The 72,089-nt window shown below is 36.5% G+C and overlaps 2 protein-coding genes across 2 annotated transcripts; one reads left to right on the top strand and one right to left on the bottom strand.

Moving 5' to 3' along the window:
* Positions 1-38,113: 38,113 nt before the first annotated feature.
* LOC141714406 (uncharacterized) lies at positions 38,114-39,031 on the bottom strand. Its single transcript, XM_074517927.1, has 2 exons — positions 38,854-39,031; positions 38,114-38,622 (listed from the first exon to the last, which is right to left on the bottom strand). The coding sequence occupies exons 1-2, from the start codon at positions 39,029-39,031 to the stop codon at positions 38,114-38,116; spliced, it is 687 nt and encodes a 228-aa protein (XP_074374028.1).
* Positions 39,032-66,993: 27,962 nt separating this feature from the next.
* On the top strand, positions 66,994-67,981 carry LOC141714407 (uncharacterized). The gene is made up of 2 exons (XM_074517928.1): positions 66,994-67,393; positions 67,479-67,981. The coding sequence occupies exons 1-2, from the start codon at positions 66,994-66,996 to the stop codon at positions 67,979-67,981; spliced, it is 903 nt and encodes a 300-aa protein (XP_074374029.1).
* Positions 67,982-72,089: the final 4,108 nt, after the last annotated feature.

A 72,089-nucleotide genomic window follows, 5' to 3' on the forward strand; every position in this document is an offset into this window, starting at 1 on the left:
TTGATGATGAGCATAGCGAAGTGACTTTAAGTTTGTGCCAAACCAAGTGATTCCATGGAGACTCAGGGAGGGTAAATCGAATGGTATCTCAGATGTGCCATGTTTTAAGCTTACAGATATTAACATTACCCCAAAGAATTGAATCTTCTGTAGAGCAATCAAATGCAGGCCTATCAAACTGTTGGAGCCAGTAGAGAAGCCGTGGCTGAATATGGTGAATCCTATAATTGATCAGAGGCAAGCACTAAGCACCCATACGAATAAGAACGTCAAGTTTGGTGTGCCAGGGGTAAACCAAGTTGAGAAATAACCAAGTCTTGTTTTAAAGATGCAAGGCAAGTGTTGTTCCACCACGGGTCGAACCATAAGGAAATGCTCTTCCCATTACCAATTTTAAAAGTCAAAAATGACCTAGCAAGATCCCGAAGTTTAAGAACCTTCCTCCAAATCTAGGAGCAATCTGTCGGGATTTTCATAGTCCAGAAATAGTTATGCTTTAGAGTTAGTTTTGTTAACCCATAGAGACCTTAAAGATTTATGCCTAGAGACCACCTTACAAAGATGCATAAGAATTTGAGCAACATTCCATTCAACCGAGTTTCGAAGGCCCAGGCCTCCCTCTTTCCTTGGAACACAAAGATTTTCCCAGCTCACTTTGGCCCCACCTTTCTGAGTAACATCACATTTCTATAGAAATCTCGTGAGAATCTGTTGGATGGCTTTATGCGTGGCTTCAGGTAAAATAAAATGGTTCGACCAATAAGCTTGTATAGACATGAGGACTGCTCGTATTAGTTGCCCCTACCAATAAAAGATAGAAGCAAAGTAGTCCTAGAAGTAACTTGGGCAGTGATGCGATCAATACGGGGCATGCAGTCATTGATAAAAAGCTTAGAGGAAATAAGTGGAATGCCTAAAAACTTAACTGGAATTGAACCATAAGAGATTCCAAAGGTGTCATCAAACCAAGTCATAACGTATGTTGGACAGTTACATAAGTAGACCGTGCTCTTATGGAGGCTAGGAAAAAGCCCACTAAAATTAGCAAAGCGATTTAGGCAGCTCATTAAGTGTGAGATAGAGTGATTATCATCATGTGAGAACAGAAGCACGTCGCCCGCATAAAATAAGTGTGTAAGTTGAAGACCCTTGCATTTCCAATGAAACTTAAAATCTGTAGGAGTATTGGCAAGCATATAAAAAAGGATGTTCATTCCAATCGTAAATAGATACAGTGACATAGGGTCACCTTGCCGTAAACCTTTTGCTCCTGGGAAGTAACCTTTTAAGGCACCGTTCACTTTAACAAAGAAGTGGGTGCTAGAGATGCAGGAAGAGATCTAACTCATGAATCTTGAAGGAAATCTAAGACGCTTAAGAGCAACCATGATAAAGTCCCAGCTGAACAAATCAAAAGCCTTGTAGTTCAATTTTTAAGGCACACTTGGAGGCCCCAGTTTCACGGTTATAGCCTCAAAACAACTCTTGTGCCATCAAGATTTTGTTAGAGATAGTTCGTCCAGGGATAAATGCATAATGAGAGATATGAATGACATTATGCATTATTAATTTCATACGATTCACAATGATCTTAACAATGCACTTATAAACTATTGAGCACTAGAGAGATATGCCTGAACTCTTTCATATTAAGAGGGGTGCTCACCTTGGGTATCAAAGCAATAGAGGTCGAGTTTACTCCCAGATGCATAATAGATGAGTCAAAGAAATGAAGTATAGCCTGACAAAACTCAGGGCCAATCACGTCCCAAGTCGCAAGAAAAAATTCCACCGTGAAATCATCAGGGCTAGGTGCCTTGTTTATTTTCATTTTCTTTAGGGTAGAAAATATTAGCTCAGGGGTAACAGGTTGGTCTAACGCCAGAGCCTAAACCTCAGTAATAGTAGAGCACTCCAAATTTTAAAATCACTGGAAATAATTGGAGAATGAGTACCTAATGAGTGCTTAAAGAAATCAACTGCCACACTAGAGATAGCACTTTGGCCAAACACAATAGTCCCCTCCTTGTTCTTAAGAGCCATTATCTTTTTTGTATTCCAGTTCGCCTTAGTTCGATTAAAGAAGGAAACAATTATTACCATCACTAAGGTCGAGCCATTGAGTTCTCGATTTATGTAGGAGCAAAGATTCCTCAGCAAGAATAGCACTCTCAAGTAGATTAATAGCCTCTAGTTCATTATGAAGAAGCTGAGCATCAAGATGGTTATTGGCAAGCTTGTTCCTGTATAGCATGAAGGTTTCCCCTAGCTGAGTGAACACGAGAATATAGTTTACCATGCCTCTTGTTGAGCTTCACCAGTTCAGATTTAACAAGTTTCATTTTTTTACAAAAAATGCCTAAGGGATCACCATAGCATCTAGTATTCCAAGCTGACTTGACAAGGTTAGGAAACCAGGGAGCTTCGTCATAAAGTTGAAAAATTGAAAAGGCTTAAAAAATTTCTCCAAAACCATAGGCACAATGTAACACCCCCAGATCCGGGGTCGGGAATCCGGGTCGTCACGGTCTTTCTTTCCATAAATATCACTTAACTTAATTAAAATAAATAACCTCATGCTGTGACCCCACAATAATACACACCACAACACGTTATAGTCTCAGAGATGAAATTGAAATAAGTACAAGTCCTTGAATCCATAAATTAAAAGTTATTACAATCCAAAATGATTACTTAATAAGTTTACAGTTAGTTGCCATTAATCAACACAAGTTATAATTATACATAATTGATTCCCAAAAGTAGAATGCCTGGTCTACAAATAGATCTACCTCTGCAGCTATGGCAGCTATGATATCAACGGGAAGACGCGGGACGCTTCCCACGCTCTTGCACTGGGTCTGCTTGAGTCTGGAAATCCTTCCTAACTGTTGTTGTGTGATGAAGAAATGAAGCAAGAGTGAGCATTACAGCTCGCAAGATAATATATAGTTTAATCAATAATGTAAGTATCTACATAGATAACTTACTCAAAATCATTTTCAAGTGTAAGATAATTACTTACTGGATATAAGCTTAAAGGAAGATGAAGTTACCAAATACTTCACTATACTTATATCATTTTAGAAAACTACTTGAACTACCACTTTTCAAAGTATAATAAGTTTTCGAAGTTCGTCACATAGATGGGACTACAAGATAAGACTTGAATAGATTCAATCTTTGAAATATCATTTGAAAGAATGAAGTTATGAGATACTTCATTATTCTCAAGATATATATATATATACATATATATAGATATACATTTCATATACTCTTCTGCTATGGAAGTATAAGCAGAGTTGTCATTCCCAAGAATTTTGGAAAGAAGAAACTTTGACATAAACCTGATATCTTGCTGATCAGGAAAAGATACCAATTAAGTCACCTTTTCTACTAGTAGATGGATGAATTCCCCACTGGTTATCACCCTGGCCGTATTAGGACCTTATGCTGGACTGCCACTCAGCCACTTACGCTTAGATGGACTGCCACTCAGCCACTTACACTTTGATGGACTCCCACTGAGCCCATGTTGCTTATGCCGACGCATTCCGATTGGGCTTACTTCCCGAATGTTGGGCAAGTAATCAAACTCTTTTATCAAGTTAGCAACTTCATTGCTCCAAAAATACACCACTGAGCCGGATCCCTTAGGTTTTGAGCGAGTATTTAAATCCCCTTTGAAAGAAAGATCTGAAATCTGAAAATGAGTTTTGAGATCCACTCTATCTTTTAAAATCATTTTGAAGACTCGAAAATATTTTAAAGAATGTTTAGAGTAATGATGATTTAATAAAATAATTCAATCCCGATATGTTAGAAAATATCTGAATATTATTATTTAAATAATATTCTCATAAGGATAATCTTTATGAAAATAATTGAAGTAGAAGTTTTAAAACTCATACTTGAAACGAATAATAATTAACAAAAGATATACTTATACGAAAGTACGATCTTTATTTGAATAATAAAAAATAAGTTTGATTATTATTCAAAACTATCGAATATATCTTATTCGATTAATAGTTATAAAAAACTATATATATATATAAATTATACTCGGGAACATCGACTCCCGGTTTAGAAAAATGTTCACCTTCGGGTCCCCTATACTAAGGGTATACGCAACTACTGCTAATCTCTAGCATAGGTATTATGCAGTTTATAAGCATTTGAATTGATAATAGAATATCAAGATTTAACAACATGCATATATATACCATATCAACATGCTCCAATATATCGCAAGGTTTGCTAATAATAGTCATGCACTTATCTCAAGATAATGCATCAATATATTTACATCACAACAACAGTATAACGGTTAGAAAACTTGCCTGAGCGACTGTGGGTGGTAAAAGGCCTGGGGAGAGTCTGATAACCTATAAACAACATATAAGTTGGAATTAAACCACGGTTGCTTAAGAAACTAGACTTTAACCAGTTGGACCCTAACATTCGCTTTTGCGCTTAACGATTTACAAAAGTCGATCGAGTACCCTCGGCTCCACCCTTTTTATAAAATTAACCGTTTAATGTTTTAAGGCGACTCTTTCACGAATACTCTACCAACTGACCAATTAATCTTAAATAATTGTTTCATACTCCAATTATCCATTTAAGGACCTTAACCAAGGTTTCAAAGTAAAGCGAGGGGTAATGGTTTGCTCGTATAACACCGTTATTTAAAATGATCGTTTCTCCTAAACCGTACATCGGATCCAAGCAAACCACATATCAAAACGAAGCTTACGACACGATCTAGCTAAACATGGAAAAGTTACAGATTGGTCAGTTAGATTTCTGTCCAGAACACTAAGAACAAGCAGTTGAATGAAAACGGGCATTACGATGGCTATGTTTACGCGATTACCAATGTTTATACTACTCCAATCAACCACAAACCAACTCATAACCATCAATACAACCAAAATTCATCTAAACCTTACTACATCAGTCCATAACCTCAGGATTTTCCAACTCATTCAATCATAAATATGAGCTACTAACTATACTTAAGGTTCATTAACCAATAACCAAGATTCATAACTCAAAATCACTACAAATCCAACCAAATCTTTAAACAAACAAGAATCATGCTTCTCATAAACTATATCAATCAAAACCACTCCTAAATACTTAAAGTAAAGCTAGGGTATGAGGTTTTACCTTCCTTGGTGAGTGATAAGTGGCTAGGAGGCCTTAAGGAGCCTTGATCTAACCTCTTACAAGCTTGATCTTTCAAATAAATCAAGAACACAAAAATTAGTTTTAAGAAATTACTATTCACCATCTCCTTCCTTGATTTATTGGAAGAGATTTATAAGGAATTGGAAGCTTAAACTCCTAGGATATACTTATCTAATCATAGGAAAACTTACATAATTACCTTGGATTTGATTATGGAGTGAAGCTTGGAGTTGCAAAATTTTCTTTCTTGAATAGTAAAGAATCCGAGAGCTTGTTCTTGGAAAAGCAAAGTCAATTTCTATTTTGTGTTATGATTTTTGTTGGTTGTTTCCCCTTTTTGGCTTGGTTACTTTTTAGAATTTACCATGGTAAATTTTACTTGGCTAATAATCATCCAATAAAACAATTCTACTTGTCATGTTTATGTCATATTTTAACACATATCTTCTCCTTGTGGTGTGATGACATCATCATACACTAACCTCTTTGATTAAACCTTAATTACTTGGCTAATGACTGCTTATCTGTTATACGGTTCGCTTAACTTTCGTTCTCGTTTGTCGTTTGAGGGATCATACCCGGGATCTTATTACTTGGATTCCCCTAAACCTTTCTCAATATTTTATATTCCTTTTATGATACTCTCTTATAATCCTTGAATTTAAATCCTTTTAATCTTGTTACCTTATACTCAATTCTTTCGGTATCTGGTGGATTTTCGGGAAAAAATCAAAGTGTTCAAATTTGGATTCTGATGATCTTTACATACACTCATATACTTTATGGAGTACTTATAATAAGATCTCAGAATATCAATAAAAGAACTCCTACATAGTGTGGCATGAAAAATTTTCTTAATCAACATAATCAGCAAAATTACTATACATAAAGATTTCAAAAATTCCAAAAATTAGGGTTATTACACACTATGAGAAGAATAGGATTGCGATCTATGATTTCCCTAGGTTTCACTATGGCGACTCCTTCCGTGTGAGTAGAGAACCAGATATTGTCACCAAGAATTCTATCGAGGTGCTTAAAAATAGGATCTCTCGGACTTTTCTTTGTCCAGGTAAACAGAGATCCAACAGTGGAAATGTGCCCAAGATCAGCTGTAGAAAGATAATCCCTGAACGTCTGCATATCTGGGGTCCAATGTTCACACCCTCCAGAAATCTCACTGAGACTTGTTACACAATTGAAGTCCCCTTTTACACACTAAGAAACCATGACTGAGGCACTAAGTCTTCTAAATATTTCAAAAGAGGGAGACGCTGGTGAGGCTTGTTACAAGAATAAACAGAGGTGAGCATGAAATGCATCTGCTTTTCAATAAAATTCACAATACAAGTGATTTGTTGGGCATATTTAGAGTGCACATAAATATGCCAAATATGAGGATCCCATCCAATCCATAACCTACCATTATCATGGTGCTCATAGTTGAAGAGCCAATCCCAATTTCTGTTAATTTTATTAGATATAGCGTGTGAGTTAGCAATATTAACTCTAGTCTGAATACAACATAAAAACTTAAATGATTAGAAGCAATAAAATTGAGCACTTCCTTATGATGGGAGCCCTTATTCAGACCCCTGACATTCCTATGAGGCAATATTCATTGATGAGAAATAGAGGTGGTTGGTTGGCGTCCAGCCAACTGGGCACTTTTCCTGCTATGGATTTTAGGATGATCTAGAGAAGCATTGTACACCATAGACCCTGATTGAACCATATGAACTCTATGTTCTTGCAAAGGAGCATCAAGGGCTACTACCCCATTCTGAGTCCTGTTAGAATTGGAACCTCCCCGATTTTTGTTTTTCCTTTTTTTGCTTGGAGAAGACAGTGTCTGCAACAGCTCATTTTCTTCTTCTTTTGTGATATTATGTAGGGCCTCAAAAGAATTAGCAGATTCAGCAAGAATCCCAACCTGGTCATGACATGTCTCCTCCCTATTAGTAACCTGTGCTAAGTCAGGTAAAGTTCCATCCAGAGTCTGCAACCTATTTTTTCAAGGCTTTTTCTCCTTATTTTTCATATGAATATCCTTCAGCTTTTGCTTAAGCTGTCTCTGAGTCATTAAACCAATATTTACTGATTTTGTGTGAACTTGTTCACTCTTATCAATATTTAAGTTTGATCTAGGTGCTAAGTAAGTTTGATCTAGGTATTGAGGTTGAATCTACCTCATTAACTGACTTAACAGAATCAGCACTTGGATTAAACTTAATGGGTTTCAACTGAACCTTGTTCAGTTTGGCCTTAGTATCAGTATTTATTGGTTTAGTTTTCTCAGTTTCTTTTCCAATTTTCTTATCAGAATTAGATCTATTAGCATATCCTAATCCTGATCCCCAATAACCATTTTCTAATATTTTCTGAGTTGTCTTTCCTGAGTTAGTCCAAAGTTTAATTACTTCTCTTTATTTAGATAACTCCTTTTCTAGATAAGCATGCTTTTCTAATAATTTTTCTTTAACATAAACAACATTATTACTTTCTTTTTGAATTTCTAGCATGGAAAGTAACTCAATTTCTAGGTGATCATTCTTTTTCCTTAACTCAGAGTTTTCACTCTTAATTCTATTATTCTCTAAAGTTTGATCCATGTAACTAACATGCAGATATTTGAGAAACAATCTTCATTCATGAATATCATCAGTATCAAAAGCAAGGGTGGTCTGAGGTACCTTTAGTTCAGCATTGTCAGCCTCAGTATCAACATTTTCCATGAGAGCAAAGTTGACCCCATCATCTGAATCTGATGAATCATCCCAGTTGTTCTTATTTGAATAAAGGCTTGTTTATTTTCAGCTTTTGGTTTTCTGTATTCAACTGCAAAGTGTCTAATTCCATCACAGTTATAGCACCTTTCCTTTGACTTGTCAGATTTTTAAGTTTTTTATTCCTTATAATCAGAATTTCTTCTGTTGTTCCTCTTATCAGAGTTTGAGGAACTGGAACCTTTTCTTGAAAACCTTTTTCCTTTCTTGAAGTTCTTGTGGACCATCTTCTTAAAACTTTTAACCAATAGAGCAACCATTTAGTTCAATATCTTCATTATTGTCATGATCACTATCAGAATCTGATTAATTATCAGTATCTGAATCATCAGATTTTGATGACTCAGTATTAGACTTTGTAATCATAGATTTTCCTTTGGAGTGTCCTTTGCTCCTAGCTTTCTCTTTTGGCTTCTCTTCAACTTTGAGTTCAATTGGTCTTGTCTTTGATCCTTTTCTCTTGCTTCTTTGTTCCATCTCTAGTTCATAAGTTTTCAACATGTCATAGATCTCATCTAGAGTTATTTCATTAAGCTCATAATTATCCCTTATTGATGTGATCTTAAAGTCCCACTTTTTAGGGAGTGCAAGTAGAAACTTCAAGTTTGAGTCCTCCATATCATATTCCTTGTTGACCAAAGATAGGTCATTCAACGACTTTTGAAATCTATCATAGATTTAAGTTAAGGACTCATTGTCTCTTGAGTCAAAGTGCTCATAATCCTGTGTAAGTACTGTCATTTTGTTCTTCTTGATAGCAGTAGTTCCTTGACACTTTATTTCTAAAGCATCCAATTTTTTGTTATTGTTTTACATCCAATAACCCTGTGGACATAACACTATCAAAACTGCTGTGAAGAATATGTCTTTATTTTGCATCTTTCATAATGGATGAAAGATCTTCAGGAGTGTAGTCCTTCTTATCTTTACCAACCATCTTTTCTTCTTCTCCTACAACAACAACAACTACCTTCATTGGTCTGTGAGTACCATCATAAATCCTATTTAGATATTCAGGATCTGTTGCTTCCAAGCACATGGCCATCTTTACTTTCCATATTGGATATTCATGAATCTTCAGAACTGGAACCTTGATAGCCTCATATATGCTCATATTATGACTTATAGGTTGATTTGCTGGTGCGGCTGAGGGTGGTGGTGGATTTTGTTATTCTTCCTTGTCTGCCATTACATATTAATTTCTAGATCTTAAATTGTATGTATATAAATAATAAACTCTGATACCAATTGTTAGGTCAGTAATCAACTGTATAGGGGGGTGAATACAGTTTATTCACTCAATTCGACAAAGCTTTAATAGAATCAATTAGTTCTTATATTAATTTGATAAAAACTGTTACACAAGTACTCTCTCAAAGGATGAACAATTATCTTTGAGAGCTGCTGGTTACACGAGCGATATATCAATCTGTTTCGCAATGCTTAGAGCATAAACCTAATCTGTGCTTTATATAGAGCACAGTTACACAATCAATAAGGAATCCTATTCTATTACAATAAGGAAACCTATTACATATCCATGTATGATTGCTTCTGAATAAAGTCCTTCACCGCCTTTAATTCCTGCTTTCCTTATCCTTCTCGAATATCTATTGAAGTGACAAATTCTGATGACATCAACTACTGATCATCAAGTACTGATATAAATACCGATGACGTCACTCTTCAGTAAATACTGATATTAACATCCTGATAAAAAACTCCTGATAGTTTTTTACCAATATCATCAATTATATCTAACATATAATTTAAATATCTTATATTAATACTAAATAGAAAATATAAATATTCTATTTCTATATAACTTATATAAATATTAAACAAGTAAGTATATTATATTTGACTAATGACTTGACTGTGCACTTTATAGATTTAGGGTTTTAACACTTTGCTTTGTAGATTTAGCGTCTCTGATTAATGGTTGTATTTTGTATTCCAAATTTAAATGTTTCCAATTAATTTATTTTTTCTTACATAATTCGTCTACGTTCGTGTATCAATCGGGTAGACACGAATATATTAGTACAGGGTTAGAGCCAATCAGATGCTACTCGAGTAAATTTGGATCAATTTCGATTTTAAAATTTTAATACGAAAATACAAAAGAATACATAACGGATATATAGGGACACGACCTATTGGCCATTGCCAGGTCTAGTATAAGCTATAATGAAGCACGAAGAAGAGAATTAATAAATGGTTTTATAATATTGAAACTTCTACATTATACTAAAATAAAGTATAATTGACATCATCATATCTTATATGTGAAGCTCTCCTTTAATAACTTACATCATCAAATCTAATGTGTCAAGGTGTCATCTTCCACTACCAATTCTCTCATCCTTTAATTTATTTTACTTTCATTCAAATATCTCTATCTGTCTACCTCTCATTTCATTTATTAGCTCCACTAATTCTCCCTCTTACCCATTTATCATTCCCATTTTTTCTCATATTTATATTCTTAGATTAATAATTTTCAATAATTATCTTTCCTTCACTAATTTTATTATTCAAATTTTATTTTATTTACACAAATATTCATTACTATATTTTTTATATTTAATTAAAAGTTGATAATCAATATTTATAGTTTTGGTAATATTATTTTTTAATTTTCTATATTTATAATTTTATTCTATTCTCATTATTATATATTGAAAATATTTTATTATTATATATTCAAATTAAGCTATTTTAAAATATTTTTTTAAATAAATATAATATATAATCGGGCATCTACCCAGAAATACAAATATACAAATAGCTAGTTGCTTTGTTAATACCGGTAAGATCTTGACAACCAAAAATAGGTAGGATCTAGTTTATATACGTGAGATACGAGGTTTTTAAAAAAATTATTATTATTATTATTATTATTATTATTATTTTATTATTTATTTTAAAAAAATTAATTTTTTTTTAAATATTTTTTATGTAAATATATATTTCCATTTTTGATGTTGTTGCAATTATATTTTTATTTTTGGTAATTTGTTATAATATTATTGTAACAAATAAACATATGTTGATAAGTATACGGATATGAAGTTGGACAACAATCATGTATAGTAAAATTTATAATCATAATTTATTTACGGTAGCATAATTAATGTATCATATTTTGGCCTTTGAATAGTAATTAAACAACATATTTTTTTTATATTTATAATTGGTTAAATTTATAATCATATCCTATCTAAAACTGTATTAGAATATTTTATTATAATTGGTGTTTGACTAGTAGCGAAATAATGTAATTATTTTATATTTATGATTTTATTAAAAATATACTTATTAAGAATAAATCAAAATAATATTAAAAAAATCGTCTAAAATTCTATTTTTTTGTCAAGTCAAAAATTCTAATTTTTAACTTAAAAGACTGTACTAAATTTTTCAACATTTTGTAAAAGTCATTTAGTGGTTGTTTGGTTTGAGAAGTGATGTGTGGTTGGAATCAGAAATTGGGTTAAGGTGGTATGGGGTTGAGGTATCATTTATGATATCATGTGTTTGGTTGAGTGTTGGAATGAATATTTTTGATTTAAAATATTTTTAAAGTTATTACTTTTAATTAATTTAAATATTATTTTAATAAATTTTAGTTTATTAAATTATTTTTGTATTAAACATTTACATTTAATTGTTTAAATAAATTCAAGTACTATAAATAAAAATGATTTCCCATAACCCTTTCTCATATCCTTAGGTATCAAAAACCCATACATCGGGGTACGAGAAATGGATTTGAAGGAAAAAAAATTATGAACCCAATGTCAGGTCATACCTCATACCAGAACGTCTCTAACCAAACGACTCCTTATAATTCTCGAAAATCCAAACCTTGAGCTGATTGCTTTTAATTTTAAATTTAAAATTAAATTCTGAAATGGGATCCTAAACTGGAAAAGCCCGACAAAGCCTAAAGGAATCATAAGCAGAAAGCATATTTTTCTTGTCATCATGCCTCACAGATCTCCTCCAGGCTCCCCAGTATCTGATATAGACTCCGACGACTTTTCAGACTCATGGGTTTGTTTCTCTTCTCAACTCTTTTGTTTCATCTGTCTTTTTTTTGTATTGATTATCTTATTTTCTTTTACCCTTGTTTACACTTTTTGGGCTTCTTTCTATGATTTATGCTGTATATGTCTGTGTGTATGTTGTAATTGTGTTCAAAACATACATTTAAAATTTAAAAAAATTAAGTAGTTATTGAAGTATAATATTTGGATCCCTTTTCATGTGTGTTTACAAGTCTATTTATACTATCTAAGTGGGCCTATTAACTGGGCTTTCTAGTATGTGGGCTTAGACCCAACATTCAGTCCCCCTAGTCCAAAAAGATCTTTTAGATCTTTTAATTATGGGCTTTACATTGAGGGTAATTTATACAAAAGTATGAAAATAAATTTTTTTATGCAAAATAAATTTTCTTTTCTCCCGGCGTGGCAGAGAGAGGAAAAGTCATTTTTCCATTGGTTGGATGTTGGGCCTTCTCTCTTGGAATTTGAGCAGTTGTGACTTCAAAAGGTAAGGATTTTTAGTTTCCAATGCTTATAACTTCTTCTTCCTCTTGCTTTTTCTTCTTGTCTCTTCCTTGACTTTCTTGCATCCACTTCTGGTTTAGGTACTATTGTGCCATTTTTACTTTCTTCTTTTTATCTTCTATTCCTTCTATCGTGTTTGTTTGTGGGTTATGGGTTCCTCTTGTAAGACTCTTTTGGTACTGTGAGTCATAGTAGTCGGGAGAATGTAGATGAGTTTGGAGATATCGTTTCTTATAAGACACCTATTTTGCATTACAACCCTCGTCGTAGTGCTGGTCCTTGTAAGAGTGTTTCTTCTTCACCTGTTGGGGGGGAGGTGGGTTGTCTGTTGGAAAAGATGCTTTAAACGTTAGTTCTTTCTCGCGTACTTCTGTGTATGAGATGTCTGAACCTTGTCGTGGTGCTAAGTTCGAATCTAATAAGTCTTTTAATCAGTCCTAGTCTGTACTCGAAGTCCCCTTTGGACTTTGATAGGTTGGCGAAGTGTTGTGTCTTTTCTGATGGTTATGTTGCTTTTTCGCCCTCGCCTCATGAGCGTGAGTGGGCCTCTTCGACCCTTGGTCATCATGCTATACCCGATGTGTATTTTGAGTTTGGGTTTAAACTTCCCCCACATCCTTTTTATTTCTTCATTTTTTGAGGCTCTTGGCTCTTGGTTATGGTTTAGATCAGTTGGGACCTAATAATGTTCTTCAAATTAATGGAATTATAGCTCGATATCATGAGGTTGGGTATTTTCCTACTCTTGACTTGTTGTTTTCTATTTTTCGTATGAAAAGTACTGGGATTCAGCTTTTTTTTGATAAGAAAGAGGGTTGTAGAAAGCTTGTCGAGGCCCATCGATCTAATTCTGGTTGGCACGATATGTGGGCTTGGTATGAGGGACCCGAATTGAGTCGTATAGGGCCTTGGCAATCTTTGTGTTTGGCCCGTGTGAGGTCTTTGAACCACTTGGGCTCGAAGACGCCTAAGGACTTGTCCCATTTTCTTGGCTCTTCTGTTAGGTACCAGCCTGAGGAGTTCATAGATCCCGACTTTTTGGCTAGTCATTATTGTAAGATTTGTTGCCTTTGTTTCGTCGTACTTTTTTGTTTATTCTTTGTTGTGAATATGTTGTGTACTTGATGATTTCATTAACAAAACACCTTAGTAGATTTTACTTAGTGAAAAATATAGCACTCGACTGATAAGGATTATAGTCCCGATGGATGACTCAATATAGTCCCGACGAATGATGATTTATTATCCATCGAGTGAGTAGCTTATGTAACAATAAGTCTGTAGCACATTTCTGCATACACATTGTTTAGATTCTTAGTAGTACTCAAGTCATGTTGACTTTACTAGATATACAGAATATGTTGATTAATTGTTGTTATTCCCAGTGGACTAACAATGAGATTTACAGAAGGGGGGTTGAATGTAAATCTCAAAACTTTTTCAAGTTTTGAGCAGTTTCTAAGGCTAAGTGTTTTAGTGAGCAAATGTGTGTGAATGGCTTGAAGCTAATACAGACAGATTTATATTCAAACACAAATGTAAAGAACACAGAGAACTTAAAAACTTTTCTGGTGGATTTGTTGTTCCACCAGAGATGTGTTATTTCAGAAAATCTGTGATTCAAAGAATTAAATCACAGCTGCTTCCTAGTACAAACTAGATGAATTTCTCTCTGGATTTTTCTAAACAGCTCTGGAAAATTCACATCTAATTACTAGCTGCTACTTGGTTTATATATCGCCAAGTTTACAAGTGAAGACAAAACTGTAAAATACAATTAAAAAGGCTCTTCACATGTTTTTTCTTCATTTCTCTATCCAATGCAATTTAGGCTTAGCTATTAATCTTTGAATACTTCCTTGTTTGCACTAGAATGGAAATGCTGCATTTTCTTGATTCCTCTTAGAGGCTTCCACATTCCAGTTTATCTCTGTCAACCCATGTGCCTCTGTCAGCTTATGAATTGTCACTATCAACTGCTAATGAACTAAGCATCCGTTGAAGCTTTCATCCGTTGATGCCTTATCTGTTGAGGCTTTATCCGTTGAAGCTTTATCCGTTGATGCATTATCAGTTGAAGTCTTTATCCGTTGAAGCACTTATCCGTTGAAGCACTTATCCGTTGATGGATATTATCCGTTGAAGCTTTAGAGACATCCGTTGAAGCTTTGTTTCTTATCCATTGAAGGTCTTCAATATCAGTTGATACTTCTTCACTTATACAAAATTACAAGGCATGAAATATTTACAATTAGCCCTCCTATTTACATATCCACTAGTAGTCAACATGACTGATAATTTCCTACAACATCTAAGAATTACAACTTGAATCCAGAGAATGAAATGTGCTACAATACTAAACTTATTTCTAAGTAAAGCTACTCCTTTAACGGATAGCCAAGATGGTCTTATCCGTTGAGGCTACAAACACTAGATTTCTACTTAAGTGTTTTGTATAACTTATCATCAAACTAATACACATATTCCTAACAATTGTACATAGATGATGTCTTGTAATTCTGCATAAATGAAATGAAGTCAAGTGCCAGATTGCTACCCGACGGATAAACAACAATGCCACTCGACGGATGATCAACAAGGCAACCCGACGGATGATCATGAACCCGACGGATAAAGAATTCAAATATCTGTTGACAGTGACAACACAGTCACATGCGTCGAGTGTATGCAAATGGAATGTGAAAGCCTACTTCAATCCGGGTTTTAGAGAACAAAGAAGCATTGCCATTTAGAGAAACATTTGTAAGCTGTATTCTTAGCATTTCTCTGTAAACTTAGTTGTTCAAATTTGTAAGCAGCTGTGAGCTAATTGCTACACAGAGTTCTCTTGATATAATATATATCTCTGGTGGATACATTCAAATCCATTAGAAAGTTTTTAAAGACTTGTGTTTTTAATTACTTGTGTATTGATTCATTCCAAGTTATTATTCCGCAGTTTGCAAATCAATTCACGCAGTTATATATTATTAAGATAGAACATTTATATCTTTGTGAAAAAGTTTCAAGAATTCCATTCAACCCCCCTTCTGTAATTCTTGTTGCATTGTTAGGGACTAACAATTGGTATCAGAACAAGCTCTTGATAAACAAAGAGTTTAAAGATCACAACAAAATAGCAAGATGAACAAGAAGGATGTTGGAGTCAAGATTCCTTTTCTGGACAAAGATAATTACCATCATTGGAAGGTAAAGATGCATCTTCATTTACTTTCTCAAGATGAGGCCTATGTAGATTGCATAGAGAGAGGCCCTCATGTACCAATGAGAGCTGCAACTGGAAATGAGCCATCAGTCCCCAAGCCAAGGCATGAATGGTCTAATCCTGATATTGAACAAGTCAGGAAAGGTAAGAAGGCCATGAATATCCTGTTCAATGGAGTTGATGGTGACATGTTTGACAACATCATCAATTGCAAAACTGCCAAGGAAGTTTGGGATACTATACAGATTATCTGTGATGGTACTGAACAAGTTAGAGAAAACAAGATGCAGCTGCTAATTCAGCAATATGAGCATTTTTATAGTGAAGAAAGTGAGTCTCTCACTGACATCTTTAGTAGATTTCAAAAACTACTAAATGCTCTGAAGTTGCATGGAAGGGTCTATCAGACAAAAGACTCCAATATTAAGTTCCTTAGATCTCTTCCAAAGGAATGGAAACCTATGACAGTCTCATTGAGAAACTCTCAAGATTACAAAGAGTTTACTTTGGAGAGACTATATGGCATCCTGAAAACTTATGAGCTTGAAATAGAGTAAGATGAGAGGATGGAGAGAGGAAAGAAGAAAGGAGGATCCATTGCACTAGTTGCTGAGTTAGAAAAGAGAAGGAGATGAAGATGGAAACTGTTACATCAACTTCAAAGGTCTGTGAAAACAAGGGCAAGGGGCTGGTAGCAGAAAATGAAGATTCTTTGAGCCAAGATGACATGGAAGATATTGATGAACATCTAGCATTTCTTTCCAGAAGATTTTCCAAGCTCAAGTTCAAGAAGAACTTTGGAGCAGCCAAGCCAAATAGAAACATGGTGGATAAATCTAAATTCAAATGTTTCAAATGTGGCTTAGCAGGGCACTTTTCCAGTGAGTGTAGAAAGTCAGATTCCAACAAAAAGAAGTTTGAGCCTGTGGATTATAAACAGAAATACTTTGAGTTGCTCAAAGAAAAGGAAAGGGCTTTCATTACACAAGAAAATGACTGGGCAGCAGATGGTCTGGATGAGGATGAGGATGTCAGCTATGTCAATCTAGCCCTAATGGCCAAGTATGATAAAACAGAGACAAGTTCTTCAAGTAATCAGGTAATCACCACTAACCTTGCATATTTATCTAAAGCTGAGTGTAATGATGAAATAAATGACATGTCTACAGAACTATATCATTTGCGTGTTACACTTAAGTCTCTTACTAAGGAAAATGCGAAAATCAAAGAAAACAATTTGTTTTTAAGTGAGAGGAATAATGTGCTAGAGTCTCAGTTCATTGAATTTGAAAAATTAAGAATTGAGTGTAAAATTGCTAAGGATGAATTAACTGAGTCCTTGAAGAAAGAAGAGATCTTGAAGAAGCAGCTTGAACGAGAACAGGAGGTGATTAAGGCATGGAAAACATCTAGAGATGTTCATGCTCAAATCACCAAAGTTCAAGGTATTGAGTCCTTTTGTGATGCAGCCTGGAAGAAGAATAAGGAGAAGCTGGAAACCAATTTGGTTGAAGGATTGCTAACAGATCTAGGACTCGACGGATGATAAGGGTCATCCATCGGATAACAAAAAGGGTTATCCGTCGAGTGATATAAATCCTCATCCGTCGACTGTGAGTAAGCCTGTGAGTAAAGCCAAACTTGTCAAGTTAAATGAAAAAGTATGGATCAGTTTCCAAGAATTTTGTTCCAGGAGAATCTAGTCAAGTGAAGAAGGAAAAGAAGGCTAATGTTGGTCATATGACTGTCAAGCAATTGAGTGACAGACTTGAAAAGATTGAGGTTAAAACAGAGGCAAAAAAGAAAAATAATAGAAATGGTAAATGTAGGGATTAACAAACACAATAACTACACACCTGATAAATATGCTCCTAGAAAAATCTGTGTCAGGTGTGGTAGTGTAAATCATTTGTCTGCTAATTGCAAATCTGCCATGCCTACTTCCATATCTGTGCCACCTCATTTGCCCAACATGAATGCCATGCCTTCTATGCCTATGAATGCTTTGTCTACACAGAATATGAATGCACAGTTTGCTAATATGCCATTTGCACCTAATCCTTATTATGCTGCATTTAGTATGCCACAAATGCCATTTAGCATGCCTTACTGGAATAACATATTCACTAGTAGCATGCCATTCCCTGTTAATCAAAATATGCATGATAATTCTGTTGCAATGAATGGTTTCAAAGGTCCAACTCAAATGACTAAGGATAAATCTGATATCCCCAAGTCAAATGAGATAAAGCCTAAGAAACAGAAAAAGGAAGCTAACAAGGCAGGACCCAAGGAAACTTGGGTACCAAAATCAACTTGATTTGATTTTGATGTGTGCAGGGAAATAGAAAGAATCTATGGTACTTGGACAGTGGTTGTTCAAGACACATGACTGGTGATTCTACCCTGCTCACAGAGTTCAAGGATAGAGTTGGCCCAAGTATTACTTTTGGAGATGACAACAGGGGTTATACTGTGGGATATGGCTTGATTTCAAAAGACAATGTCATCATTGAGGAGGTTGCCTTAGTGGATGGTCTCAAGCACAATTTGTTGAGTATCAGCCAGCTTTGTGATAAAGGCAATTTAGTAACCTTCAATTCAGAAGCCTGTGTTGTGACTAACAAGTGGAGCAACAAAGTGGTTCTCACTGGTGTGAAAAAAGGAAATGTGTACCTAGCTGACTTCAACTCATCAAATGCAGAATCTGTTACTTGTCTTCTCAGCAAAGCAAGTCAGGATGAAAGTTGGTTATGGAACAAGAAGCTATCCCATCTAAACTTCAAGACCATGAATGAACTAGTAAAGAAAGAACTGGTAAGAGGTATTCCTCAAGTGGAGTTTTCTAAGGATGGATTGTGTGATGCCTGCCAAAAGGGGAAGCAAATCAAAGCGTCATTCAGAAAAAAACTTGATTCAACAATTGAAGAACCTTTGCAACTGCTACACATGTATTTGTTTGGACCAGTCAATGTGTTGTCCATTTCAAGGAAAAGATTTTGCCAGTAATTGTAGATGATTTCTCAAAGTTCTCTTGGACATATTTCCTAAAGTCTAAAGATGAGGCTAGTGAAATCATCATCAATCACATAAGGTAAGTCAATAATCATCCTGATTTCAAAGTTAGAAGAATCAGGAGTGACAATAGAACTGAGTTCAAGAATTCTGTCATGAGAGCATTTTGTGAAGAAAATGGGATTTTGCATGAGTTTTCAGCAACAAGAACTCCACAACAAAATGGAGTAGTAGAAAGGAAGAACATATCACTTATTGAAGCTGCCAGGACAATGCTTGAAGAATCTAAATTACCAACATATTTCTGGGCTGAAGCTGTAAATACTGCATGCTACACTCAGAATATTTCTCTGGTTAATCAAGCAAAATGCATGACTACCTATCAATTGTTCAAGAACAAGAAGCCAACTCTAAATTTTCTTCATGTCTTTGGCTACAAATGTTATATCTTGAGAAATCAAACTGATCAGAATGGGAAGTTTGATGCTAAAGCAGATGAAGGAATTTTTGTTGGATATGCTGTTGGTAAAGCATATAGAGTCTACAATCTAAGAAGCAACATTGTTGTGGAATTAATACATGTTGTGTTTGATGACAAAAAGATTGAAGGACAGCAAGATGGAGATTACCATGAGAGCCTTAAATTTGACAATGTGGAGATGGTTAGTGATGACAGTGATGATGAAAGTGATCAAGAAATAGTATCAAAGGATAATGCAGAAAAATCTACTACCAATGAAGCACAAAATTTAATATCTGTCGAGTTGCATAATGCTTCATCCTTCGGGAGATAATCTGCCTTATCCGTCGGGAGAAAACCAGCCTCATCCGTCGGTACTCAAAATTCACCATCCGTTGGGTCATCAAAAGAATCTGGGAGTCAGAATAGATCACCTACAGAAAGCTCTCCCTTCTCAAATCAAAGATCCATTAACTCAGGGGGAGTTTCTAACAATCAAAACTCAATCACACATCAAGACAACAATGAGGCCTCTTCATCTAGAGCTAATCTACCTTAACAAAGAAAATGGACAAAGGATCACCCCTTTGAGCTCATCATTGGTGATGTATCTTCTAGAGTTCAAACAAGGAGAGCAACTCAAGAAGAATGTCTGTACAACAATTTTCTTTCTAAGGAAGAACCAAAGAAGGTAGAAGAAGCTTTATTGGATCCTGATTGGATTTTAGCTATGCAGGAGGAGCTAAACCAATTTGAGAGGAATAAGGTATGAAAGCTGGTGCCCAAGCCTAGAGGAAAGAATCCAATTGACACCAAATGGGTATTCAGAAACAAGATGGATGAAAATGGCATAGTAGTCAGGAACAAAGCTAGATTGGTTGCTAAGGGCTATTGTCAACAAGAAGGAGTAGATTTTGATGAAGCATTTGCTCCTGTTGCAAGACTTGAAGCCATCAGGATCTTCTTAGTCTATGCAGCCCATGCCAATTTCAAGGTCTATCAAATGGATGTCAAAAGTGCCTTTCTGAATGGAGACTTGGAGGAGGAAGTCGATGTCAGTCAGCCTCCTGGTTTTGCAGATCTAAATTTTCCAGAATATGTCTACTATCTTTTGAAAGCACTTTATGGACTGAAGCAAGCACCTAGAGCCTGGTATGACACTTTATCAAAGTTCTTTTTGGAAAATCACTTCACAAGAGGTACTGTAGATAAAACTTTATTCTTTAGAAATGTTAATGGCTCTAGTATACTTGTTCAAATTTATGTAGATGACATTATTTTTGGCTCTGCAGATGAAAAACTTTGCAAGTTAAGTATGAAATGAGTATGATTGGAGAACTAACTTACTTTCTCGGTTTACAAGTTAAGCAAGTTAGTGATGGAATAATCATTAGTCAAACTAAATACATTTATGATCTTTTAAAGAAGTTTGATCTAATGGATTGCACATCTGCAAAAACTCCCATGGCCACTGCAACTAAGCTTGAATTAAACACTACTGAAAAGTTTGTGGATATTTCAAGTTATAGGGGCATGGTTGGCTCACTTCTGTACTTAACAGCTAGTAGGCCAGAAATAATGTTTGCTACATATTTGTGTGCTAGATTTCAGGCTAATCCTAGAGAATCTCACTTAGTAGCTATTAAGAGAATTTTCAGATATCTCAAGGGAACACCAAAACTTGGCATTTGGTACCCTAGAGATTCTGTTTTTCATCTAACTGGTTATTCAGATGCAGATTATGCAGGTTGTAGAATTGATATAAAAAGTACAACAGGAACCTTGTCAATTTCTAGGAAATAAGCTTGTGTCCTTGTTCAGTAAAAAGCAAAATCCAGTTCTTCCTTTTTCTTCCTTGGGGCCGAATGGAACAAATGGGGATTGGGGGGGGGGGTTTATACTACTTGGTTGCTTCTCTTGGATGCTTTGGATAGGTTGCTTCTTGGAAGGTGACTTGATATCTTGCAACTTGATTTTATTCTTCCTAGTATAGCATTCTAGGTTTATTCCTTGTTGCCAAATCCATGGACATATCTTTGTAGCTTGCTAGCTTACAAGCTAAACTACAAGGTCAGCTCCCTTAGCTCACTATTTGCTAGCTAGCTTGGTCATCCTATGGTTAGCTCACTATTTGATGAAGTAACCATGGTTACTTCCTTACCATGGTTTAGTTAGTGCGTTACATTTATTTAATCGTTTACGCGTTCGCTCGGTTACTTAAACGTTCTCCGTAATACTTACTCATAAATGGTTCACGATGTAACTCCTTTCATATTTATTCCTTATATTTTTATTTATCCTACTTGAATATAAATTCGTGGAATTTTAATCTCGTAATTATATTGTGATTCTTGTAATCCTCGATAAGTCGTAAATACGGTCGTTTTTCAAAGTTCGTTTTCTTCGAAAACTAATAGCGTTTACATACACTCATTTGGTACGTATAGTCGTAATATCAATTCCGAAACTTATTTTCTCATGCACTACATAGTGTGGGCTCAAAAGTTTTTTTCCCGGCTGTCAGGGTTACTGTTCATTAAACGCTTTACAAGTTCTCAAAAATTCGAGTTATTACAATGGGGGAGCATCCAGTTCTAGAGAAAACCTTCCATCTGCAAGGAAGTGGACTAAATCACATACATCTGACTTAATAATTGGAAATCCTGATGCAGGTGTCAGAACTAGAACAGCTACATCAAATAAATGTCTTCATAATTTTTTTTTCTTTCTCAGACTGAACCAAAGAATGGAAGAAGCTCTTCAAGATGCTGATTGGGTGCAAGCAATGCAAGAAGAGTTAAATGAATTTGAAAGAAATAAAGTCTGGACCCTAGAGCCAAGACCTAAGAACAGATCTGTTATTGGTACAAAGTGGGTGTTCAGAAACAAGACTGATAGTGATGGCATAATTACAAGGAATAAAGCAAGGCTGGTTGCAAAAGGATATTCTCAACAAGAGGGAATTGATTATGATGAAACATTTGCACCAGTTGCTAGATTGGAAGCCATAAGGATATTTTTGGCTTATGCTGCTCACAAAAAGTTTACAGTCTTTCAAATTGATGTGAAAAGTGCTTTTCTCAATGGAGAATTGGAAGAGGAAGTATATGTTGAACAACCTCCAGGCTTTGTAGATTCCAAATTTCCAAATCATGTCTACAGGCTTGATAAAGCATTTTATGGCCTTAAGCAAACTCCAAGAGCATGGTATGACACCTTAGCTCAGTTTCTTCTGGAAAGTGAATTTAACAGAGGAACTATTGACAAAACACTGTTCTACCTCAACCATGGAAAGGACTTACTTTTGGTGCAGATATATGTTGATGATATCATTTTTGGTTCTACAAATGACAGACTTTGCAAGAAGTTTGCCAAACTAATGCAGTCAAGATATCAAATGAGTATGATGGGGGAACTTAGCTATTTTCTGGGCCTTCAAGTCAAGCAGAATGAAGAAGGCACTTTTATTTGTCAATCCAAGTACACCAGAAATTTGCTGAAAAAATTTGGAATGTAAGATTGTTCAAGTGCATCCACTCCCATGGCCACTGCAACAAAATTGGATAAGGATACTGGTATATCAGTAGATATTACTGATTACAGAGGTATGATTGGCTCACTACTCTATCTAACTGCTAGCAGACCTGATATCATGTATGCTACCTGTCTTTGTGCAAGATTTCAAGCAGATCCAAGAGAACCTCACTTAACAGTTGTGAAAAGAATTTTCAAGTATCTTAAGGGTACAGCTGATCTGGGATTGTGGTATCCTAGAGAATCAGACTTTAAACTAATAGGTTACTCAGATGCAGATTTTGCAGGATGCAAAATTGATAGGAAAAGCACAAGTGGAAGCTTCCAATTTCTTGGAGGCAGATTGGTTTCTTGGTTTAGCAAGACACAAAAGTCAATTTTCACATCAACTGCAGAAGCAGAGTACATTGCTGCAGGAAGCTGTTGTGCACAGATTCTTTGGATGAAGAATCAGATACTGAATTATGGGTTAACATACTTTAAAATCCCTATTTACTGTGATAATCAAAGTGCTATTTCTATGACAGGTAATCCAGTTCAACACTCAAGTGAAAAAGCACATCAGCATTAGGTACTACTTCATAAGGGAACATGTGGATGAAGGTACAGTGGAATTGCACTTTGTTCCAACAGATCAACAACTAGCAGATATCTTCACAAAACCACTGTGTGAAGCTACTTTTACAAGATTGGTGAATGAACTTGGAATGGTTTCAGGTTCTTTCTCTAAATCTGCTTGGTTTTTGTTCTGATGCATTAGATTTTATGATCAGTATTTACATATATTACTATCTTTGTGTATTCTGTGCTTAAATTGAAAATTGCTTAAGTGCTGATTGTTGTCTGATGTGAATTTCTAAACTCTGAAAGTGATATGCATGCTTCTGTGACTATTCAATCCAATGAGGATAATTGTGCTAGATGCTGACCTAGTAGTCTTTAATATACTAAAGTCCCATGTTTGAAGTAATTGTTTATGTGGAAATCTTTTAAAACAAGCAAATTCTGATATTGAGCTTAGTTGAAGTTTACTTTGTGTATCTTATTACTAAGTCAAAAACTAGAATAGTGCTTCTTATCTGTTAAGTTCTGATGTTATTAAATCTGGTGGATGTACTAAGTGCTGATAAGCCTCACTTATCAAAAGAAAAAAAATAGTAATAAAAATCAGGTACTCCTTTGAGATCTAGAGTAAAAATATGGAAGGGAAGACCCAAGTGCATTGCTGGTATTAAGTAATATGCATCAGAAAAGCAAAATAAATATTTTCTTGATGACTTTTCACACTCTATGGTTACTGGAGAAATACTCTGATAATAGCATAAATTCTGATAAGCAGTCGTGACTCACTTACACTGAGAAGCCACTGTAAAATGGAATTTCAAAAGATGCATAAAATGAGCACAAAAAAATTGAGGTGGACTCATGCATGAACTCATTCTAAAGTAGACTTCAGAATCATGACAGATTTTGAGCAAAGTTCTTAGTTATGCCTTATTTCTAAGATGTACTGAAGTGAATCAGACTTTAATCTTTATCTGATATTTAGCTTACTGCACACACATACACTCCATATGAATGATGAAAAATACTATGGTGATAAATGTTGTTTTAGATGAACAGGTTAAGTGTCAGTTGTACAAATTCTGAGGACAAGTTATGATGGAAGTTCTGATAATTAAGTTCTGACGAAACGAAATCAGAATTTGTGTGAAGAATTACAGAAATAGGCATTCACCATTCGAGTTAAGGAATCATGTTCTGATGACTGTTAAGTTCTGATATAAGTCTAAGTTCTGATATTAAATCCTGATTCTTTACTTGACTTATTTGTGGCTAAATTCTGAAACAGTCATATTTAAAATCAGAATATATTTAGGTGAGATATAAATAGTCAACATAATTTGGGTTAGTGGTACTCGTATATGCACAGTAATTTTTACTTGTTTCGTGTGCGCATTAAATCCTATTTTAAGCTTCCAATGGCTGTTATTATTCTCATCAGTCTAGGGAGACGAGGTATAATTATTTTTATCTATAACCATTCAATTTTCCTTGCGTCTCTTAGTATTCTATTGGTTATATAAACCAACACCTCATTCTAGCCAACACATCTCTCATTTTCTCTCAAACTCACTCTTTTTACATCCTCATCAAAAACATGGTTCGTTTCAACTTGGTCCTGAACTATGACACTTTTAATATAGAATTGAGTTGTGCTGATTGGCGGCAGGAGTGGCATGTCACTGCCATTCCTGATGAAATCTGGGACTCAGTTCCCCAAGAGGTTCTCATAGACCTCTTATTCTTCTATATGGACTATCATCGCCATCTTGAGCGTCTGGAAGAGGAAAGAAGAGAAGCTCTCCGACAGAAGGAGCAAATCATTCGTCTTGTTGTTCTCTTTGTTGAGAGTAGGAAGAAGAATTAATTACAGCCATCCGTTTCTCTTCACCGTCAGCTTTATCAGTCTTCTTAGACTAGGACTAAAGCTGTTGATGTTAGGATTCATAGCTTAGGACAATCTTGTAATCTTAGGCATGTAATTTAAGTTTCATGAAATGTATTTGCTTAATATATTAATGAAATTTTATCTTTTGTGCAAGATTTTGTCTCTGAGTCGTTTCATACTCTAATGATCTTTTAAATCCTGATACTAACCATATTCTGATGATCTTTTAAATCCTTATACTAACCATATTTTGATGACCTTATAAATTCTGATACAAATCAAGTTCTGATTTTGACATGGCAGTATTTGTTTACTTGGTTTATTTATGGTCATTCTCTCATTGGTCATATTTTTACAGAATATTAGTAAAGCAGTAATAATAATTTATTAAGTGGGAACAGTTTTAAAATTTAAAATAAAACTGAACGTCCTTGATTAATGGGATTACTTGGTAAGTGGAACGATTTTTCCTTAAAAAACTGCATGTGATAAGTAATGATTACTGAATACCCGTGCCTGTTAATTATCTTTTACTGCTGCACGTCTGACAGGTGTCTCAACGGTTATTTTTTTACCGTGTATAAGTAAAAGAGAGAAAAGATTGTAAAATCTTTTATTTACTTTCATATTTTATTCTCTCTCTTTTTACTTTTATTCTCTCTCATCTACCGACAATTTTTCATACAGACGTTTTATCAAACACCTTACATGCAATTTTTTTTCTCTTACGTAATTTTCATGGAACCCAAGGACATAATTTTTGATGGAGCTACGTTTGTTCCTAATAACTTCTCTGCTATTCTTAGCAAGTCAGAAGCCCCATCTGAACTTCACTTCATTCAGGACTTTCTTGCTAGTTCTGATATTGGGTATGCTCTGACCGAACCTGAAGCCGTCTCTAGTACTCAAGTCCTAGAGTTCTGGAGAAGCGGTGTATATGATGATGGTGGTGCTCAAGGGTCCCCGGGTATTATTTTTTCATCAGGGGAGGATGAGTATGTTGTGACATTGTCTACGGTTCGACAAGCACTGCAGCTACCTGAGAACTGTGTCTATTCTACTGTTGAAGAGCCAGTTCTTCAAAACATGATGGCCAGTCTGGGATATGAGAGGACATGGCAAAGCTGGGCCAGTTGAAGAGATCTTTCATAAGGAGGGAATGGAGTTTCTTCTTTGATTGCATAACCAAGGCTTTTGCAAACAAATGTTCCAATTTTAATGCAATTCACATATTCAACCAACAAATCGGGTATGCTCCCATAAATCAAACTGATTTTGACTATGCAAGTGCTGTCTTAGGTTTTATTGGGGATAGAATGACAGAAGATAGAACTACTGTTTATTTTTCTAGATTCTGTCAGCTTATCTATAGTTTCTGTTGTGATAATAAGCCCCGATCTGCTAGTGAATTAATTTCATCATTTAGACTAGCTAAAAGAGCTTTTAATGACTTATTATCTACTGATAATAAGAAGGCTGTGCTAAGACCCCTCATAATTCCTATATCTGTTAAACAAGCCTTAATAACCTACGATCCAGTTAAATACACTGCACTATATACTGATGTTCAACCATCTGAACCTCATCCATCAGCACCTACCACCTCTACTCAACCACCTCAAACTTCTCAACCTCAACCTTCAGATCCTACAGTGCAGTCTTCATCTTCCAAACCTAAGAGGACTAAGAAAGTACCTCAGACACAACAGAAGAGAAGGAGATTCATTCTGCGAGATGAATCAGATGTTGAGGAACAGGTTCCTGTATCGGAACCTGTTGTTCTAGAAGCTGAGAAGGTCTCTTCTCAGAAGGATGTTGATATTGGGAGTTCTAGGCCCCTAAAAAGGCTTAGAAAGTGTAATTCTGATGATACAGCTCCTACAGCCTCCTCAAAAGCTAAAAGATTCAAATCATTGGCAAAAAGGCCTGAAGATTCTGGTAAAGGAATGGAAGCAACAGCTAAGGAAGGGGGTCAGGAATCTCTGATCTCACAAGATCCTGTTGAAGCTCACAATTCTCCTAGTGCTGATCCAGACCTTCATGCAACTCATCACTCTACACTACATGAGCCAGAAACTACTCATATTCCCACACCTCCAGTATCTCTAGTACATGCTGATAACCAGGGGCCAAGTGATGAAATTGACATCCATAACTTAGAAGTGCCTCAGGTTTTGAATCTAGAAGCTCCACCAACTCAAGACACTCCACCAACAACACCAACTCCTGATGCTGATTTTAATCCAGAATTGCCTACAACACCTTCTCTGCATCTAGATACTGAAGATTAGATTTTAGGTGAGCATCAAAATATGGTTGTTGATCAGAACTTAGTTGGAGATTAGCACTTAGAGGATGATGTTGAAGCCTCCATAGCCTCTCATACTGTTCTTTTATCAGAAGATGCTGAAGATATTGACTCTGTAAGTTCTGATTCTGCAAATGTTGATGATACTGGGAATGCTGCTACAAATACAGATGTTGATGCAGCTGGTCCTTCTGGACATGCACCTCTACAAGCTCCTTCAAAAGCTGAGATAGTCAAGAAGTTTGTTACAGGGGAAGCACCAGTCCCTTGGATTGAAACTACTAGAGGACATGAGTGGACTAAAGAATGGAACTCAGTCAGTTTTGTTCCTTCTGAAAAGATACTTGCTCAGCACTTGGCAAAAGCTGATGAGATGCTAGTCAATGATGATTTCAAGACACAGCTAAGAGTTACTACACTTAGTACAAGGCACCTTCAAGTTCAACAATCTGTAACTCAGGCCAAGGTTGACAAGATTCAAGAATTCTTGAATTAGCAAGATATAGTTGTCAAGCTGGACAAGAAGATGTTTTTCAAACCTACCTTTGACAGAATTGCCTACATTGAGAAAACCCAAGAGAAACAACAGTCTCAGATTGATGAAATTTTGAAAAATCAAGCTTCTCAGCAATCTCAACTCAATGAGATCCAATCCTCAGTGGAATTGCTTATCTCTCTTCTTTTACCTGCTGATGCCAAAAAGGGGGAGAAGGTAATTAAGTCCAAATACAAACCCGTTAAGATAATGAAGGGAAAGGATGATGGTAATGACCCGGGAAACTCTGGAATGGGTGGAGGTCATGGTCAAGGTAAAGATCATTCATCAAGTAAAGCTGGAACTACAAGTCATAGAACAAGTTCTGATACTGGGAGAAGAATAACTTCTGATACTGGTAAAAGGATAAGTTCTGATGAACTTTTGGAACTTGATGAGGAAATTTCAAGACAGTTATTTCTGAAAGAAAATCCAGGAATGGACTTTGAGAGTCTAAAGGAAGAAGAAGCTAGACTTAAGTTAGAACAAGTCATCTCCAAATCTGAAGCTTCTGTTATTGAAAAGAAACTTCCTACGGCTAAAGGCATTGTGATAAAAGAAAGGACAAATTCTGTGGCAACCAAGGCCAAATCACAATTGCAGATAGATCCAAGGTCCAAAGGCAAAGAAAAAGTTGGAGAACCTGTAAAGGTTTATGTGCCTCCTATGGATGAAGAAATATCTGATGAAGATGTTAATCTTACTCTGGTTTCAAGGAAGATTTCTCAAACAACATCTGACATGGCTCAAGTTGTTCAGAGTCAAGATATAGTTAGTTCTGATATAACTATGAAGCAAGCAACCTCTGACATAGCTCAAGTTGGCTTGATATCAAAAGATAAGTCAAAGGAAACCTCTGACACTGCTCATGTTAAATCCTCAAAGTTACTCCTACCAGGATTCACTAAAGCCAAACAGACTAAACCTTTAAAGACTGCAACAAGTGGTTTTGAAGCAAGAGTGGTTACTGAAAAGGAAGCAAGAGATAAATCTGGATTGGGTAGTGCTGATGAAAGAAGAGTGCAAAACACAACCAATGATCCATCTTCCGTAAGTGAACCAGGTGTTGGAGCAACTCCTGAAAGATTGAATCAGCTTGAATCTGTACAGATGGTTTACCATACCTTCTTGAAAGAACACATCTTGTTATATTTCATGACAGATGGAAGGGTTTACCATATTAGGCAGAATGCTATACCACTGAAGTATTATGAGGAACTAGAACATGTTCTATTCTTACTTCAAGTGAAGAACAGATTAACAGAAAGTGCTACAAATTATTTGAAGACTCAAATTCAGAGACAGAAGAAGCTTTATTCTGTAAAGTCTGACAACACATACTGTCCCAAGTACAGAGATCACAAGGGTGATATTGTCGAGATGAAGCCTAATACTGCAAAGATCAGTACATATCTTGGTATTAAGGGACTTGAATTCAATCTGGAGTCTGACAAAGCCTATGTCATCTGACTAGATCAGGAGTTGAGAAAAGCAAAAATTAATGATCTCAGATATGCTATCTTCCAAACTGGTGAAGATACTGCAGAGTTTAAAGATGCTAAAAGGAGGATGATTGATGAACTCAGATATGCTGAGAGATGTTTGTTAAAGAACTATCTCAGAACAACTCCTGATATTAAAGAGATCAGTAATTAAAGCCAAGTCAAGATCTACAACTGCTCAAATTCTGATGTGTATACAGACTAAAGTTGTTAGCAGAAGTTAAAGTTGGTAAAGCTTTAAGGACTGTAAGTTGTAGTTATCTAGTCAAATTCTCATGCATTTGTACTTAATGTTTTTGACATCATCAAATATCTGTTAAAATTGTATATTATGCTAATTTACAAGTTGGGGGAGATTGTTAGATATATTTGATAATGTCATGTCTAATATGATTTGTGTTTAGTTTTCAGATCTTACTTAAACAGGAAAAATCAGTACTTAACTGGAAATCAGCACTTATACTGAAGTCAGAACTTAGGTTGTCAGAACTTAAGTTATCAGGAGATATTTATCAGGAGATAATATCAGGACTTAAGGAAACTCTCAGATAAGGAAGGCGGCTGATTGAAAGGAAAGAAGATCAAGATAAACGCAAAAAGAGATATGCATGAAGAAGGAATTCTATGAAGAATAGAATACTTGGAAGAAAAGATATTTGATTGATATATTTTAGGAAGCAGAATTATATTCCATATCAATTAGCGATTATCTTGTAACTGTGCAGTATATAAACACAGACATAGGGTTTACACTATAAGTGTTATCATTATCGAGAATAATATTCATTGTAACCCTAGCAGCTCTCGTGATATTTTGTTCATCACTGAGAGAGAACAGTTCTACATTGTAACAGAGTTTAATAAAGTTTGTTTTCTAATACTTGAGTTCTTTGAATTCGATTTGATTGTGTTATACACTGTATTCAACCCCCCCTCTACAGTGTGTGTGACCTAACAAGGGTGAACATAAAAGAAACCCTAAGGATAAGGATGGAGAGTTGAGTGGTTCCCAGCCTAGCCATACTGCAGTTTCCCAAAAAACTGCGGTGATTAATAAGGATAAAAGCTCATTTCTAGCTGCATCCTCCCAAAAGGATGTGGCTATTGAACAAAGCTCTCAGCCAAGAGCACAGGCCAAAAGGGTAAGGGACACTAGCTCACCCCAAACTTATGCCAGAAAGAAGAAATCAAAAACCCTTGGGGATGCACAGGGTTCACACACTGTGCAAACTGGTGCTAAAGACACAGTCACTACACCTTCATAAATTCATCTTAATATGGCTCTAATAAATGTGGAGTCACATCCAAAATCATTAGTTATAGAAGAACCTCAAACACCAAATTCTCCCACAAATTCTCTGGATGTGGATATGATCAACACATCAATTCCTGATTCTCCTTCTTTAACTTTGTTGGGGAAGCCAAAATCTAGTGCAACTGAGCATCATCTTATGGATGATTTGTTGGCTCACTTGCCAATTCTTTCAGAAACTGTTGAAACATCTGTGCCCAAAATCTCATCAATCAGTACATAGTCCACAATAGTTTTAATTCCAAGTTCATTCATTTCTACACTCTCGATGGATATTGCTCATCCGTCGAGTAGTGATTGTATCCCGACGGGTAAGCTTAACAGCATTTATCCATCGGATAGTCAAACTGCTAACCCAATGGATATTCCTCATCCGTCAGGTGTCTCTGCACAACTTCAAATTTCATCTATTATCTCTAGTATTGAAGACTTAGTGGTTGTATAGTCACTCTTAGGATTGAGGGAAGAGAGTGTTATGCGTGAGAGTCTAGGTTGCTCCCAGGAAAAAGGAGAGGAAAAGAGTGAAAATATGCAATCCATTTCTTCAAGATTGGCAAAAGAGAGTGAGAGGAGTCCCACCTTAGATGGTGAAGGTGAGGGTGTGAGGGTGGGGAGCCAGGGTGAGACCCTGATGCAACAAAAGAGAGAACAAGAGAGAAATGCAGGTACATGAGCTATAAGGATGGATGTCATTGCTAGTGAGTTAATGAATGTCCAGGATGCAGACAGGGAGGGACTATCTCAGCAACCTCAAGCTGTTATAGATTCCACCTCCCTTGATGCTGAGGCATTTACTCACCCTGTTCCAGCTTATCAAGTTCTAGCTGAACAGGGCAATGACAATGCAGAAATGATGCTCAATTTGGTGCATACCACTTAGTCAATGCTAAGAGCTAAGGATGCCATCACAGCTTTTCCCTCTACAGCTGGTGACGTTGATTATGAGACTGGTGGTTCAGCAGATTTCTTTGGAGATGAAGGTGGAGATAGTGAAGAAGAGCCATTGGACATAGGGGAGAAGTAGGTTCCAGTTCAAGATCAGGCATGCCATCATGGGCATTTTCAAAGCATTATGATGAAAACTACGTCAAGGAAACCCTGATCCAACTCATAAATCAGACAAATTCTGCTCTTCAAACCACTATAAATGCAAACACCAAGAAGCTCCTTCAAGCACATCTTGCTTCTCTACAACTACAACAGATTCAAGGCTTCCAACATGCTAGAGATGTCAACACCATCAAAGGAGATATTAATGAGATGAAGAAGGCTATTTCTGACAAAATGGACTCTAAGCTTCCAGAAGCTACAATGCTTGATATTAAGAGATAGCTCAAAAAAAATTCTGATCTTGCCACAAAGATATATGCCTTGGATACAAGGATGACAGCTATGGAAGTATCTCTTACAGCAATTCATCTGCATCAAGCTCAACAGACAGACTTGCTTCAGAAACGGGTGGCTGCACAAACCTCCTCGTCTACTCAACTTGATGATAACAAAAAGGGGGAGAAAGGACCAAGTGAGGGGGAGAAACAACTTAACATTCAAATCAGTAAAGTAATTGTGCCTACAATTGCTTTCACCAAGCCACCAGTTACAGACAGCATTGATCTGATAAATAAAGCAACAGCCAATTTAAGAGCAGCTGAAAAGGAGCAGTTGAAGCCAATCAACTAGGAGAAGATTGATGAGGACATTCAGAAGAAGTTTGGGCTAGTAAAGAAGCCAGAAAAGTCAGCCATTCATCACTCTCAAGTAAGGCAAATCTCTGTGAATGAAATGAGCATGAACTATTTGGAAAGAGGACAGCCATCCTGCATCAAATCTCCAAATGCTGAAATAATTCAGAAGCCAAGGGTGAACTATCTAAAATCATCATTAAAGAACCCTTTGGATATAGTGTATGAGACACCTAAGCCTGATAAGAAGAAGTTCTGTCAAGATCAATTGCCTTCTACAAGGATCCAGCTGATTCATCTTTAAAAAGGAGAATTGTTAAAGTTTTCAAAAATGGTAAATAAATTTGTGTGGTGGTTGGACATCCTCAATTTTCTCAAGCAAAGAGAGAAGAAAAGGCAAGACTAATGCAAGAAAATAAGCACGCTGCTCTAGATGCCAAAAAGGCTAAGCAAAAGAAAAAGCAAGCTGCTATCTTGGCCAAGCTACAAGCTGTAAAACCAACACAACAAATTCCTGCTCAACCATCTGAAATCACTGAATCTCAAGATCCAAAGAAGCAAGTTGAACTACAACAGAAGAAAGCTCCAAGATACAAGGAATTGGCCAAAAGAACCAAAAGGAAATTGGACTTTGTTGATAAGGAATTAGAGTATCAGTCTTCCAAGGAATCCACTCCAACTACAACTCAAGCATCAAAACCCTCTGTGGTATTTGAAGATATTAAGGTGGTGGATCCTTACAGGAACATTCATGGTGAACCTATTGTGCCTAAGGATGAACCAATAGACTGGGAGAGCCTTCCAATTCCTGACTTCAATCTGCCAATCCTTAGCAAGCCAAAAAGAACAAAGTCAAGAGCAGTCAAGAAAGTGAAGTTATCACCTCTCAAATCCAAATCTCTAACTAAAGCTCAATCCAAAGTCAACAAGGGAGATTACATGTACTTATGTGACATCAAGGAATTCTCTGATCTAAATCTCTATCTAGATTAACTAGAAGAAGTGAGAGGAATTGATGCCTACAGGAATCTACCTGAAAGGTTGGTTTTTAAGTACAAGGGAGGAAAGGAGATTCAATGGCCACTTCACATGATCCTTCAAGAAAGCCAAGCTGTGTTGATAAAGGTTTACTCATCCTTCAAGAAGAACTTTGGATTCAATGTAACTGCAAGAAGACTGGTTCTAAAGAAGATTGAAGAACTGAGGAGTATTAGAGCTAAAGATGCACTCCCGAAGACTCTAATTATTCCTTACACAGGGAGAAGAGTGCATCTAAGGCCCTACTGTTGATGGAGTTCATGGATGATAAAGGAATGAGAAGATTTTTCAGATTAGAAGACCAATTGAGCATCTCTAGCAATGAGACTCTTTTGGAAATGCAAGAAAAGCTAAATCTCTCAGAATCTGATGAACTGGAATTCCACAGACAGCTCCAAAATCAGATAGAAGAAAACAACAGAAAGCTTGGAAAGAGATCCAGATCTTCAAGGAAATAGACTAATCTGCTCAGGCTAAAGGAGCACCTTGAAAATGACTGTGAGAAAATCCTTGTACATTTTGTTAATTGAAGCACTTTACAGTTTTATCTACTTACTTTCAAAGTTATATTTTTAGGGTATTTTGTTATCATCAAGTTTCTCTTAATTTATGACTACAATTCCAGTAGACATAAATTGGGGGAGATTGTTGTGAATATGTTGTGTACTTGATGATTTCATTAATAAAACACCTTAGTAGATTTTACTTAAGAAAAATGTAGCACTCGACGGATAAGGATTATAGTCCCGACAGATGATGATTTATTATCCATCGAGTGAGTAGCTTATGTAACAATAAGTCTATAGCACATTTCTGCATACACATTGTTTAGATTCTGTAGTAGTACTCAAGTCATGTTGACTTTAACTAGATATGTATAATATGTTGATTAATTGTACATAGATGATGTCTTGTAATTCTGCATAAATGAAATGAAGTCAAGTGCCAGATTGCTACCCAACGGATAAACAACAATGCCACTCGACGAATGATCAACAAGGCAACCCGACGGATGATCATGAACCCGACGGATAAAGAATTCAAACATCTGTTGACAGTGACAACACAGTCACATGCGTCGAGTGTATGCAAATGGAATGTGAAAGCCTATTCAACTGGGTTTTAGAGAACAAAGAAGCATTGCCATTTCCATGCTATTATGAAGATATTCAAATATGTTGGAATAGAGTAATGAAGTAGCACAGTATTAGACTTGATAGTTTTTGTTTTATTATCTTGTCTTATTACTTTGTAATCTTGGTGTTATATAAACCAAGAAGTAGCAAATAAAACAACAAGCAACTGAGCAAGATTATTATTTTCAGAGAAACATTTGTAAGCTGTATTCTTAGCATTTCTCTATAAACTAAGTTGTTCAAATTTGTAAGCAGCTGTGAGCTAATTGCTACACAGAGTTCTCTTGATATAATATATATCTCTGGTGGATACATTCAAATCTACCATAAATTTTTTAAAGACTTATGTTTTTAATTACTTGTTTATTGATTCATTCCAAGTTATTATTCCGCAGTTTGCAAATCAATTCACGCAGTTATATATTACTAAGATAGAACATTTTATATCTTTGTAAAAAAGTTTCAAAAATTCATTCAACCCCCCTTCTGTAATTCTTGTTGCATTGTTAGGGACTAACATTCTTTTACTCACTATCTTTTGACTTGGTTATTTTTGTTTCAGTTGTCGGGCCAAGCCTTCATCGATTGTTTGACTGGTTTGTCAAAATGCCTACTGAGGAGTTTCTTGCTCGACTTGTCTGGAGTAAGGCGTTTGGGGCTTCTATTGTTATTGTGGGTCCTGAGGAAAAGGGGCCTGAAATTGATTCCCAGATTGTCCCCATTGCGGAAGATGATGACTTGTCCGACCCCATGCCTATAGTTGTTCTTTTGAAAGATAATGATAAGAAGCATCATCATGAAGGGCATTCATCCCGTGGTCACCATTCTAAGAAGTTAAAGGATTCAGTGATCTGTAAGGCATCCGTTGTGGCATCCGTTGGTCAATATGGTCCGAGTTCTATGGCTCGTGATGTCTCTTCAGCCGGTGGTTCTGTGGATTCTCTTAAAACCGGGTTGCACAGGTGTAAGGCGTATGCTGAAAAGGTACTTTTAATATTCTTGCTTATTTTATTTGTAGTGTATCTTTTTGTTTATTTCTTCTTCCCTTTTTCTTTTACATGTATCTCCCACTTTCGTCTGTTAGGTAGCTATAGACCTTGGTAAATTGTTATCTTTGGGGGAGGTCACTGATGCTGCTGAAGTGACCAAGCTTGATTAATGATAACAATGCTTCTACAGATAGGGTGTTTTCTCTTTTGACTGAGAAGTCCGATTTTATTAGAGAATGTGGATCGTTGAACGTAAAGGTAGATGATCTGAAAAATGAGTCTCGTAGACTTGAGGCTGCTCTTAGCACTTCTAAGGATGGGCTCATTGAGAAGGAAAACCAGTGGACTGCTGATAAATCTGAGCTGATCACCAAGTTGGATGGTATGGTGGCCCAACTAGCGCGTTGTGAGGGCGAGGCCCTTGGTTCTTTTGAAGAGGGTTATGATGAGTGTGTGAAGCGTCCCGCCGAGGCAGAGCTTGAAGTTAGTAGTCACAGCTTTGAGTGTTACCTTGCAGATCTTAAGGGGAAAGGTGAAGATGGCAGAGCTGGGTCATCTACTCTCCCCAGTGGAGCTTAATTTTTATATTTTACCTGGGGTATGCCCCGAAAGGTTTATGTAATTTTACTTAAGTTATTTTCCTTTGTTTTATTCTGGTGTTGAATTCTTTGAACCATGTGGGGCTTTTTTGCCGTTAAAATCGTAATAGACCATTTGCTATCTTTTATCTTCTTTTTGAGAGAAATTGACTTTGTCTTTTGGATATATTTTGTACGTAGTTATGGAGAATTTACTATTCGTCTTTTTTCTTTTGGAGTTTTCTTTACCTTGTTGGCGTATTGTGGCTTTTGTAATGTGTAACCGCAAGTACCTTATGTAAATTGCATATTTCTTGTCGAATGGAGATTAAAATTGAATTTAAACTTGAATGGAGATTAAACTCGAATGCGTGTGAATGCTAAGGCAAAAATATAAGCACATTTTTGATTGAAAGTCAGAGTTTTATAAAAACTTTGGGAAAATATCATTGAGTACTTGTCGTCTTACATAATAGCTTTTGGCTTTGAGTAGTTGCGAATGCGACTTGATTATGTCATGGAGACCTACCTTAAATAACTTAATAACTTAAACTTGGGTGTTTTCATCGAATTCTTCTTTTCTTAAGGATAGGACTTCTTGAGATGTATGGCATTCCATGCATTTTCTATTGGAGTTCCATCGAGCTGTGCGAGGCGATATGAACCCGAGTTGGTGATTTTTGTTACCCTATATGGGCCTTTCCATGGTGGAGACATCATGTTCATTTTTGAGGGCATTGAAGTTACAACTTCTCTTAACACTAGGTTTTTGACTTTAAAGCCCCTGGGATTGACTTTTGCATTGTATAGCTCTGCGACCTTTTCTTGGTACTTGGAGAATTTGAACTGTGCGGATTCTCTGATCTCTTCTAAAAGATCTTTGTTCATCTAAAAGAATTTGATGCTTAGAGACTTAGTTCCAATTTCCATTGGTAGTACTTCCTCAGTCCCATACGCCATTCTGAAGGGTATTTTACCTGTTGCAGCTTTTGGAGTGGTTCGTAGGCTCCATAGTACATTTGGAAGCTCATTGACCCAGTTTCTATTGGCATCCATCAATCTCTTCTTGAGGCCTTACATAATTGCTTGATTAGTGATTTCAACCTGGCCATTGGACTGCGGGTATGCTATTAAAGCTTTGAGGTGTTGGACTTCGAGCCCTTCAAGAGCATTCTTCCAACTTTCACCTGTAAACTAAGTGCCATTATCTGTAATGGTGATTCTGGGTACTCCAAACCTGAATACTATGTTTTCCATAAAAAATTAAATTGCATCTACTTATCTGATTCGAGCAAGGGGCTTTGCCTCTATCCATTTGGTGAAGTAATTCACTGCCACAATGATGTATTGACACTGTTTGGAGCTCTTTGGAAGTGGTCCCATTAGGTCTATGCCCCACATGTAGAATGGGCAAGGCGTGGTGGTTGGATTGAAGGGCACGGAAGGCTTGTGGTTCTTCGAGCTATAGAGCTGACAGGGCCTGCACTGCCTCGTGTACCTCTCACAATCTTGACGCATAGTGGGCCAAAAAACACCATGTCTTATAATTTTTAAGGCCATGTTCTTACCCGCGAGGTGATCTCCACATATGCCTGAATGGACTTCCAGCATGACTATTTGCGATTCGCTCCTGCTAACGCATCTGAGCAATGGTTCAACTAAGGCTCGTCTGAAGAGCTTGTTGTCAATGACACAATAGTGTTTGGCCTTTATTTTATCTTCCTCAATTCTTGCCTGTCACTCTCCGTGATATTTCCTTGGATAAATTTGATTATTGTAGTTCTCTAATCTTCTTCATTTGATATGCATTTGACTTCATGGATTTCAATTGATGGGTGTGATAACTCCGTGAAGTAGGCGGGGTCTGTGATCTGTTGGATGTCTGATGTAGCCACCTTAGAGAGGGCGTCTGCCCATTGATTTATTGATCTTCCAATGTTGTTGATGGTCCACGAGGTGAACATTTGTAGGAGTTTTAGGGTAATCTGCATGTTTGTGGCCATTCTATCATTAATTTCTTTGAATTCCCCTAGGACTTGCTTGACTACCAATTGAGAGTCACTAAATATGTCGATTACAGATGCTTCTAGCTTGTGAGCTAACTTGAGACCAACTATTAGACCCTCATACTCAGCCTCGTTATTGGTGGCAGGGAATTTGAATTTTACAACCTGTTTAACTACGAAGCCTTCAGGGCTAGTGAGAACAATTCCTGCACCTCCTGCTTGTGAGGTTGATGACCCGTCTGTGAAGAGTACCCAAGCTTTTCTTTCAGATGTAGTGATCACTTCTCCTGGTTCGAGATTTGAAAAGTTACATTCCGTAATGAAGTCGGATAAGGCCTAAGATCTAATGGCCGTTCTTGGTTGAAATTTAAGGTGGAACTGACTTAGTTACACCATACATGATGCTAATCTGCCTGTCATATCTGGCTTATGCAAAATTCTTCGTAAGGATTGGTTTATCATGACTATTATCAACCATCCTTGGAAGTATTGTCTTAATTTTCTGCTTGCGATTACACGTGCATATGCGAGTTTCTCGATGTTTGAATAACGAGTTTCTGCATCTTTCAGTGTGTGGCTTACGTAGTATACGGGCTTGTGATCTAATTTTTCCTCCTCAATGAGTACTGCTGCTACTGTTGAGTCAGCTGCAAATAGGTATAACTTCAAAGGCTCGCATGGTTCAGGCTTTGCCATTATTGGTGGTGAAGTGAGGAATTTTTTTATTTATTGTAAGCTTTCTTCACATTCTTTCATCCACCTGAAGGGATTGCTTTTTGATGCCTGCTTAATAGCTCCGTACATCGGGAGGCACTTCTTTGATGATTGAGGTATGAAACATCTTAGGGCTGCAATGGAGCCTGCGAGGACTTTGAGCTCTTTGAGGCATTTTGGGGCTGTCATATTTTGAATAGCTGATATCTGGTTGGGATCAGCTTCAATCCCTTTTTGAGTTAAAAGGAATCCTAGGAATCGACCTCCACTTAGAGAAAAAGAGCATTTTGCCGGGTTCAACCTCATGTTGTGATTTCTTACCCTTTCAAATGTCTCTCTTAAATTGTTCACATGTGCTAAAATTGTGGGCGACATGGTCACTATGTCGTCCACATAGAACTGGATATTTTTTCCAATCTGAGGTTTAAAAACTACGTCTATTATCCTTTGAAAGGTGGCACATGCATTTAAGAGTCCGAATGGTACGACTTTGTAAGCAAAGACACCTTTATGAGTGATGAACGCAGTGTCAGTCGTGGTTTTTCTCTGCCAATTTTATTTGATTATACCCGAAGAAAGCATCAATAAATGACAACATTTCATTGCTTGCCGTTGCATCGATGAGTTGATCAATATTGGGAAGCAGGATAAAAGCCTTTTGGGCAAGCTTTGTTAAGATCAGAGTATTCAATCCACATACGCCACTTGCCATTGCTCTTTTTGACCAAGACTGTGTTCGCGATCCATCTGGAGAACTGTACGGGCTTGATGAATCCCGCTTCAAGCAGACCGTCTACTTCCTTTTCAATTGCTTCATGTTTTTTCTTTTGAGAAGATTCTCCTTTTTTGCTTTACAGCTTTAACTCCTGATTTGAGGTTTAGACGATGTAGAGCTATATATGTTGGTATACCTGGAATTTCTTTTGAAGCCCGAGGCAAAGATGTCTTTGAACTGTTTGAAGAGAAGTATCAAAGTTGCCGGAAGTTCTTAGGAATTTTTTTTGCCTATTTTTACTGTTCTGTCTGGCTCTGTATCATCTAGTGACACCTCTTCAACTAGTTCAACGGCCTTATAAGTGGAAGGCTTTGGAGACTCGATGATGTCCCTGGGGTCTACCTTAACGACCTGATTAATTGAGGTTTCTGTTTGGAGAATTTTCTTTAGAATTGTTGAGCTTATATAACATTACCTTGACGTTTTCTAATCTCCGCTCATCTTCCGGACCCCAAAGTCTGTGATGAACTTCATCTTTAGATGAGGAACATAAATTATGGTTTTTCAATGGCCCTAAAGTAGTTCTGCCAATGATTGCATTATAACTGGAGATTGCATTTATGACATGGAATTTAACCATCTGCCATGTTTGGCATGGAAAAGATCCGAAGAGTACAGGCAGATCAATCACCCCAACTACCTTTACCTCATTTCCTGTAAACCCATACAGGGATGCATTCCGGGAATCTTTAACTTCCTATCACTAATATCCATTCTTTTGAAGGCACTGTAATAGAGGATATCCACAGAGCTTCCATTGTCGACAAGGATCTTTTGCACTGTATTTGTTCCCATTTTGGTGGTAATCACCAGCGCATCTTGGTGATCTTCTATTACTCTATCACCATAATCTTCATCTGAAAAAGAGATGATGGGAGAAGGATTTCGCTTTGGTTTCTTAGACTCAATTCTGTACACCTCTTGTGTATATCATTTTCTTGACCTGTTAGAATTTCCTCCTGCTGAATGACCTCCAAATATGAAGTCAATTACCCTATCTTGGTTATATTGATGTTGATGAGACAAGTCCTCCTTAACTGCGAAGTGAGCGAGCTCTCGGCCATGGACCTTATCTTCTATCAATTTTTTTAGTTGGTAGCACATTTCTATTGTATGCCCTGTATCCTCATGACAGTCACAAAATTTATTGCTCGGAGGTCTGTTTGGGTTCATGGGTCGTGGGGGTCGGTACCCTAAAGATGCCTTGAGGATGGCTATGATTTGAGTCTTATCGATGCTGAGCTTTGTGAAGTCTCGCTCTTCACGAGGTCTAGGGAGCCATGGTCTTTGCTTTACTGGAAATGTCCGTGTTGTTAAAAGTTCATCTGAACCTTTCACGGGCTTTTTCATCTTGTTTACTCATGGCGTGTGATCTTCTAGATGGCTCTTTTTCACCTCTACGACCTCCTTTGCGATAATCCCATTGTGATGAGCGTTCGGATGACCTGTTGCTTCTTTTCCATGGAGACCTTGTTACTTTTGTGCTTCCTACTGCTTGTATACTCCTATCAACTCCCGCTGCAAGATATGTTAAAGCCAAATTCATTATCAAATTCGGAATTTGGATAGTCTCAGCCCGAAATCGATTGATATATTCTCTAAGACTTTCATTTGACCTTTGGTGAATGTTTACAAGTGATACTGTCATTTTTCGCCCTTTCATATTTGTGGAGAACCTGGATTTGAATTTATTTTTCAAAGTGGTCCACGATTCCATTGAACTTGGTGGTAGATTATTGTATAACAGTAAGAGCCGGTCCTTTCAAGTATGTTGAGAAATACTGACATTTGGCCGTATCTGAGTGTCCATGAAAGGCCATTCGCTCATCAAAGAGGTGGATGAAGTTCACGGGGTCCATGGATCCCTCGAACTACTATTGGTGGGACTTTGAGATCTCTATTTATTTTGGACCTTTCAATTCTTGAGATAAAGGACTTTTTGAAGAAGTTTCCATTTCGTTTGAGTGTGTCCTTATAAAATCTCTAACCAAAAACACATCATCTTCAGTAAGATGTGTTATACCTCTACCTTCTAGGTTATCTCCCTCATCTGCAATTTCGTCATCTTCGTGCCTTCGCCTACGCCTCCGTGACGTCAACGACCCCGTGGAATCTTCTGTCCTTGTATATTCACTTCCCATAGAAGCTCTCCATGATGGTTCATAGTGTAATAACCCCAAAATTTTGAACTTTTTGTAACCCTTATGAATAGTGTTTTAGCTGAATGAGAAAACTTTTCATGCCACACTATGTAGGGGTTCTGTTATGGAAATTCTGAGATTTTATTAGTACTCTATATGGTATATAAGTGTATGTAAAGATCGTCAGAATCCAATTCCGAACACTTTGGTTTTTCCCGGAAATCCACTAGATACGGAAAGAATTGAGTAAAAGGTAATAGGATAAAAAGGATTTAAATTAAAGGATTATAAGAGAGGATCATAAAAGGAATATAATATATTGAGAAAGGTTAAGGGAACCTAAGTAATAAGATCCCGGGTATGATCCCTCAAACTGATAAACGAAAATGAAAGTTAAGCGAACCGTATAATAGATCAGTGGTCATTAGGCAAACAATTAGGAAGTTAATCAAAGGGATAGAGAGGATGGTATCATCCAACCAATAGAAAGAGGACAAAGGAGGGGTGATGACATCCCAAAGTGATGCAAGCATGACATAAGAGGGAAGAAAATGTGGTGGAATATTAACCACACAAAATCAAGGGTAAATGGGTAATTGACCTAAAACAAAACAAAACTAATTCAACCAACCAAGCAAATATTCATTTTCATCAAAACAAAAACACAAAATTCTCCTTCATCCTCCCTTTGCTCTCGGCTTTTGCCATTTTCAAAGAAAACAATTTTCAAAATTCAAGTTCAAGGCTTCCTAAATTGGTAAGATAATTCCCTAGTATTCCTTATGCATAGTTATGGCTATTCTATGAGTTTAAACCTCCAAATCATTCACAATCTTCTTCAAGAAATCAATGAAGAAGACAATGAATAGTGACTTCAAGAATTTTAACTTGATTTTCTTGTTTTTCCATTAAGATCCAAGCATCCCTAAGTCATCTCAAGACTTCTTAAGGCTTCCTAGCTACTCACACCACTTCAAGGAAGGTATATCATCTCCAAACCCTAGATTTACTTGTTAAATAGGATGATTCTAGTTGTTATGGTGATATAGAAGCTTAATGCTTGTTGGTTTAGAATTTGGGTTGGAGTGGTAGTGAAATGGATGGTGAATCTTGTTGTTTTGGTTAAAAGAACTTAAGTATAGATTAAATTCAAGCTTAAGCATAAGTATAAATGTTAATATTGAATTGATTGGGGCTGTTAGGATGTGGTATGGATGGATTTTGGATTGGGATGTGATTGTGGCTTGATTATGGGTTGAATTGGAAGGGTATAAAATTGGGAAATCGCGTAAACATAGCCGTCGTAATGTCCGATTTACTTTAGACTGCTTTTGTTCATAACATTAGGACCCGAGAACCCCCTGCTAGATTTTTACCATTGCCATGTTTAGATAGTTCATGTTACGAGCTTCGTTTTGATATGTAGTTCGTTTGATTCTGATGTACGATTTAGGAGAAACGACCGTTTTAAGTAACGGCGTTTCGCGAACGAAACTTTTCCCCTCGCCTTACTTTGAAATATAGGTTAAAGACCAAAAAGGTTAATTAGTGTATGAAACAATTATGGTAAGAGTGTTAGGCAGTTGGTAAGATACTCGCGAAGGAATCGCCTTAAAACCCTTAATGGTTAATTTATTAAAAATGGTGGAGCCGAGGATACTCGAGCGACTTAAGTAAATCGTTAAGCGCTAAAGCGAACGTTAGGACTCTAAATGGTTAAAGTCTAGTTTCTTAAGCGACCGGGGTTTAATTCCGACTTATGTTGTTGTTCATAGGTTATCGGACCCACTCTAAGATTAAGCCTATCCGGGAGCACTCAGGCAAGTTTTCCACCCGTTATAACTGTTGTTGTGATGTATATGTGTATATGCATGATCGTGCGATAAATGCATATTTGTTATTAGCAAATTCTTGTGATATATTGTAGCATGTGATATGGTACATATGCATGCCTGTTTCATATTCTTGCCATATATATCTGTTGGTTCAGTTGATAATACCTATGCTAGAGAATAGCGGTAATTTGCATATACCCTTAGTATAGGGACCCAAAGGTGAAAACATTTTCTAAAACCGGGAGTCGAGGATCCCGAGTAGATTTTATATATATATATATATTTATATATATATATGGTTATAGTTTTCAAAACTATTAATCGAATAAGGTTTATTCGATAACTTTATTTTATTAATGAATATTATCTTGAATATTCATTCGAGGACTTATGACTCCTTTAAATTATTATTGAATATTACTTGGATATTCATTTGAGGATGTATGACTCCTTTATTTTATTTAATGAATATTATTTATAATATTCATTCAAGGTATTATGACTCCGCTTATTACTTATTAATATTCTTTATTTTATTAAAGAATAATGTTTGATAATCAAACTTACTTTTGATATTCAAATAAAGATATTACTTTCGTATAAGTATATCTTTGATTATTTACTATTCATTTCAAGTATAAGTTTTCCAACTTCTACCTCAATTACTCTTTATGGGAATATTATTTAAATAATAATATTCAGATATTTCTTTATATTGAGACTGATTTACTTTATTAAATCGGCATTATTTCAAACACTCTTTAAAGTATTTTCAAGTCTTTAAAATGATTTTCAAAAGTTAGAGCGGATCACAAAACTCATTTTTATATTTAAGATCTTCCTTTTAAAAAGGGGATTTAAATACTCGCTCAAAACCGGAGGGATCCGGCTCTGTGGTGTATTTTATATTCGCAACAAGGTTGTTGTCTTGATAAAAGAGTTTTTGATTACTTACCCAACACTCGGGAAGTAAAATTCTTGGAACAAGTTAATCCATTAACAGGCATCGCCTCGGAAATATCGGTGAGTTTTCCTTTCCAACTAGATACAACTTCTTGGTGGAGCCGTATCAACAAGTTTCTACTTGGGGAAAGTGGGGACGAGCTTTACGTTTCAGAGTCATGGATTTCATCTGAACTAGGAGTGGCGTAAGTGGTCGAGTAGCACCGGCCCAGCCTTATTATATTGGCCCAAATGGCCTGGAAGTTCCGCTAAGGCGGTCCATTCCTTAGGAGTTCAGTGTTCGGTTGACAAGTAAATCCGACAGGTTCTCCTCTACATGTAGAAAATGGTGGGGTTGTACTACTACGACTGATCATCGTAAGTGGTCTTCCTGGTGCGGCAAACTCCCGTAATGAGTTCATCATCCAATTGGATATTTCTGCAACACTACCCAGAGCACTTCGATAGAAAGGCTACGGTTGGGCGATTGTTGAGTGTTGGGAGGGTCAAGTTTTCAAAATGATGTTTGCATCAAATGAAGTATCTCATAACTTCATTTTATTTTGATGATATTTTAAATATTGAATCTATTCAAGTATTATCTTGTAGTCTCATCTATGTGATGAACTGTTGAACTAATTATAACTTGAATGGTGGTAGTTCAAGTAGTATTTGGAAAAAGATATAAGTATATTGGAGTATCTTGTAACTTCATCTTTTAAAAACTTATATCTAGTAAATGATTATCTTATGCATGTCAAAGATTTTCAGAAAAACGTTGAGTCAAGGTTAGATATATGAGATCACTTTGCAACGATAGTTTTATACATTTATAAACTAGAACTCTGTGTATATTATGTATGGAAGAGGACTTCCAAGATTTTGAAAAGTATATATGTATATATACTGAATATTTTGCGACTTCATCACATTAAGATATCAAACTTGGTTCATTTCTTTTGACCAAGACTTTCATGAGTACTATGAGAAGGCTCATATATTGTTAATCATTATACATATTATTTTGGTGGGCTTGCTACTCACCCTTGCTTTCTTCTTTCATCACATAACAACAGATAGAAAAGATGAACATGACCAAGCTCCCGATTCGCAAGCGATTAGGAAACGTTCCGCAGTTTCCTATAGGCGTTGATGTCGCTGTAGCTGAGGTAGGAACTACCAATAGGCTAGGCTTTCAACTTATGATGTACCAGACTTATGTATAATTATGAATTGTAATAATGGCAAAGAAATGTAAATTTATTCAGAAACCTTTTTAAGGTGTATTGACATATAATTGTGGAATAAAACGACTTGTGATTATTTTTGGATATTCATCTCTGAGACTATAACTTGTGGTGTGTGTGTTTATTGTGGGGTCACAGTACAGAGTAGTTGATTGTGTATTAAGATTGGGTGTTATTAAGGGAAATGGAACTCGTGACAACCCGGATCCCCAACCCCGGATTTGGGGGTGTTACAGAAATGGTATCAGAGTTAAGCGTTATAAACCTCAGAGATGATGTGACGTTAAGATAATAAGTTCACTAAGATAATAAGAACTCTTGCCAAGTTCATAGTCGGGCTACCTAACGTAGTACTGACAGTTAAAACCCTTACGGGAACCCTTATAAATATCGTGATAGTAACATAGTTCGTTCTCGTATAGGGCAGCGGGGCACCGAACCCTGAGGTTCAGGAGCATCAGCATGAGGATGTTTTATTACAAGTTGGATATCAAATTGTGAATCCGATAGAGTACCCTAATGAGGGACCGGATGAGGTTCATATTAAAAATGTTGTGGCTTATGAGGATCTCATGGAGGATCCTAATGAGAATGAAGAGAGGACCGCTGAGGAATTGATGATCGTAGTCAGGGCGACTACCAGAGCAAGAATGGCCGCGAGGGTGGCACTAGAGGATGAAGAGTTACCAAGGGCACAAAAGGTTAATGAGGGCAGAAGGAGTGGGGCCTTCCACGACACCAATTATACCAGTATCAGACACTCTTCCAGAGGTTCCTGTAGACATCCATGAGGTTCCACCAATTCCTGTTCCATCCCCGGTACAGAGCCCAGCACCTACTGAGGAAATGCCACCTTTATCTCCTACACCATTGTCACCTGATACCGTGCTTGGTTATCCATTTGGATCTCCTGGGTCTGCACCACCTGCACCCCATGGACTGCTAGATGCTACCAGTCAGGCTTCTCTTATCGCCAATTATCATATGACTTTGGGTGGCCTGTCCGAGGCCCGTAATGTTAGGAGTGATCTGTTGGATCGACTTACTGCACCAAGGATTGAGGGCGGGGTACTTCCGGCGAGATTAGCTCATAGCATGGAAAGGATTGAGGCTACCACCCGTGTTACAGCTAGAGGCCATATTGAGGGTCAGATTGATCCAGCTCTACTTACAACTATCTTAGACCTCATCACCTCTGTGATGGAGCAGGTTAGGGATGTCATGTGTGCTCGCATTTCTTGATCCATGGTAGTGTGCAGAGCCAGAGCAATCAGACAAGGGTTTCATGTAGCACCGCTTTTGGAGGATTAGCCTAAGTTATGAATGATTAATTTTAATGACTAGATGATTATCTATGGTAGTACTTTTGGGTTATAAGCGATCAGATCAAATGATGTAATTCTCTTTAATATGTTCAGTTGTTGTACCCTCGAACAAATGGTTAAGTATATATTCATTAAATTCAGTTCAGATGAGTTGTTGTGATAAGATCACATTGTTAATTGCTCTATTAACACTTAAGAGAGTGTCATGAAGTTTATCGAACTTAAGAATTCATAATTTACAATCGTGCAAGGACTAAATGAGGGAAAGACTTAAGCAAAGTAAGTAAGACAAATATCCAGAGATTCTCAAAAATTTTCCAAGTAATATGCCCCCACAAGGAATAAGATTAGGGTCAAACCTTGAATGTGATAATCAGGGAGGTCGCAATTAAGATATAAGGAACCCAGAATATAATAAAGTGAAAAATGAGGATTTCAAATTAAAAGATGACCCCAATTATGGGGAGTAGGAAGAAATATTTAGACTAAGAAAACAGAAGTCGAGCGAGGTAAGAGGACCCGAGACGGTACTCCTATACAGAAATTCATGGACCTGTCTAAACAGAACTTATACTTTATTTCCCAACCACCACCTTGAGGGAAACAATGTAGTGGGAAATTCTTTCAGGACCTTTAAATCGCTAAGCTCTCAGTGTTCCAAGGAACAAGTTGACCCAGTTGAGGCCAGAGTCTGGCTAAAGGAAATATAGGAATCATTTGAGATTCTAAATGATTGACGAACCACAAAAGACTGTTTTTGTCACTTACCCTCCTAAGAGGGAGACCACCCGCTGGTGAAAGACCAAGGAAGGCACGGAGCAAGAGATTATAATAAACTGATTTAAGTTCAGTCAATTATTTTCAGGAAAGTACTTCCCAAGGTTATGGGGATAGTGTAAAAGCTTTAGAGCCAGAACAAAGGCAGACGAGTATGATGAATTGTGAATCTAAGTTATAAAAGTCGTCAAGATTCGTTTTAAGGACACGAATCCAGAATGACGGGATGTTTGAAATCAATGCTTATGTTGTGTTGGTTCATGAAATAATGATAAGAGAAAGGAAAATAAAAAAGAAATTGAAGTGGAAAGGAATATAACGGCAATAGAGTTTGAAGAATGATAAGGGAGTTGGGTATGAGGAAACCCTAAAGACTCGTAGCAATAGAAATAGAAAAGTATGTAATCGTCAGGATGAGGGTGATTCACCATGAGTTAAAATTGATGGTTGAGGGCATAAGAGATACATATATTTTATCCCCTGTAAGTTGGGAAGATTCGAGGAAACCTTGAGATAATTCGAAGGATAAATAATGAGACGCGGATAGACTGAGGAGACAAGAAAGTAAGAAATTAAGAAAATTGGATTAAGAAAGTGACCTTCAAGAAGGTGAAGTGTAAGACCGGTGGCATGATACCCAGAAAGGGAGACGCCAGATATGAAAGATATCCCAACATTGAGGTGACTGTTGAGATAAACAACAAAAGTAAATAAGGAATTATTAAGAAGAGGTTCACGTTGAACACGACCAATATCTTCCAGAACATCCTTGTTATCATTATCAAATTAGGCAAGAAAAGCGGATAACCGTTGTTATCTTTTGGAGGCCATATTGATTGACCTCATTTTGAATGCAGATGTTATTGTGAAACTAGGCATATACTATCGAGGTGGGAATGATTGAATAAGACACCCTTATCAGGGATATATGACTTGATTTATCCATGGAAGGATGCATGTACCTTTTTAAAGATAGAATTAAGGATAGAACATCGGTAACTTAAAATGAATCCTAGGGGAATGCATAAAGGTTGGCATTTCACCCTTAATAGGGACAGTATGAGTTTCGACAGTATGATTTCGAAAGGGTTAAGGTAACAACAACCTTTAAGAATCAGTGGAGAAATTTTTCAGAAGTATATAGACAATGGTTCTAGTATTAGTAAATGGTATTTTGATATGCCCTGTATATAGGGAATACAGGAGGAACGATTGAAGGATAACCTTAGAGGTTTTACAAGGAGAAAGGAAATATTCGAAATTCTCAAGAATAAAAATGTTGATAAAGGAAATATGATATAATTATAATAATGCCAAGTGGGGCACGTGTTAAACCACGAGAAAGTAGGGATCGAACCAGTAAAGGTCGAAATTGTTCAGGGCAATTAGGACCTAAGATAAAAGATGTTCTAAGTATGATTGAGAGTCAGTCGTGACAGTGATTAACCTCTAAAGACTGAGGCAATAACTTATGGAAAAATGGTGATATTTTTTTTTACTCATCAGATATTAAAGAAAAGCATTTTCACATAAGCAGTGATTGAAATGAGGTAGAAAATTTGTTTGTAGGTGGTTAAAATGACATTGACTGTAAGGAAATTTTACTATCAGGAAAGGCCAAAGAGGTGGCCGCCACTTTAAGTGTAAGAGGACAATTACAGGCGCTCGTGCCAGAGGAATACAGTGATAATGGTTGAAGCCGTAAAGGTTGTATTATGGTTTGAAAGATTGACATTCCTTCTGATGACTGTGCAATACCCAACCGTAATAATAGTTGGTAAAGGTTTAATTCGTGTAATCGCCATGAGCGGGCTATCTATCTTAGAAGGTCCTATCCTGAGAATAATCCAGGACCATGTTTCAAAAAGGACTAAACGAACCTTTGAGTTATGTCTTCTAATTAAGGCATATGATTAAGAATGGTATTAACCTGCTATCGTTGCTTTGATTGAAACTCTTCTGCAATTTTATCTGCTTCATGTCATGTATGTATGTCAGGATCAGGAGTGTTCTTCATGAATCAGGAATGGTGATTATGTTACCTCCTTAGAAGGATTTGATACGACATATATGAACTCCGTATGGTTAGATATTAAGATTTCATGGAAAATGAATGACGACAGTAGGTCAGTGGTGGACCATAGTAATACAGCAATGATTCTGCAAGTAATGAGCTAATTACAACCGTGAGAGTTGTATTGGAGTGGATGTTGAGATTGAGTACCACTGTTAGGTCCCAATGTGTTTGTAGAAGGGGGGTTGAATACAAACAGTACCAAATAATCGAATAAATGCGTAATAAAAAATGTGAAACAAAATTCAAGTTAAATAAAAATATTATTAAACTTGAAAGGTGTTACAACAACTGTATCGATTACAAGGTATTAATCTCAAATCAATTATCACAAATCTAGAATAAATTCGACATAAACTTTTTCTAATTTTTGCAATAATTAGAATCAAATGTTTAACGCGATTTGAGATTAAGTTCTAGGGATTTTGATCCGCTAGATTGTTACACTAAGAACAAGAGAATGATTTCTAGTTGATTGGATTTAACATTACAAACTAGAAATTGATCTTGAAGTTGCAGAGAAGAATAAAATGTTTGCTGCGGCTGCTCTGTTCTTGTTTGTTGACTTGTGTATTTGATGATTATTTTTTCTGCTGCTTCTGTTTCTTTTTAATTCATTCAACAGAATTGAATTGAACTGGAATGACAATCCTGAGCTCAGCAAGACTTTCAGTATGACAATCAAATGAACTAGCAAGACTATCAGAATGAACTAGCAAGACAATCAGAATGAACTAGTAAGACAATCCTCCTCCCAGTGTAACTTTCGGTGAGACTATTGTTTGTACTAGCATGACTTTCGGTATGACTATTGATTGTCATACCGATTGTCATACTAGTACAATTAGTTTGACTTGCTGAATTTAAATGAATTTTAATCCAATTTAAATTCTGAAAATTCCTAAAATTAATTCAGAATTAATTAATCAATTAATTCAATTAATAAATAAATTATTCTTCACAGATATAATTTATTTTCTTAATTAAATTAGATGACTTAATTAATTAATAGAGAATTAATTATAGTCTTCAACAGCACCCATCCTTCTGCAAATCTTCTGAAAATCACTGAAAATTATGAATCAATTCCACCACTTCAATGTTGACACTCGATGTACTGTCTGGTTCATGAGTGACTAACTTCCGTGACGTTTCTTCATGTCTTGACTTTGACACTTTGATTTTCTTCAGATTAAATCCTTGTAATTAATGATACTCTAACGAGATCTCTGTCACTTGATTAAATCCACGATCTTGATTTATATCACTGAGGCATGATCAACTTCTTGAACTTCTTCCAGTGAATTAACTCCTCAAGTCTGTAGATGAACCTTGTTTCTGAATCCTTTGACAGATATTACTTTGCGAGATCTCTCTGACGGTCGATCCACTATTTACTTATTACATTCTTATTTGAGTTGAGTTGAATCCTCGAATATACAAATAGGCCTATGATATATGACTTACAATCTCCCCCTATTTGTTTGTTAGACACTAACACACAAATACCTAGAGGATAACTCAACTAACAAATAAGAAAAAGATATAAACAGAAATGCAAAGTAAATAGCAGAAAAGTTCTGGACTAGATTTAACATTTTCCAGATTCCAAGTAGATGTTCCTCTAGACTGAACATATCTTCAAGTAGTTCCATCTTCATTTGTACAACCACATTTCCTGTTGAGAAGCCCATATCTCTTGCTTCTCCCCCTATGAGAATCAACTGATTAAAGAAGATCACCTTCATTTACCACCTCTCCCGTACAATAGGATCCGCAGATAAAAACCAATGGTACTCCCTTAACAGCTTCTTCCCTTATCAGAAAATCACCTTGTGTTTACCACCTCTCCCGTACAATAGGATCCGTAGTTACAAACAACAATGGTGTGGTGTAGTGTACATGTTTGATCTTTTTCTTACTCCCTGCTATTTCTCCCCCTTAGTTGAGGAATCCTCCAAACTATTACTTAAGCTTTTATCTCCCCCTTAAAGAAGGAATGTATGCCGTCGTCTGAAGGAGTTCTCATATTTCACTTGGTTGGAAAAGAAATAACAAGTAGTTTTTCTTTCTTCCTCACTGTGAGTGTGTGATTGTGTTTTAGTGTACCTCACATGTGTTTCACTCTTCTCTCCACTCGTGTTTACACTCATTCTCACAAGTGTATCACTCTTCTCTCATAGCTCCATACTCCAGCTGTACCTGCAAGGAAAATCACCTTAGCCATCCTTAAGGAGGTCACAGGTGGTGCAATGGGAGTTCACAAATCCCCATCCTTGTTAAACTCGTCAGATAAATCTGAGTCATAATTTACAAGTTACTAGTTTCCTTTTTAGGGTTCCAGATTTGAATTCTGGGAAGGTAAACAATGATCCAACAAATTTAGCATAAGGATCAAAGTTCCCTTCTAATGTCTGTGAAGACATTTCCTTGTGACTTATCAGGTAATATCTGAATCATTGTCAACAAGTTTCCGATCTGCGCCTATGTTAGATCCACTATCCGCAGATGCATCCAGGGGATTTAAGCCTGGGGAGGTAGACACTGACCACTGACATATGGCTTTTGGATCAGTATCCTCTCCTAACACCTGTAAAGGCAATTGGTCCACTAACGAACCTTGAACAATCGAATCTGACCTTAAAATGGTCGAAACTCTTGTTTTCGTCAACTCATCCTTTGTGTGTGTAACCTTTCCTTGTGCATCAAGAATTGTTTATATTTGAAGTGGTGACACTACATCGGATACCTTGGCCGACAGACAAATTTCAATAGACACACCCTGTTGAGAGAATGAATCTAGTAACTATTTTTGTGCCTTTTCAGCCATTACATCTTTTTGAGAAGATGTATGGGGGTTAACAGTTGTCTCGGTTTAAATACTACTCATCTATTTAGGAGACAGAGCTACTGGGTTTACTACAGAACCTTCCTTATGTGGTGCACTAAGGCACTATCTCCCTCACGCTCATTCATATTTCATTTAGTGGTAAGAAAGTGTTGGTTGGTTCTGTTTTTGTGTTTGTCTTTACAGTCTGGGATAGATGTTGTGGGTTTTCAACCTCATGACTGTCAATGAAAGAAAGTCATTGGAGACTGAACCTGTAACACAGAACATATGGTAATAGAGAGAAAATGATTTACAATAGTGATTTCAAAAGATTTTACATGAAATAAGAAATCACTAATGTAGAAAGAAGTTTGATTTTATTTTTCAATATGAATGAGTTTTTGATAAAACATTGATCACTTAGGGTAAAGTCTAAGTAATTCTCATTCATATCAAAAGCTTACAAATATCTGCAACATAATGTTAACAACATATCATTGACCGATACTTGTCAAGTACTTTAGATACTAATTGTTATGTTGCATAATCAATATACCACTGCACATATAAAACAATATGATTGTGCCCAGTGATAAGATAGTTATAAATATGACGACTCTACTAGTTCATATAAAATTATAACTTCTGTTAGAGTGCCATACCATGTCCTTGACGATTGCTTAAGCAGTATACTAGTTCATACCAACCTGAAGTGAGATTGTGAAGAAGAGATTGCATAGTCCAATAGATCTGCAACTGCAAAGTCCATGAACTGTGGTGCACTGACTTCCTCTTTTGACTCCCAACTAGTAGTACACTTGTACACATCTTACTAGAGTTCAATTCCAAGTGTAATGTGCAGCAGGTGCTTGATATGTCATAATATTCTCAAGTCTCGTCACTGGTGCTATATGTTGGATACTGCTTCCTGATAATAACCTAGCACAATATACAAAATTACAATGATAACATTCCCGGCTTGCAAACAGCCATATCCCTCAGATAAACCTTTACTGTTATCTCCAAAGGTAACCAGGGGGCCAGCTTTCTCAACCACATTTGATAGCAGGGCTCTATCTCCGGTCATATATCTTGATGATCCACTGTCAAGAATCCACACTACCGGTTACACCTATTTAATGCCCTGCACTACAAATGGATTAGACCTTCTTCGGAACCCAAACTTGGTTGGGCCCGACACACTTGTAGAATTGTCCTTTGTCAGGAAAAACAACATTTTTAATTTTAATGGTCTCAACATCCTCAATGACTGAACATTTGACCTTGTAAACAGCCTTAACAAATTTCTGTTTAAGCTTAGGCACAAATGTCTCCTTTCTAGCCTTAGAAGGACTAGCAGTCTTAGACCTATCATGTTTTTTGTTATTCACATGCTGACGAGTAGTAGTCTTATCATTAGACACATAATTACCATTAAAATAAGCATACATCATATTAAAAGCACAAGACATACAATTAGAAACACCACATGCTTTATGAGAGTGATTAACAGCAGGCAATTTATGCATGGTAGATATGGCATTTTTGTTATCCAACTCATGTTTGTCTAAGTTAGTCTCAGTTGCTTTCACAACTTTGACTGGAACTTTCGACTCACTTGACTTGGAAACAATCTTCTCATTAGCATGATCCTCAGCACGTATTTCTTCTTGAATAACAGAAGAGGTCGCATCAAATGGTTCAGCAATTGATGCTTTATAGAGGGGTTCATCAACACCCTTAAGCACATGTGGTACTTCCCTCCCTTTAGCACAAACATGAGGAGGGGAGTTTATGCCTAATTCTCCAATAGCATCATTGTAATCATAACCTATTCCAGATATTTGATTAACAGCTTGCTTACTATAGAACTCTTTAGCCTTCGAACAAGAATTGAAGTAGGCTCTAACCTTAGTCTCAAGACCGGTGATCTTGTCTTTGAGAATAGTTTCGAGTTTTCTATAACAGTCAACTCTATTCTCTAGAAAAGATACCTGTTCTTTTAATTTGTCTTGATTAATGTGCACAAGTCTTAATTCATTGACCTCTTTCTCAAGGTCTGTGATCTGTAAACTTAATAGTTCATTATCACGACGTGCACAATCTAAGTTACCTCTTAGATGATAAACCATTTCAGCATCAGAAAGTTTTACCTCTATTCTTGACGATGAAGCTTTTACATCAATAGCCATAAGAGCAAGATTTCCTTCTTCTTCATCTTCACTGTCAGTATCATCCCAGCTTCTTCCCTTTGCCAGATAAGCCCTTTTAGAGTTCTTTCTTACTTGCTTTGGCTTCCTACATTCTGTGGCAAAGTGTCCCAACTCATTGCAGTTATAGCATCTAATGGTGCTTCGATCAACCATCCCTGTTTTGTACCCACCACTGCTGGTGTTAGAGGATGAAGATCCACCTTTCTGGAATTTGTTGTAGTTGGACTTGTACTTAAGCTTGGGATTCCTCCTGAATCTGACATTAGAGAATCTCTTGATAATTTGGGCCATTGATTCGTCTTCCAATTGCTCCAGCTCTTCCAAGGAATAAAAATCATCACTTGATTGATTTGTAGTAGGAGGATCATATTCTGCTACTAACTCATTTTCCTCACCCTTGGAAAACTGTACCATTCTTTCTAACTGTTGAGATTGTTGTTGTTGTTGACCTTCAACTACAAGTGCAGTAGATGTGCTGACCATTCTATCCTTCCCGTAGACTTCCTTCTGTTGAATCTGCTCCAACTCATAGGTTTTTAACACTCCATAGAGCCTGTCCAAAGAAATCTCACTCAGATCTCTAGCTTCTCTAATGGCAGTGATTCTATGTTCAAGATGAGCTGGCAGTGTTAAAAGGAACTTTTTGTTGACCTCCCTGATTGAATAATACTTTCCATTGATGTTCAGGTTGTTGATCAACGCATTGTACCTCTCAAACACTTCAGTAATTCCTTCTCCTGGATTTGATTTGAAATGTTCATATTCAGAGGTTAGGATTTCCAACTTGTTCTCCCTAACTTCCTCTGTGCCTTCATTAATTACCTCAATAGTTTCCCACATATGTTTAGAATTTTTACAGTTCATCACATATCTGTTCATCAAGGGATCAAGGGAATCAATTAATATTAATTGAAGGCTGGCATCCAAGGAGGCTTCTTCCTTCTCAGCAGGAGTAAAATCTTCGGGCTCTTTTGGATAGGTTCTAGCTTTAGTAGTCATCACACCATCTATTATTACCTCCGGTTCAATAACCATCGGAGTTTTTATACCCTTCTTTAACAAGTTTGAATATTTGGGATTTGCAACTTGTAAAAATAATAGCATCTTCTTCTTCCACATGATATAATTCTCTTTATCAAATTGTGGAATATTAACGGTTCCAACTTTATGTGAAGTCATTATGAATTTTTGAATAAATAAAAATTCAAGGAGTTGAAAAATCACAAAAGTCTAGGATCTTGATTTGTTCGTTAATCAGAAGGCTCTGATACCAATTGTTAGGTCCCAATGTGTTTGTAGAAGGGGGGTTGAATACAAACAGTACCAAATAATCGAATAAATGCGGAATAAAAAATGTGAAACAAAATTCAAGTTAAATAAAAATATTATTAAACTTGAAAGGTGTTACAACAACTGTATCGATTACAAGGTATTAATCTCAAATCAATTATCACAAATCTAGAATAAATTCGACATGAACTTTTTCTATTTTTGCAATAATTAGAATCAAATGCTAAACGCGATTTAAGATTAAGTTCTAGGGATTTTGATCCGCTAGATTGTTACACAAGAACAAGAGAATGATTTCTAGTTGATTGGATTTAACATTACAAACTAGAAATTGATCTTGAAGTTGCAGAGAAGAATAAAATGTTTGCTGCGGCTGCTCTGTTCTTGTTTGTTGACTTGTGTATTTGATGATTATTTTTTCTGCTGCTTCTGTTTCTTTTTAATTCATTCAACAAAATTGAATTGAACTGGAATGACAATCCTGAGCTTAGCAAGACTTTCGGTATGACAATCAAATGAACTAGCAAGACTAGCAGAATGAACTAGCAAGACAATCAGAATGAACTAGCAAGACAATCCTCCTCCCAGTGTAACTTTTGGTGAGACTATTGTTTGTACTAGCATGACTTTCGGTATGACTATTGATTGTCATACCGATTGTCATACTAGTACAATCAGTTTGACTTGCTGAATTTAAATGAATTTTAATCCAATTTAAATTCTGAAAATTCTTAAAATTAATTCAGAATTAATTAATCAATTAATTCAATTAATAAATAAATTATTCTTCGCATATATAATTTATTTTCTTAATTAAATTAGATGACTTAATTAATTAATAGAGAATTAATTCTAGTCTTCAACAGCACCCATCCTTCTGCAAATCTTCTGAAAATCACTGAAAATTATGAATCAATTCCACCACTTCAATGTTTACACTCGATGTACTGTCTGGTTCATGAGTGACTAACTTCCGTGACGTTTCTTCATGTCTTGACTTTGACACTTTGATTTTCTTCAGATTAAATCCTTGTAATTAATGATACTCTGACGAGATCTCTGTCACTTGATTAAATCCACGATCTTGATTTATATCACTGAGGCATGATCAACTTCTTGAACTTCTTCCAGTGAATTAACTCCTCAAGTCTGTAGATGAACCTTGTTTCTGAATCCTTTGACAGATATTACTTTGCGAGATCTCTCTGACGGTCGATCCACTATTTACTTATTACATTCTTATTTGAGTTGAGTTGAATCCTCGAATATACAAATAGGCCTATGACATATGACTTACAACCACTAATCGGGTCGTGGTAGTGTATAAGTTATCATTGATAGACTAATTAAGTAGAGTATCTACCTATTGAATATTTATTCCTTCTTATCAATAGAGAGTCGTATTATTATACGAGGAAGGTTACGGTGCAAGCATAGAATTCAAGTAACGATGATGTCTAGAATGAGATCCCAGGTTCAATTTTCGATATCGAAGGAGTTTCAAAGGTGATTGTGTATAAGCTCGAGGAAGAGCATGGATCCATAGAATGATAGACTGAATAGCAAAAATATTTAGGCATGTGAAATACGATGCTATAATACTTGGTGTTGATATAAATACATATATGTTTTGTTCTCCTATGACAAACCTCTATAGTTCAGAGGTAGGTTCCAAGCCAGATATTTTGTGGCAGTATATTTTTTTTCATATATGCAATTCTCTTCAGTTCGTTCTTTTCTCTTCTTTTCATTTCATATAAGCTGAGAAGAACAACCCTTCCAGAAGGGGAGGTATTGTCGAATGACTATCTATCTGTGTGATAGAAGCCTAGTAGGATACCATCTATTGTTTAATTGCTTGTCAAGTACTAAAGGATGGCCACCTTCTATACTAACTATGCGATATAACAAGTGTTCATGATCATAGTGATCTCTCAATAAATTCTTTTACTTCTATATGAAGGACCAAGCTTTCAAAGATGGAAGCAGCTAAAGGAAGTAGTATCAGTATGGTGGTATTCCAATCCTAACACATTCGTGATACTAAGGTTGACGAGGTTATTAAAAGGTTATAGAACGCTAACGAGCAAAAGTATAACCAGTATAATATTAGGAACGGAAGGTAGTAGCGATTACGAACTGGAAAAGAATGGGTATTGAGAAGCAAAAGCACTAATGCTAAAAGCTATAATGAGAGTCTGTGCATTAGACTTGAAAGAAATTGGAATGATCACTTAACACGGATTGAGTTTTCTTACGACAATAGATCATATGTCATTATCGAGATGTCGCCTTATGAGATCCTTGAGGGAAGACAATGTCGATCTCCCTTATGTTAGGATGAAGTTGTAGAGCGCAAGATGCTCGGACCCGCAGTAGTCCAAAGGACCAGGGATATAATAGATCTAATCAGAGGACGGTTGGGAGTAGCCCAAGATGGACATAAGAAGTATGCTAATTTGACAATGAAAGGACAAAGAGTATGAAGGAGGGAACCTTGTATTGTTAAGAGTATTCCCTTAAAAAGAATTGATGAGGGTTGGAAAGAAAGGAAAGTTTAAGTCCACGAATTGTTGGACCCTTGGATATATTAAGAAGTATTGGGAAGTTAGCATATGAGCTAGCCTTACCCCAGAACATGTAGCAAGTCATAACGTGTTCCACGTATTAATGTTAAGGAAGTGTAATTCGGATGCCAGGCAAATAGGGGCATATGAGCGCATAGACATGCAACCCGACGTAACCTATATGGAGCAACCAGGAAGGGTTATAGAGTGAAAAGGAACAAGTGCTTAGGAGAAGGGTTATCAAACTATTCAGAGTTTGATGGAAGAACCAAAATGTGGGAAAATTTACTCGAGAGTTAGAAAGTGCAATGCTAAGAGAGTATCCCTATTAATTTTCTATCTGATTCCGGGACGGAATCCTTTTAAGGAGGGGAGACTGTAATAACCCCAAAATTTCGAACTTTTTGTAACCCTTATGAATAGTGTTTTAGCTGAATGAGAAAACTTTTCATGCCACACTATGTAGGGGTTCTGTTATGGATATTCTGAGATTTTATTAGTACTCTATATGGTATATAAGTGTATGTAAAGATCGTCAGAATCCAATTCCGAACACTTTGGTTTTTCCCGGAAATCCACTAGATACGGAAAGAATTGAGTAAAAGGTAACAGGATAAAAAGGATTTAAATTAAAGGATTATAAGAGAGGATCATAAAAGGAATATAATATATTGAGAAAGGTTAAGGGAACCTAAGTAATAAGATCCCGGGTATGATCCCTCAAACGATAAACGAAAATGAAAGTTAAGCGAACCGTATAACAGATCATCGGTCATTAGGCAAACAATTAGGAAGTTAATCAAAGGGATAAGAGAGGATGGTGTCATCCAACCAATATAAAGAGGACAAAGGAGGGGTGATGACATCACAAAGTGATGCAAGCATGACATAAGAGGGAAGGAAATGTGGTGGAATATTAACCACACAAAATCAAGGGTAAATGGGTAATTGACCTAAAACAAAACAAAACTAATTCAACCAACCAAGCAAATATTCATTTTCATCAAAACAAAAACACAAAATTCTCCTTCATCCTCCCTTTGCTCTCGGCTTTTGCCATTTTCATAGAAAACAATTTTCAAAATTCAAGTTCAAGGCTTCCAAAATTGGTAAGATAATTCCCTAGTATTCCTTATGCATAGTTATGGCTATTCTATGAGTTTAAGCCTCCAAATCATTCACAATCTTCTTCAATAAATCAATGAAGAAGACAATGAATAGTGACTTCAAGAATTTTAACTTGATTTTCTTGTTTTTCCTTTAAGATCCAAGCATCCCTAAGTCATCTCAAGACTTCTTAAGGCTTCCTAGCTACTCACACCACTTCAAGGAAGGTATATCATCTCCAAACCCTAGCTTTACTTGTTAAATATGATGATTCTAGTTGGTATGATGATATAGTAGCTTAATGCTTGTTGGTTTAGAATTTGGGTTGGAGTGGTAGTGAAATGGATGGTGAATCTTGTTGTTTTGGTTAAAAGAACTTAAGTATATTTAAATTCAAGCTTAAGCATAAGTATAAATGTTAATATTGAATTTATTGGGGCTGTTAGGATGTGGTATGGATGGAGTTTGGATTGGGATGTGATTGTGGCTTGAATATGGGTTGAATTGGAAGGGTATAAAATTGGGAAATCGCGTAAACATAGCCGTCGTAATGTCCGATTTACTTTAGACTGCTTTTGTTCATAACATTAGGACCCGAGAACCCCCTGATAGATTTTGACCATTGCCATGTTTAGATAGTTCATGTTACGAGCTTCGTTTTGATATGTAGTTCGTTTGATTCCGATGTACGGTTTAGGAGAAACGACCGTTTTAAGTAACGGCGTTTCGCGAACGAAACTTTTCCCCTCGCCTTACTTTGGAACATAGGTTAAAGACCAAAAAGGGTTAATTAGTGTATGAAACAATTATGGTAAGAGTGTTAGGCAGTTGGTAAGACACTCGCGAAGGAATCGCCTTAAAACCCTTAATGGTTAATTTATTAAAAATGGTGGAGCCGAGGATACTCGAGCGACTTAAGTAAATCGTTAAGCGCAAAAGCGAACATTAGGACTCTAAATGGTTAAAGTCTAGTTTCTTAAGCGACCGGGGTTTAATTCCGACTTATGTTGTTGTTCATAGGTTATCGGACCCACTCTAAGCTTAAGCCTATCCGAGAGCACTCAGGCAAGTTTTCTACCCGTTATAACTGTTGTTGTGATGTATATGTGTATATGCATGATCGTGCGATAAATGCATATTTGTTATTAGCAAATTCTTGCGATATATTGTAGCATGTGATATGGTACATATGCATACCTGTTTCGTATTCTTTCCATATATATCTGTTGGTTCAGTTGATAATACCTATGCTAGAGAATAGCGGTAATTTGCATATACCCTTAGTATAGGGACCCAAAGGTGAAAACATTTTCTAAAACCGGGAGTCGAGGATCCCGAGTAGATTTTATATATATATATATATTTATATATATATATGGTTATAGTTTTCAAAACTATTAATCGAATAAGGTTTATTCGATAACTTTATTTTATTAATGAATATTATCTTGAATATTCATTCGAGGACTTATGACTCCTTTAGATTATTATTGAATATTACTTGGATATTCATTTGAGGATGTATGACTCCTTTATTTTATTTAATGAATATTATTTATAATATTCATTCGAGGTATTATGACTCCACTTATTATTTATTAATATTCTTTATTTTATTAAAGAATAATGTTCGATAATCAAACTTACTTTTGATATTCAAATAAAGATATTACTTTCGTATAAGTATATCTTTGATTATTTACTATTCATTTCAAGTATAAGTTTTCCAACTTCTACCTCAGTTACTCTTTATGGGAATATTATTTAAATAATAATATTCAGATATTTCTTTATATTGAGACTGATTTACTTTATTAAATCGGCATTATTCCAAACACTCTTTAAAGTGTTTTCAATTCTTTAAAATGATTTTCAAAAGTTAGACCGGATCCCAAAACTCATTTTTATATTTAAGATCTTCCTTTTAAAAAGGGGATTTAAATATTCGCTCAAAACCGGAGGGATCCGGCTCTGTGGTGTATTTTATATTCGCAACAAGGTTGTTGTCTTGATAAAAGAGTTTTTGATTACTTACCCAACACTCGGGAAGTAAAATTCTTGGAACAAGTTAATCCATTAACAGGCATCGCCTGAGAAATATCGGTGAGTTTTTCTTTCCAACTAGATACGACTTCTTGGCGGAGCCGTATCAACAAGTTTCTACTTGGGGAAAGTGGGGACGAGCTTTACGTTTCAGAGTCATGGATTTCATCTGAACTAGGAGTTGCGTAAGTGGTCGAGTAGCGCCGGCCCAACCTTATTATATTGGCCCAAATGGCCTTGAAGTTCCGCTAAGGCGGTCTATTCCTTAGGAGTTCAGTGTTCGGTTGACAAGTAAATCCGACAGGTTCTCCTCTACATGTAGAAAATGGTGGGGTTGTACTACTACGACTGATCATCGTAAGTGGTCTTCCTGGCGCGGCAAACTCCCGTAATGAGTTCATCATCCAATTGGATATTTCTGCAACACTACCCAAAGCACTTCGATAGAAAGGCTACGGTTGGGCGATTGTTGAGTGTTGGCAGGGTCAAGTTTTCAAAATGATGTTTGCATCAAATGAAGTATCTCATAACTTCATTTTATTTTGATGATATTTTAAAGATTGAATCTATTCAAGTATTATCTTGTAGTCTCATCTATGTGATGAACTGTTGAACTAATTATAACTTGAACGGTGGTAGTTCAAGTAGTATTTGGAAAAAGATATAAGTATATTGGAGTATCTTGTAACTTCATCTTTTAAAAACTTATATCTAGTAAATGATTATCTTATGCATGTCAAAGATTTTCAGAAAAACGTTGAGTCAAGGTTAGATATATGAGATCACCTTGCAACGATAGTTTTATACAGTTATAAACTGGAACTCTGTGTATATTATGTATGGAAGAGGACTTCCAAGATTTTGAAAAGTATATATGTATATATAATGAATATTTTACGACTTCATCGCATTAAGATATCAAACTTGGTTCATTTCTTTTGACCAAGACTTTCATGAGTACTATGAGAAGGCTCATATATTGTTAATCATTATACATATTATTTTGGTGGGCTTGCTGCTCACCCTTGCTTTCTTCTTTCATCACACAACAACAGATAGAAAAGATAAACAGGACCAAGCTCCCGATTCGCAAGCGATTAGGAAACGTTCCGCAGTTTCCTATAGGCGTTGATGTCGCTGTAGCTGAGGTAGGAACTACCAATAGGCTAGGCTTTCAACTTATGATGTACCAGACTTATGTATAATTATGAATTATAATAATGGCAAAGAAATGTAAATTTATTCAGAAACCTTTTTAAGGTGTATTGACATATAATTGTGGAATAAAACGACTTGTGATTATTTTTGGATATTCATCTCTGAGAGTATAACTTGTGGTGTGTGTGTTTATTGTGGGGTCACAGTACAGAGTAGTTGATTGTGTATTAAGATTGGGTGTTATTAAGGGAAATGGAACTCGTGACAACCCGGATCCCCGAACCCGGATCCCCGACCCCGGATTTGGGGGTGTTACACATAGTCTTCAATTTTATATTCAGAGGAAATACGCCCTTCGGAGACCTCCATGAGCTTTTTCTAGAGGCGAGCTATTTCTCGCTTTTGTCTTACTTTCTCGAGTAAAGTTCTTCGTTCAACATCTAGACGGCGTAACTCGTCGTCGACCTCCACCTCCATGGCATTCATATCGAGCTTTGCAGAGTTCTTGTCTTTTTGACGTTTTATTTTTTCCAGATGGAGCCGTGCGTCACTAGTGAGCACCTGTTTACCTTGCGGAGTGAGGACCCGAGTACTCTTGTCTTCAGATCTGTGTGCCTCGAGTTGCAACGGATCATCGTTGTTTGTTCCTTCTACTTCCACGAACAAACTCTTCGGGGTCAGCGGAGCTTTATTCTTCTCCATTTGCTTGATACTAGCTATTTCACGAGTGTTTGGATTTCTGCTTGTGCTTTGCTGGTTATTTGCCATTTTTTGTTATTTGTGTGCTGTTTCTAGGAGGTTAAAACTCCTTCTAGGCGCCATTGTTGAAGTATAATATTTGAATCTATTTTCACGTGTGTTTACAATTCCTATTTATACTATCTAAGTGGGTCTTTTTAAGTGGGTTTTCTAGAATGTGGGCTTAGGCCCAACAGTGGTAAACAGGGCCCGCATGTTATAAATTAGTCTGTTGATAACTTGTAGCAGTACGGCTCTATAGATGTATGTAGAGTAATTCTATGAGTTAAATACCAATACCTTTCAAGTATTGTATATTATTACTTAAATATTTCATGGACATATTTTTACCTTTAATGTTTTTAATGTTTGAAGGATTGTGACGTTAAAACTCTCCCCCTACTAGAGATCTTTAAGATGACATATGTGGGAAATGAAGAAAAATATGTGGTGATGCCCCATCAACAGAAAGGCTTTATCAAAATACGTTCTGATAGGGGTGTTCAGAGTGTATATGAATATGATGGGTCAGACAAGAACCGAGAGCCCATTACACACGGGGATGAATTAGATATCAAGCTCAAAGGACCAACTTTTTGCTATTCCAAGCATATTTATATGGAGTATGATTTCTTTTGTGGTGACTACAAAGACCGTAAGTGTATTGGGTGGCGGCCCAGGGGTAATGCTGCTTTTTCAGCGCAACTCCGACTTGAATCAAAAGATTGCGGCAGGGAGATTGTTATAATCTTGGGGTGTTTCGCTAATGCCACAGTAGCAACAGTGGAGGTTACGCTCTCAGGCATTTCTGTTGCCTCTAAAATTTATGGAGTTGTTGCTACTAATAACAGCAAATTAGACACACCTAACTGTACAAGTCTTCTTTTTGTGAAGAAGCCTCACAATGTAGTATAAGTTGGAGACAAGGGTGTGCTTCCATTGTCTAAATCCTGCATAGGTGTGCCATTGAATACTGTGCTTTATCTGGATATTTCCCTGAATGTTAATAATAATGATCACACAGCCAGTCTTGAGTTTGATGCTAAAAAAGAAGGGGAATTAACAAAATATGCTGGTGAGATGATCAAAGTAAAAGTCAGTTGGTGTGCTGATGCAGACAAGATGTGTTCGATATATGATTAAATCCACGCGGCCAGTGAGAGGGAGGGACAGAGATTGTTATGATAGGATGAAGACTTCCCCCGTTAACCATCTTACCTTGCTATGGATGAAATTGACATTAATTAAATTATGTTTTAGTTTTAAGGAATGTGTATTTTTGTGTTGCAAATTAAACATCTTCTGTGTCTCCCTCATGATGTATTAATTGTTGATTGTGTATTATTGTCTTAACTATCGTTTGCCTCTTTTAACTTGTGAATATGCACAATGATTATTTGTTAATTCCGCTATAATTGCAATTAGAGTAAAGAGATCTATTCATTGATAAGTAAAAGTAAAAACGTGAAAGCTAATTTTTCAGGAATTTTAGACCAAGCCCGTGTTAAAGAAAAGTAGCCTCCTTTATGAATCATACTTGTAATGTTGCTGTAAAATGTTGATTTTTTCCTAGCTTTATAATAATGTAAATTAGCCAGTGCAGAGGTTTTGTTCGACAACTCTGCTGCAACGAATTTTTTTGGAGTTGCTGCCAGCAACATCAGCGTGAACCTGCTCGCTCTTTGTAAAGAATCCTAAAAATACTCTCCCTCCGTCTAATTGGATTGTTAACATTGCTCAAATTCTCCCCCACATAATTTGAATATTGTTAACAATGCAATGGGATGGAGTGAGTATTAAAATTATAAGCTTACAGTGTGACTAGTGTGGTTTTATATCCATGTAGGCATGCTGTTACTCTGTAAAATATGTTCTGTAGTTCTGTTGTATGTGGACATGTTTATGGATTGTAATGGTGTATACAGTGTGCGCTTGATGCTGGACATGTTTCTAAATTGTAATGGTGTATTCGATTTTAAGGTTCGGATATCAAGTCTGAATTTTATTTTTTGCTATTTTTCAAAGGTGAGATTCTTTTCTCTGGATATCCTGGCATTTTTGAGAATTGGGTATCAGGATTGTTAGAAGTCAAACTCTCTCGAAGCAGAAGAATTAAATAAAATAAATCAGTTATATAAATATATATACAACAACTCAACACCAGGTGGTAATAATACATATTAAGAGCTGGAGAAAAGATAGAAACCACAGCTTGCATCAGGAGGAAGTGATAATCATAAACATAGGAGGAAGTAATAATCATAAACACACATATAAAGTTTTTCCCTGGATGTCAAAGCTTCTGGAAATTTACTTTTTCAAGGTGGTTGTGCAAAATAACATACACGGCTAAATGAGCTGGTTTACATTGATGAATGCACCTCTTGAAAATAAGGTAACAGCTAGATGGAGGCACATTAATATAGACAGCTGCAGGTCTATTCAAACCCTAAATATAAGGTAGGCTGGTAAAAATTAGTGTTACAACATTCTTCATGTTCACAAAACAACAGGTTAATCTATGGTCTAACTTTGTAGGCTATTAAATACATGTATGTGTAAGCAGTGATGTAGGTGGTAGTATTTGTAGCCTATAAATAAGGTCTCTATTTTAGTAGAAGAGACACAACGAAGTAAAATTGTAGTCTGTTAGAAAAATAAGAGCTGTAGCTCTTGAAAACAAAAAATAAGGCTCTAGCCCTGGTGTGTACCAAGAAAAAGATGTAATCGTATATATTATAAAATATATACAAGTGTGTTTGTTTATTTATATTCTGAGTAAAACTTATATAGCCTGATATTAAAATTTACAAAGTTGGTAAAATAAAAGCTCATCACGTTTCCAACAAGTGGCATCAGAGCTAAGGTTCCGTTCGTGAAAAATGGCGACGATGGTGCAACCAAATATTCCAAAATTGACGAGTACAAATTACGGGAACTGGAGTATTCAAATGAAGGTATTACTCGGTTCCTACGATAATTGGGATATTGTCGAAAGCGGGTATGACGAGCTCACAGATGCAGCCGCTGAAGCAGCCCTGTCAAATGCTGAGAAGATGATTTTGAAAGAGACCCGGAAAAAAGATAAAAAGGCGTTATATACAATTATTCAAGGAGTTGACGAATCAACCTTTGAAAAAATTTCAAATGCAAAAACGGCGAAAGACACGTGGGAGATTCTGCAGAAATCATTCCAGGGTGTCGAGAAAGTCAAAAAGGTTCGGCTCCAAGTGCTACGTAGGGAGTTCGAAAATTTAAAGATGAAGAGTTCCGAAAATATTGGTGAATTTGTTACGCGTTCGGGTCATGGAAAAGTTGCTCCGTTCATTAACAAGAAAATTTGATTATGTTGTTACTTCTATCGAAGAGTCAAAAGACTTGTCCACGATTTCTATTGATGAGCTCGTAGGTTCTCTTCAAGCCCACGAGCAGCGAATGAACCAGTATGATGATGTAAGCCATTTTGAAAAGGCGTTGCAAAGTAAGGTGTCCATTGGTGACAGTTCTGGCAGTAGCAGAGGTGGCTTTAGAGGTGGCTACCGTGGTGGACGAGGACGAGGAATGCAGTCCTTCAATAGAGGCCAGAATTCTGAAGGGTATCAGCCATCTGGTCGTGGTCAAAATTTCAGAGGCCGAGGACGAGGCGGATATCAACAACAAGGTGATAAGTCTCAATATCAGTGCTATAACTGTAATAAATATGGTCATTTCAGTTACGAGTGTAGATCACCAAAGGTGGAAGAAAGAAGTCATTTTACAGCAGCAAAAGAAGACAAAGACGTTGCACTGCTATGTTCCTCATTTACAAAGGAGACGAGGAAAGCAAGAAGAATGTTTGGTATCTTGACTCAGGGGCCAGTAATCACATGACTGGTCACAAGGAATTATTCACGGAGATAGACGACACCATCAGCGGAGAAGTTACTTTTGGTGACTCGTCAAAGATTCCGGTGAAAGGAAAAGGTACCGTCACAATCATGTCAAAGAAAGGTGAAAAGAAATATATAAATGATGTTTATTATATTCCTGCATTGAAAAATAATATTATCAGTCTTGGCCAACTTGTGGAGAAAGGATATAATATACAGATGCAGGACAATTCCCTCATTATCAGAAATCAAGCTCGGGAATTGATTGCAAATGTGGAGATGTCAAAGAATCGTTTGTTTACGCTTGATATGCAAACAAATGTGCAAGAGTGCTTAAAGTCGGTCATTAAAAATGACTCGTGGTTGTGGCATTTGAGATATGGTCATCTTGGATTTTCTGGTCTAAAATTATTGTCAAAGACAAAAATGGTGGACGGTTTGCCAGAAATCAACGAACCAGAAAATTTGTGTGAAGCATGTGTAAAGGGGAAGCAACATCGACAAAATTTTCCCGTTGGAAAATCTTGGAGAGCCAGGAGGCCATTGGAGATTGTTCACACAGATATTGCTGGTCCATTTGATATCTCATCACTTGGAGGTAATAGGTATTACTTAACTTTTATTGATGATTTTAGCAGGAAAAGTTGGGTGTATATCATCAAAGAAAAATTGGAGGCTCTTGATAAATTCAAGGAGTTCAAAGTACTGGCGGAAAAACAAAGTGGCCAGTATTTGAAGATACTCAGATCAGACAGAGGAGGCGAGTACACTTCAAACTTGTTTAGAAGCTTCTGCTGAGCACATAGAATAAATCATCAATTAACAACGGCCTTACACTCCTTAACAAAATGGCGTTGCAGAAAGGAAGAATCGCACTATTCTTGATATGGCAAGGAGTATGGTGAAAGAAAAATACTTGCCAAGAACTTTATGGGCGGAAGCCGTTCAATGTGCAGTTTATTTGTTGAATCGCTGTCCAACAAAAAGTGTCAAAAACAAAACTCCAAATGAAGCATGGAGTGGTAGCAAACCATCAGTTGGGCATCTCAGAATTTTTGGGTGTATTGCTTATGCACATATTCCCGATCAAAAAAGAAAGAAGCTGGATGACAAAGGCGAAAAGTGTATTTTTACCGGATATGACAAAAGAAGAAAGGCGTACAGACTCTACAATCCCCTGACGAAGAAATTAATCATTTCTCGAGATGTTGAGTTCGATGAATCAGATTACTGGAGATGGAGCGAGGATGAAAGAAAAGTTGCTGGTTTATTTTTTAATGGTGATGATGATGACGGTGATAACCAGAACATTGAAGATGACGGAGATGATGATCAAACTCCTCCACCAAGTCCAAATCAACAAACTCCTGGATCGACACCATCCACGGGAGTAAGCAGCAGTTCAGGGGGAGCACCACGAAAGATGCGGAGTCTTGATAATATCTATGAAGCAACAAGTCCGGTACAAACAACCTTTGATTATTCTCTATTTTGTTTAATGGCTGAATGTGATCCAGTTACATTTGAAGAGGCTTCTGAAGAAAGCAAATGGAACAAAGCCATGGATGAGGAAATTGGTGCAATAAAGAAAAATGATACTTGGGAGCTCACAAATCTTCCAGAAGGACACAAAGCAATTGGTGTCAAGTGGGTGTACAAGACCAAGATGAATCAGGATGGAGAAGTGGAGAAATACAAGGCGAGGCTGGTGGCTAAAGGCTACAAGCAGCGATATGACATTGACTATGATGAGGTGTTTGCTCCAGTTGCACGAGTTGACACCATCAGACTTCTTAGAGCAATTGCCGCTCAAAATCAATGGAAGATTTTTCAGATGGACGTGAAGTCAGCATTCCTAAACGGTTATCTTGAAGAAGAAGTTTATATTGAGCAGCCTCCCGGATATGTTCAGAAAGGCCGGGAAAACAAAGTCTACAGACTGAAGAAAGCCTTATATGGTTTGAAGCAAGCTCCGCGAGCATGGAATACAAGGGTTGATGAATATTTTCAGATAAATGGTTTCATGAAGAGTCCATACGAGCATGCCCTCTACATGAAAACAAATTCAGTGGGAGATATTATGATCGTTTGCTTATACGTGGACGACATGATCTTTACTGGAAACAATCCTGGTATGTTTGATGATTTTAAGAAAGTTATGACTAATGAATTTGAGATGACAGATATTGGTCAAATGTCATACTTTCTTGGAGTCGAGGTGAAGCAGAGCAAATATGGGATTTTTATGTCTCAGAAAAAATATGCGGAGCAAATTATAAAGAAGTTCAGAATGGAGGAATGCAAGCCAGTGAGCATGCCAGCAGAAGCAAGCATAAAGCTCAGGATTGATTCAACGAGGGAGTTGGTAAATCCGACATTGTTCAAAAGTTTGGTTAGAAGTCTGAGGTACCTAACTTTCACTCGCCCATATATTATGTATGCAGTTGGACTGGTTAGCAGGTACATGGAAAAGCCGAAGCAAGATCACTTCATGGCAGCTAAAAGGATTTTGAGGTACATAAAAGGTACAATTGATCAAGGTCTGTTTTACACGCATTCTCAAAATTCAAAATTAGTTGGTTACTCAGACAGTGACTATGACGGTGACTTGGATGACGGGAAAAGCACTTCAGGCTATGCTTTTCACATTGGTTCTGCAATATTCTCGTGGTCATCAAAGAAGCAACCAACAGTGGCACTATCAACTATGTGAAATAGAATACATCACGGCAGCAGCATGTACATGTCAAGCCATGTGGCTAGGCTACATATTGGGCGACTTAAATCTTGCAGAGGAAGGTCCGGTTAAAATTAATGTGGATAATAAATCCGCTATTTCCCTCGCGAAAAATCCAGTGTCACACAGTCGGAGCAAGCACATCAATATAAAATATCATTTTATTCGAGAACAGGTGAACGAGAAAATTATGGAGCTGGTACACTGTAGCACAGAAGAAAGTTTAGCGGATATTTTAACTAAGCCATTGAAGCCAGAAGTGTTTAAGAAAATGAAAGAGAAGCTCGGAATGCAAAGTCGAGTTTGAGGGGGAGTGTTAGAAGTCAAACTCTCTCGAAGCAGAAGAATTAAATAAAATAAATCAGTTATATAAATATATATACAACAACTCAACACCAGGTGGTATTAATAAATATTAAGAGCTGGAGAAAAGATAGAAACAACAGCTTGCATCAGGAGGAAGTGATAATCATAAACATACAGATAAAGTTTTTCCCTGGATGTCAAAGCTTCTGGAAATTTACTTTTTCTAGGTGGCTGTGCAAAATAACATACACGGCTAAATGAGCTGGTTTACATTGATGAATGCACCTCTTGAAAATAAGGTAACAGCTAGATGGAGGCACATTAATATAGACAACTGCAGGTCTATTCAAACCCTAAATATAAGGTAGGCTGGTAAAAATTAGTGTTGCAGCATTCTTCATGTTCACAAAACAACAGGTTAATCTATGGTCTAACTTTGTAGGCTATTAAATACATGTATATGTAAGCAGTGATGTAGGTGGTAGTATTTGTAACCTATAAATAAGGTCTCTATTTTAGTAAAAGAGACACAACGAAGTAAAATTATAACCTGTTAGAAAAATAAGAGCTGTAGCTCTTGAAAACAAAGAAACAAGGCTGTAGTCCTGGTGTGTACTAAGAAAAAGCTGTAATCTTATATATTATAAAATATATACAAGTGTGTTTGTTTATTTATATTCTGAGTAAAACTTATATAGCCTGATATTAAAATTTACAAAGTTGGTAAAATAAAAACTCATCACGTTTCCAACAAGGATGGGTACCCATTTAATGATCGGGTACTTCCAATTCTTTTTTTAAAAAGATTTAAATTGCAAACGGTTGATATGACAACTTTGGTGTTTTCAAAATTTCATGTTTAATTAACTTGTTACTCTCCTCGATGAAATTGTTCAATATAAAGTTACCTATTAACAGAATATTAATACACCATTGTCGTGTTCATTGTCATTTATTTGGTTGATCATGTGCCTGTTGTTGCTGTCCTAAATCTATGATATTAAATAAGTTCTGTTTTCGATTCACATTTTACTTGACCTGCATTACATGTGTTGTGCATTGATTT

Source organism: Apium graveolens, chromosome 3, assembly GCF_009905375.1.
Source record: "Apium graveolens cultivar Ventura chromosome 3, ASM990537v1, whole genome shotgun sequence".
NCBI lineage: Eukaryota > Viridiplantae > Streptophyta > Magnoliopsida > Apiales > Apiaceae > Apium > Apium graveolens.

What these genes read in the sequence shown, in the direction of transcription:
- LOC141714406 (XM_074517927.1), bottom strand. Translation starts at nt 39,031, where the DNA reads ATGGCAAAGCCTGAACCATGCGAGCCTTTGAAGTTATACCTATTTGCA. An exon ending in CGAGAAACTCGCATATGCAC is followed by an intron (nt 38,623 to 38,853) that starts GTGTAATCGCAA and finishes ATCTCGAACCAG; the next exon opens with GAGAAGTGATCACTACATCT.
- LOC141714407 (XM_074517928.1), top strand. Translation starts at nt 66,994, where the DNA reads ATGGCGACGATGGTGCAACCAAATATTCCAAAATTGACGAGTACAAAT. An exon ending in GAAGAGTTCCGAAAATATTG is followed by an intron (nt 67,394 to 67,478) that starts GTGAATTTGTTA and finishes CTTCTATCGAAG; the next exon opens with AGTCAAAAGACTTGTCCACG.